The sequence below is a fragment of the Medicago sativa genome, chromosome 3, assembly GCF_051527215.1.
Source record: "Medicago sativa cultivar Bolivia chromosome 3, Bolivia_mono, whole genome shotgun sequence".
NCBI classification, from domain to species: Eukaryota; Viridiplantae; Streptophyta; class Magnoliopsida; order Fabales; family Fabaceae; genus Medicago; species Medicago sativa.
In genome coordinates this window covers 6,690,524-6,751,471 of record NC_140751.1, presented here as the reverse complement: position 1 = coordinate 6,751,471, position 60,948 = coordinate 6,690,524, and the positions used below count along the sequence as shown (strand labels likewise).

The following is a 60,948-nucleotide window of genomic DNA, read 5'->3' as shown; positions in this document are numbered from 1 at the left end:
ATTTGGTAAGATGCATGATGCATAAATACAGAGGAAGAGCACGTGTGCATGAATCCAGAAGAGTAATGGTGGAAGAGCATGTGCCTATTTGAATCTACAATAGTAAATAGTTCTTGAAATTGTATAATGTATCAATCTAAGCCCTGACTGCTATCAATATTCTAAAATGACCTCTGAAATTGACAAATTTTAAGGGTCTTGTTCATTGTTAACGAGTGTTTTTAGAGCACCCTTTAAGAATTCCAAATGACAGAATATTTACTCAAAAAGTAGAAGTCGTAGTTTCCATAACATCACGGCCATTATAAGTTTGGAACGCAAATCAGATTCAAACATGCTATAAACCAAACGTACGTCTCAGTCATTTATGTGAAATCTCACTTATAAATATCTAACATCTCAAGTATCTTTCCCAAACTCAAATTACAGTGAATTATTTAAGGTTGTGCACAAAATGATAATAGAACAAGGAGAGAAAATCAAAGCTATCCCCTACCCTAAAAAAGAAGGGTAAGTTCTATATAACAAGGAAATTTTACATTAAAGATGAACAAAAAAAAAACTTTTGAGAATACACAAAATGAAACTAATTTTGCAGGCTTAAGTAGGCACAACAACCCCAGAATTTTGGGATAACTGTGACACAAGAAACCAAAAGAACAAGATTAACATCATGAACTGTAGGAAAAGATAAAATGACACCTTACATACTCTTTTCTGCAGCAAAAAAGATTCTTCAATTACTAAACTATCACCACAGTATTTTTCCAACTCTTCTGCTTTGTTCTTCAGCACTGAAGCCTTACTCTCCGCATCTATGATCTTGTTGAGAACCTGTGCTTGGTTTTCAGACAGTTTCTCTTGTTCTTCCAATAATGTAAATTGTAAATCTGCCCCAACCTTCAAGTTCTGCATCACCTTAGCGATGGCTAGGTATTCAACCTCAGCTTCAACCTTTTGCCTAAAAAGATCCTCGATCTCGTACTCTACTTCTTTATAACCTAGGGTGTTGGCAGATTCTTCTTTAGGAAACTTACCACTACTCAAGGCTATTTCAAGTTCAACTATCCTAGAATCCTTCGAAGCAAGCACGCCTTGCAACTCCTCCAGCTTGCTTTCCAAAAGGTTTACATGTTGTTTCAAACTCGATATCTGAAACTCCAAGGAACTTGAAGCAGCTTGATTGGTTTCATCTGCACTAGAATGACTAGATAAGAATGACTTGTGAAGTCCAAGATCAACAGCAGTGATGCCAGCAGATGCACTGCTACACTTAGCTGAGTCGTCTTCTGGTGAGACAAATTCAGTATCAATCTCCCTGAATTTCAGGACTTCTGCAAGAGCACATACAAATTGGTTAATCAGCAATGGAGCATACCATACTTTATTCTTTTCTTCCAGAAAAAGACAGAACTTCATATAAAAAATATGCCAATAAACTACTTTCAGCATATAGACTAGTTTCAGCATATAGACAGACAAACTTAAATTAGCTTATAGAAAAGCTTACAATATAAGATTTAAAAAAATCAGTATACTATAAATTTAAGAAAATGAAAATAATATGGAGTATTATAGAAAAATTAATTAAGAAGTCAATAACCTACTTCGCATCATTGTTTCCTATTGTTGGCTCAAGTCATGTCGTATTGCCAATTATGAACCATACCTAAAAATCATTTAACTCCAATATCTTTCTTAATGGTCTGACTTATATTTTTTTCTGGTCTTCTTCAACGTCAAGCAATGGACCATCCCACATCTGATCTACCTCCTTAAGATGTTTCTACAAATCTTCAACTTAGCACACATCCCAACCACCAATAACAAGATTATTTCATCTTTTCTACAATAGAAGCCACCCTGCCTTTTCTCTAAACATATAATTCTTATTTTATTTATCTTGTATTAGCACTCATCCAATGCAGTATTCTTATTTCTGTAACATTGATCTTTTTTTTTTGTAGCTTTTTACTGCCCAACATTCAGTTCAATACTTTCATAAAACATAATGGTGTAAGATTTTCTTTAAGCTTGAGATATTATTCTTTATCATATCACTAACTCCACCCGAAACATTGATCCATTCCAACCATCTCACTTGGATCTTATGATTCACGTCCCCCTCTATCTCCCCATCAAGTCAATGCATGAGATTAAAAATGAAATAATATGGCCAAATGGACCTCTCAAGTCATGTACAAATGAACCTCAAGAAATAATATGCAAAATGCAACAATTGCATCTGTCATAAATTTTCGACATTAAACATTTCATGTAGAGAAATAAAGTGCTGGAGAAACTTTCCAAGGTGCTCATTCTCCGTTTGACATTATATTAACCACCAGAACAGATCTAAATATGCAGGACAACGGTTTTAAATATAGTATTGTTGGATCACTTGATTAATTAAATCATCAAGAATACTTACAAGCTAGACTACACTATACCTGTAGAGTGTAGACCATCATAACTTAAGGCTCTAAAAAATTAAAGATAAGATGTGTGTAATGCTTATAAAGTAATATGTATTATAAGGTATCAGTGAGTAAGGTAAAAGTAGAACGTCGTTAATTAGTTATGTTAATAAGGTATCAGTGAAATATTTTGAATTGGAATATTAGAATTATCCAAAATTTGCAACTGCTAGTCAAGTAGAAAGATTATATTGTCACCTTACAAGCAGCAACTTTATGCAAGAACACCATCTAGTAGCAGGTGAGTTCAAGGAACCAAACCAAACTGATTAAACAGAACCAAATACATGGTTTGGCTTAACACGATATAAAATAAGAAGGTTTATTAGGCAGTTAGGGAAATCAAGCCAGACAAATTATATACTAGGTTAGTTCATGCACTTCTAGCTGCCTTGCTAGCAGCTTAATTGACAGTTGAATTCAATCTTAGAGCAAAATCCAATTGTCAACAAACTGATGATAAGGTAATATATGTTGCATTTACTCAAGGATTATAACACCGACAACACAACAAACTCAATTGCAAATTGGCAACAAGAGGCAAAAGATTTAGAGTTTCCCATAAAAATAAAACATCACAAAATAAGACGGACAAACCTTCTTCGAGTGCCTCCTGGACAGCCTGAAGGCTCCTGATAGACTCGATCAAAGGATCTTCAGCACTTGTAGATTGGTTGTTCTCACTTTTTTCTTCAGGAGCATCCCAAGACTGATTTGCTGCAGAACTCTCCTGTAGATCTTCATCTTCACCATTTTCGTTGCCATAACCAGCTTCATCTTCCTTGGTGAAATGTTCATTAGTATGAGCTTCACCATCGTTACCTTCATCATAAACATGGGGGTTACCACTATGTTTTCCATTACTAGTAACCGTACTAAAGACACCTTGCCTATAGTTGGATCTCGAATCTGAATCCAAACTGGAAATAGAATTTTCCTTCTCAAACTTGACTCTTCCACCGCCTCCAGGTTTTGCAGAGCTCTCAATCCATCCCTTTCCTTGCTGAACCTTTTGACCCAAGTTCACTAAATTCTTCGAATTTGTATTCCTACTACCACGGCCTTTCTCATGCCTCACCTTTGGCTCACTAGCTGCAGTGGAAGACTTACTACTCCGATCCTCACTATTCTCAGAATCAGTCCCAACAACAAAACCAGATCCAACTGCATATCTAGAATCCGTACTAGAACCCCGGATCGCATGCCCATCAGAAAACACTACATTCCCAAACGCGCTCGAAGACCCATCGTTTTTTCCCTTAACACCCCGCAGATTTTCACTCAAATTCGCATTCCCAGACCCAGATAAACCCCTCTTCAAAACCTTACCGGATTCATCAGCACTCGAATTATGATCCCTGACAACATTCCTCCTAATTCTCTTCCATTTCTTCAACCCAACACCCTTACTTGGTGCCCCTTTGGAATTCACAGCTTCCTCACTACCTAATTCAGCAACAATTCCTTCTTGATCTGGTTTAACACCAAAATTACCATCAAATTGAAACCCTAATTTCTCATCACAACCCTTGATTCCATTTTCATCGTGATTCACTTCATTCTCTTCCACCGATTCACTTCCCAAATCCATATTCCAATTTCAACTCTTTTAACTAAATCTGAGAACGAAAATTGGATTAATTGAGCTTGAAGCAACAAATCAACTTCAAAATTATGCTCAAAATTAAAAAATTAAAATAATTATGAATAAGTGGGTAATGAAAAAATCGAATGAGAGAGAAAAAGAAGAAGATCTAAGATTTAACGTAAATTACCTTTTAATAATAAATGAATACATGAATTGGAAATCGAAACCCTAGAAATTGGGATTTTGATGGATTTGCGATTTTATAGGCTGAGAAAGAACGAAGAGAAAAAATTGATAGAAAATGATATTTATCAAATAATAAATAAATGCAAAAGGTGCATTTAATTATTTTATTTTTAGGGGAGGTCAATTACTCAAAAGCACTTAAGTTAATGGTAGTAATTATTTGTTGCCTTTCAACGTGTTTTGAAGCATGTAAACTATACTAACATGATCTGGGGCTGCTTTTAACACCCTGTTTACTCTTTTATAAATTATTTTAAACACTACATTTTAAAATTCAAAGGACAAGTAAAATAGTCCAACTTTATATATTATTTACAGAATATTTACCTTACCATATTTTTTTAGGGGATTTACCTTACAATGTTATTACCAATCAAATTCATGTATATCTTAATTTTTTTTGGGGTTTAAGTAACCAATTGTTGTGTAGCAAGTGCGAGTTAGAAGTCTCACAACAGTTAGAAAAGTGAAGGATGGAGGACATTTTATAAGATTTTGGATAAAAATGTGATGTCTCTCTTAATCGTATGGTTACTCTTGCGTAATGTGGGGTGATCCCCCAAGCTCCCCTCATAACCCAACAATGATCTATATGCATGAAACATGTTCTTATACATTTAAGCTATAATCTCGAAATCCCAATAGTCAAAATCTTAACCCATGCATGAGGGATGAAGGGAGTGGAACCCACGTTTGCCTTTATAGGTTGAATGATGGTGATTTGTTATGCGCATTCCTCTTATCCTTCATTTCATGGAACCTTGATTCTCCTTCAATCTCTCTTATCCTTGTAATGATGAAGAATTTGAAAATCACACAAAAGATATATAAAGTCATTGTGCCTCACAAGTTGCATTCGCTAAGGCTCAATATTCGGCTTCTCATGAGGATCGAGAGACTATAGATTGTTTCTTACTTATCCATGAAACTAAAGATATTCCAAGGAAGGATCATAAACCAAAAGTTGATCTTCTAGTGTCCGTGCATGAACCCAATTTGAGTCACAATAACCTGTCAATACAATGTTGGAAGATGCAGGAAAATAGAGACCTTTTTTGGTTGATGTTTGATGTAATGCAGTACCCTCAGAGCAGCTTGGAAGTGAACATCAATAGGGGAGGAAAGAAATTGAAATTGCATCAGCATTCAAACAACAAAAGAAATATCGGAACGAGTGTTCATCAAATATATAAGTTTTCAAATTAATCTTCTAAAACCAGTTGGATCAGCTATTCATTTTCAGCATCAATTTTAAACTTGGATCCATAATAAGCTAACATCTTACCTCATGTATAAAAAAATGAGTGTATTTCTTTTGGTTTAAGGAAATGCCATTTTTCGATATAGCTAAATCGACCCCAGGAAATATTTAAGAGTACCTTGATCATTTATGCTAAATTGATTGTCCAACATAATTGTTACAAAGACTTATGTTCCCTGTTAGATCAAATTGGCCATGTGGCAAAATTTAAGCAATTAGATTTATTGTAAGGTCGAAAATGAGTGAAAGTCACTCTTAACATTGTCGCGCAAACGTTAGAATCAATTGTAATGCACAAGGGCGGGGTTAAAAACTTCGTCATATACTCTACGTGCAGGACAAATACTACGGGGTCAAAAAAAAAATTATCAAATTGATTATGTTTAAACAAAGAGAACAAACAAATTCATCAGATTATTTTCCTTCATATTTATTCTCAAAGTATTATATTTCCCTTTGCATTTACGATAGTGGAAAACACACAAATTCATCAGATTATTTTTAGTATAAGTGTTGTGTTAGCTTTATTGTATGTTTTAATTTGTGTATAAAAACCTTAAGCAACTCTCATATTAAAATGAAGGGAGCAATTACTTAAAACTTATATTACATTATTAATTGTTATGTGGAAAACATTCTGCGTTGAATACTTGAATTGAGTAGATCGCAGAAGCTAAGAGATACAATGAAAATTGAGTGAGGCTAGAATTGACTGAGATTGTTTACATCCAAACACTTTAGTTAGTGTGTTGTGTTGATATTTATCGTCTCTCTAATTCCTGTGCACTTTGAACATTCCTTTATGAAGCAACAAATCCAGGCTTTATGAATTTCAAATGGAAAATGTTAATGTGCTCTTAAGGCACTTGTTAGTGTACTAAAGATAGAAATTTTGTATTTGAATTTTGCACATAAATTTAACCCCACCTCATGGGATTTTTTTTTTTCAAGGATGAAATCATGAGAATATGGAAGTAATTTTTTTCTTAGGAATTTTTGGTACTTACGAATAAAATTGTACTACGTAACATAAGAATACACATTCACATTCCCTACCTATATATTCCCAAGAATGTAATTAGATTACTTGAGACAAACACACATGTTTAAACAAAATGTTACTAGTTTACAATGCATTGGAAAAAGGACACAACTCCTGTCCAAAAAAGGGGGCACCTAGATGAAATCTTGGATAGTTTCAAGCTTCCTTTCTAGTTATCCTGCAATCAAACGAAAGGCAAGACACTTAGAATCAAGTCAATGTTCTCAACTGTTAAGATCGACAAGAACATAAATAAATAAATAAACCACACTTATCACCAACTTTTCCACAAGTATAAGTTTAAGTGTTTAACAAACATGCGGATTGATGTACTAATATAACCAAATAATGTAGAGTAGTGCTGAAGAATATTACAATATTCTTAGTATTTACTATTGATATCAGTTTGAGGAGTTGACATTGTGTATTTCTTCTATAAAAGGAGCATTGTTTTACTAAAAGAATAGACTTCTCTATTGCCATAATATTTCCAACAAGTAGCATGTTAAACAATTTTTGAAATTTGTTTACAATAAATTAGACATCATAAAAAGGAAATAAAGGCATAAGCAAGTACACTAATCTAATGCTAGTAATATACCTGAAGCAATATATTCCGAGTGCATCAGTAATTTCATGAATGACAGATGTTGCAAAATGCATGTAGAGGGTGCCTGTGTATGCAGAAACAGAATTATAATCAAAAGAAAAAAAGTTTTCCTTCTAGTTCAGGTCATTTTTTTTTTATTTTCTATAGGAGGATATTAATCCTTTTCCATTGTTTTTTCGTGTAGAAAAGAAAAAAGTAGTTGTACCTGTAAATGCAACGTAACCAAGAAGAACTAATCTCTCGTCAACTAACGGAACCCTGCCAAAAATATATAATAAATTTCTCAAAGAAGATACACGCGACAGTCATAAATCAACATAAACCACATCCATCAATGTAACTAATTTTGCAGGCTTAAGTAGGCACAACAACCCCAGAATTTTGGGATAACTGTGACACAAGAAACCAAAAGAACAAGATTAACATCATGAACTGTAGGAAAAGATAAAATGACACCTTACATACTCTTTTCTGCAGCAAAAAAGATTCTTCAATTACTAAACTATCACCACAGTATTTTTCCAACTCTTCTGCTTTGTTCTTCAGCACTGAAGCCTTACTCTCCGCATCTATGATCTTGTTGAGAACCTGTGCTTGGTTTTCAGACAGTTTCTCTTGTTCTTCCAATAATGTAAATTGTAAATCTGCCCCAACCTTCAAGTTCTGCATCACCTTAGCGATGGCTAGGTATTCAACCTCAGCTTCAACCTTTTGCCTAAAAAGATCCTCGATCTCGTACTCTACTTCTTTATAACCTAGGGTGTTGGCAGATTCTTCTTTAGGAAACTTACCACTACTCAAGGCTATTTCAAGTTCAACTATCCTAGAATCCTTCGAAGCAAGCACGCCTTGCAACTCCTCCAGCTTGCTTTCCAAAAGGTTTACATGTTGTTTCAAACTCGATATCTGAAACTCCAAGGAACTTGAAGCAGCTTGATTGGTTTCATCTGCACTAGAATGACTAGATAAGAATGACTTGTGAAGTCCAAGATCAACAGCAGTGATGCCAGCAGATGCACTGCTACACTTAGCTGAGTCGTCTTCTGGTGAGACAAATTCAGTATCAATCTCCCTGAATTTCAGGACTTCTGCAAGAGCACATACAAATTGGTTAATCAGCAATGGAGCATACCATACTTTATTCTTTTCTTCCAGAAAAAGACAGAACTTCATATAAAAAATATGCCAATAAACTACTTTCAGCATATAGACTAGTTTCAGCATATAGACAGACAAACTTAAATTAGCTTATAGAAAAGCTTACAATATAAGATTTAAAAAAATCAGTATACTATAAATTTAAGAAAATGAAAATAATATGGAGTATTATAGAAAAATTAATTAAAAAGTCAATAACCTACTTCGCATCATTGTTTCCTATTGTTGGCTCAAGTCATGTCGTATTGCCAATTATGAACCATACCTAAAAATCATTTAACTCCAATATCTTTCTTAATGGTCTGACTTATATTTTTTTCTGGTCTTCTTCAACGTCAAGCAATGGACCATCCCACATCTGATCTACCTCCTTAAGATGTTTCTACAAATCTTCAACTTAGCACACATCCCAACCACCAATAACAAGATTATTTCATCTTTTCTACAATAGAAGCCACCCTGCCTTTTCTCTAAACATATAATTCTTATTTTATTTATCTTGTATTAGCACTCATCCAATGCAGTATTCTTATTTCTGTAACATTGATCTTTTTTTTTTGTAGCTTTTTACTGCCCAACATTCAGTTCAATACTTTCATAAAACATAATGGTGTAAGATTTTCTTTAAGCTTGAGATATTATTCTTTATCATATCACTAACTCCACCCGAAACATTGATCCATTCCAACCATCTCACTTGGATCTTATGATTCACGTCCCCCTCTATCTCCCCATCAAGTCAATGCATGAGATTAAAAATGAAATAATATGGCCAAATGGACCTCTCAAGTCATGTACAAATGAACCTCAAGAAATAATATGCAAAATGCAACAATTGCATCTGTCATAAATTTTCGACATTAAACATTTCATGTAGAGAAATAAAGTGCTGGAGAAACTTTCCAAGGTGCTCATTCTCCGTTTGACATTATATTAACCACCAGAACAGATCTAAATATGCAGGACAACGGTTTTAAATATAGTATTGTTGGATCACTTGATTAATTAAATCATCAAGAATACTTACAAGCTAGACTACACTATACCTGTAGAGTGTAGACCATCATAACTTAAGGCTCTAAAAAATTAAAGATAAGATGTGTGTAATGCTTATAAAGTAATATGTATTATAAGGTATCAGTGAGTAAGGTAAAAGTAGAACGTCGTTAATTAGTTATGTTAATAAGGTATCAGTGAAATATTTTGAATTGGAATATTAGAATTATCCAAAATTTGCAACTGCTAGTCAAGTAGAAAGATTATATTGTCACCTTACAAGCAGCAACTTTATGCAAGAACACCATCTAGTAGCAGGTGAGTTCAAGGAACCAAACCAAACTGATTAAACAGAACCAAATACATGGTTTGGCTTAACACGATATAAAATAAGAAGGTTTATTAGGCAGTTAGGGAAATCAAGCCAGACAAATTATATACTAGGTTAGTTCATGCACTTCTAGCTGCCTTGCTAGCAGCTTAATTGACAGTTGAATTCAATCTTAGAGCAAAATCCAATTGTCAACAAACTGATGATAAGGTAATATATGTTGCATTTACTCAAGGATTATAACACCGACAACACAACAAACTCAATTGCAAATTGGCAACAAGAGGCAAAAGATTTAGAGTTTCCCATAAAAATAAAACATCACAAAATAAGACGGACAAACCTTCTTCGAGTGCCTCCTGGACAGCCTGAAGGCTCCTGATAGACTCGATCAAAGGATCTTCAGCACTTGTAGATTGGTTGTTCTCACTTTTTTCTTCAGGAGCATCCCAAGACTGATTTGCTGCAGAACTCTCCTGTAGATCTTCATCTTCACCATTTTCGTTGCCATAACCAGCTTCATCTTCCTTGGTGAAATGTTCATTAGTATGAGCTTCACCATCGTTACCTTCATCATAAACATGGGGGTTACCACTATGTTTTCCATTACTAGTAACCGTACTAAAGACACCTTGCCTATAGTTGGATCTCGAATCTGAATCCAAACTGGAAATAGAATTTTCCTTCTCAAACTTGACTCTTCCACCGCCTCCAGGTTTTGCAGAGCTCTCAATCCATCCCTTTCCTTGCTGAACCTTTTGACCCAAGTTCACTAAATTCTTCGAATTTGTATTCCTACTACCACGGCCTTTCTCATGCCTCACCTTTGGCTCACTAGCTGCAGTGGAAGACTTACTACTCCGATCCTCACTATTCTCAGAATCAGTCCCAACAACAAAACCAGATCCAACTGCATATCTAGAATCCGTACTAGAACCCCGGATCGCATGCCCATCAGAAAACACTACATTCCCAAACGCGCTCGAAGACCCATCGTTTTTTCCCTTAACACCCCGCAGATTTTCACTCAAATTCGCATTCCCAGACCCAGATAAACCCCTCTTCAAAACCTTACCGGATTCATCAGCACTCGAATTATGATCCCTGACAACATTCCTCCTAATTCTCTTCCATTTCTTCAACCCAACACCCTTACTTGGTGCCCCTTTGGAATTCACAGCTTCCTCACTACCTAATTCAGCAACAATTCCTTCTTGATCTGGTTTAACACCAAAATTACCATCAAATTGAAACCCTAATTTCTCATCACAACCCTTGATTCCATTTTCATCGTGATTCACTTCATTCTCTTCCACCGATTCACTTCCCAAATCCATATTCCAATTTCAACTCTTTTAACTAAATCTGAGAACGAAAATTGGATTAATTGAGCTTGAAGCAACAAATCAACTTCAAAATTGATGTTCAAAATTAAAATTTAAAAAAATTATGAATAAAAAGAGTAATGAAAAAACGGAATGAGAGAGAGAAACAGAAGAAGATCTAAGATTTAACGTAAATTACCTTTTAATAATAAATGAATCCATGAATTGCAAATCGAAACCCTAGAAATTGGGATTTTGATGGAAATTTTATAGGGTGAGAAAGAACGAAGAGAAAAATGATAGAAAATGATATTTATCAAAAATAATAAATAAATGCAAAGGTGCATTTAATTACTATTTTTAAGAGATGAAATCATTGAATTATTTTTATGGCGTTTGGAGAGGTCAATTACTAAAAAGCCCTGGTAGTACTCCCTCCGTCTCTAAATAATAATCGTTTAAGGTTGATGCACGATTATTAAGGAACCGATTAATTGTGTTGATTTTGATGGTAAAATTAGTGTTATTTACTAAAACACCCTTATTAATTGTAGTTAGTGGAGTAGTTAAGTTGGATGAAGTTCAATAAATAAGCTTATTATAATGAAAAAAAATAATAAATGCTGCATTGATATTCTAAAGTGACGAATATTTTGAGAAAAAGAAAAATGGATAAAGAGACAATTATTGTGAAACGGATGGAGTAATTATTATTTGTTGGCTTTCAACGTGCTTTGAAACATAAACTACTATAGTAGTAGGTGGCGTTTAATTTGGGAAAGGACAGTTTTTTCCCACCATGGGAAAGTGTCCTTTTCCAGGACAGGTGGCGGTGGGTAAACTGGCTAAGAAAAAACAAATAAAAATGAAATTGGTTTTTTAATGTTTGTATATTCTAGTGTACCTCCTCTGCACCAGTTCAATTCTTTTTAGATTCACAGAACACAGATTACCTCAGCCATTTGTTAATGTTTAAACTAATTTCTTTCCACCCTTCATTTCAACAGCTGAAATCTTGACGAATCATAACAAATTTAATCTGAAGTATATCATTATCTTCTTCTTCTTCTTCTTTCATTTTATATTGATCTGTTATATAACAACATATTTTGTTACCAATAACACCAACACCATAAATTCAGATCATAATCTGAGATTGGAATAGAAAAGGTGAAAGCTTTGGAATTGAAAATTGAAAAGTGAAGTTGTTGTTCTGGAAAGTAAAGTTGTTGTTATGAAATTGAAATTGTTTTGGAATTAGAAATTGGCATTGGAAAGTGAAGTTGAAACTCATGAAATTTTGACAATGTTATATCACCATTGTTGTTCCTGTTGAAACAAAAATCTTTTTGATGAATGTTTTAATGATAACAAGCCTTATGGAATAAACACTAAGTTTTATGAATGGTGATCTACTGATGTTTGCACTTGAGTCTTTACACAGAAGTTGACAAGAAAGAAGTCTCTTACAAGTGCATGTATATACTCATTGAAAGAATACTAAAACGGTAGTATCACAAGCTCAAAGAAGATATAAAAAGAATATTGTTTGAATCAAATGAGTGTCCAGCGAAGATTCAACAAGAAGATGAACTTTCTTAGTAATTGATTCATCATTCTCACCACATAGTTTTCAACAATGCCTTAAAGATTCAAGGAAGAAAAGGCATGCCTAAACTAAAACATCTCAAAGATACTCAATGGACAAGAAACATTGTGTGCAATCACCAAGAGAAATTATGAGATAAATCGCATCAACAACAAAATAATTCAAGGTTAATTAACCGAGAATATATTGTCATAGAAGAGAACATTATCAACTCCGATGAAAGAATGTTCTCATGACGAGGATGCATATTACACTCGAAATCAGTCTCATCATTTCATCAAAATGATTAGAATCAACTTTGAAGAGAAACCAATTCATGAATGAATTATTTATTTATTAATTCACTCATTAATGATATTGGTTGGAGAAATAACAAAGAAGAAAATTCATGATCATATGCTTGAAGATTCTATCATAAAAGACTTATGATGGTTCAAGAATCTTCCATGACTATTCAAGATATGATTTGGAGAATAGAAATCAATCAAAGGAATTGTGCCTTTGAGAAAGGTTTCTCATGTTCCTACAAATATCATTCTGGTCATACAAAGTGAAGAAAACATCTTCATTTGATGGTTTTAAAAGGTAACAAAAATATTACAATTATTATTTTGTTATCTACTAATTCATTTTGTGAGAATTTGTTTCATGAGAATGAACTGAGAACGTTCTGGCAAATACGATGAAAATGGAACAGTACATCAAAAGTAAACAAGTCTGCCCAATGTGTAAGCATGGCTGGTTATGTTTTAATAAATGTCTATTGGGCCATAAGAAAAGCTTTATGCCCATTTGAAAAAGAAAGCCCATTATTATCTCATGGATAAGAGCACATAGTTTATTAAAGCATGACATCACTAAAGCAAAAGGACATGACATAAGCAGAAGTGGACAACAAGTAAACAGCTCATTACAGCTGGTTCTCTCACTCGCAAGCAAGCTACAGTGCAAGCAAAGCTAGGCAAATCAGACAGAACATTCTGAGAATGTTCTGGCTATTTTTAAGAAGAAAAGAGAAATCAATTGAGACTTTGGACAGCTATCAAAAACGTGTCCAACAGCTCTATTTTCTCCCTTGATCACCAAGACACTCCTCATCTATAAATACAAGGGCCTTTGAAGGTTATAAGCAAGAGTTTTGAAAGCAAAAATTCTCTCAAGTGAAAATCATCACTACATACAAAACTCTTCACAAACAAAACAAACTTCCACTCTCTCACTATATCTTTGATCAACATCAAGAGTTTGTTCATCGAAATCTCAAACAAGAGTTGAGAAGCCTTTGAGGCTAAGAGATTGATTTTAACCATAATCCACTTTTTAAAGTGCAAATATCATAATCTCTTCATCTGTAACACACTCCAGCTCATAACAGATTTGTGGATCACATATTGTGAGTGTGTTCTTATCATCATACCCTCAAACACGAGTTGAGTGTAAATTCGATCCCAAACCAATCTCTCATACAAAGTGTATTGTATTTCTCAAAGTCTATTGGGCTTAATAGTTTTGAGATAGAAAATACCAACCTTTCTTTTGCTAGTGCGCAAAGAATTGTAGAAGCCTGCTGAGGTTGATAATACAGGTGTAACAGACTGATCTGGTGTGATCAAGACCTTATAATGCTAGTCAGAAGTTTCTGTTAGCAAAACAACTATAGTGGATAATCTAACACGAGGTGTGGGGACTGGAAGTAGCCGGGTTTTGTGAACCAGGATAATTCTCCTGTGTTATTCTTCTTCCCTTTCTCTTTTATTTAAAGCTACACAATATACACACACTATCACACTCATATTAATATTTATTAATCTCCAGAATATTCTGGTCCTAATTAATCATAACCAAATTAATCCAGAGTTCTCTGGTCCCAAATTAATCATTAATATTGTTGTATTATTTTATTCAATATTAACTGCCTCCAGAACATTCTGGTCCAAGATAAAACAACTGCATAAATATTTAACTAAAGTTTAAATTCAGCTTATAATATTGTTTTATCATTCTGTCTTATATTAATCATTCTCCAGAACATTCTGGTCTGTGTTAAAATAACTTTATATTTTAACTTAATATTGTTTTATCATTCTACTTTTATATTAATCATTCTCCAGAACACTCTGGTCCTTGATAAAATAGTTTTCACATTTTATCTAAAATATCATTTTTCTCATTCTACTTATATAATCATTCTCCAGAACATTCTGGTCCTTGACAAAACTATTTAATCATTTAAGGTTTATTTAATCCAGAACATTCTGGTCGTGTATAAATCAATTGTTATATATCTAATACTCTAATCTTGTTAGACTAACATTTACCAAGAACCTTCTTGAGTATATATACTTATTTAAGTTGCAGGACTAAATTTTAAAAGGGTCACAATTCAAACCCCCCCCCCCCCCCCCCCCTTTCTTGTGACTATTTCTTCCACTTCAATTGGTATCAGAGCCTGCCTCTAAGGTTTGAGCACTTCACAGTGTAAGAGGAAAAGATTCGGGAAGAAGTGATGTCAAAACTCTCAAATCAAAGTTCATGCCGTAAATGGAACGAGCTCGTCCATTTCAAAACTAAAGAACAAAGAAGATTCTTTTCTAAAAAGAAATCTATGATGGCAACTCGAGTTAACGTTGATAACTCAAAATTAAAAGAAGAAACCAACATGTGTCTAATAGCACACAAGGAAAATGAAAAGGTAACAACTTTTGAACCTTGTCATTTATGCACAAAAATGGAAGATGATTTTGATAATCTTCTATATGATTCAAACATTCTATCTGAGAAATGTATTTTATTAAAAGAACACATTTCTGAGATAAATAAAGAAAGAGAGAAACTACAAATCTTGAATGATAAATATCTTCAAACTATTCAAGAGTTGCAGAAATCTCATTTTAGAATGTCTGAACAACAAAAGATTCTCAAAGAGAAAAATCTCGAAAATTATTCTTCAGAACGTTCTGAAACTCAGGACGAAAATTTAATTATAAAAATAGAAGTTGATAAATTGGAAAATGGTTTAACCAAGTTTGTAAAATTTACTAAATCCTCTCAAAAGATCATTGGATCTGAAATGGGGATATTTCACAAAGTTGATTTAAACTTCAAAACTTCTCCAAAACAAAAACTTTATGAAAACCTTTTTGAATCAAAAAGGAAGGATGATAAAATCAAAAAAGGATGTTCATACTATAATAAATATAGACACCTTCATTCAAATTGTTATCATAAGAAAAAATTTGAGAAAGTTAAAAAAGAAGGTTCTTATAAATTTAATCATCCTAGATCAAAACGTTCTTGTATGGAAAAGATTGAGAAGGTTAGAACAAAATGTTTTTATTGCAACAAATATGGTCATCTTGAATCATTTTGTTATCATAAGAAAAAACTTGAAAAGATTATATTTGAAAAGTCTTTTCATAAAAGATTTGAATCATCTTTTCACACTAATTCACAATGGTCTCAAAAGGTTGAGATTGGTAGAAAAATATGTTCTTCTTACAACAAATCTGATAATCTTAAATCAGAATGTGATCGTAAGAAAAATTCTCTTGAGAAGATAAACACTAACCTCCAAGGACCCAAATCACTATGGGTACCAAAATCATTACCAATTTGTGATGCAGGAATATCTTCTAAAATTCTAGGGAAAGCCTTGATTCTTGGAAAATTGATGCTCAAGAAATTAGTTTGGAGATCAAAATAATGATGATTCTCAAAACTAAATACTAAGCGACAAAGATCATTGACTTGGTTATTTGCAACATTTTATGTTCACACACTCACAATTTCACCTATGCTCTTTCACTTATAATTTTATTTGCTTATTACCTTATTTTTGGTATTTTTAACTTTATAACTTAATGGTAATTTAATTAAGTAAAAATTAAATAAAATCTGTTATATACATGTTTGAAATATTAACAACAATTAGTGTCATAGTTTCATACAATTGGTTGTGATATTATAAAATGTAATTGACATGAGTTGTTAGGAATATGTGTGTCTATTTTGTATTTTTATACAACATGGTTTAATTTGTTTTAAAAAAAGGAACGTAAAAACTAAAATAAAAATTCTATATACATTTTCTTAAGGCTAATGGAATTTATTTGTTTTATGTCATGTATTCAAGTTTATTTTGAGATAGCTGAAAAGTATCTTAAAATCAAATTACACATGTGAAAATCAATGTATTTTCAAATCTATGTTATTCTTTTAAAAATAATCAATGATAGAGTTTTTGTATTATATGTGTACTTTTTAAACCACTAAGTAATATTTGACAATGCACTCACCCTCTAGAGTTTTTCAAAAACAAATCCAATGTGTGATAGAATGTAATTAGAATATCTTTGTATTTCTTTTGTACAAGTATAGTATATTTATGTCACTAACCATGCAGCTTAGCTACACTCGTTTGTGCACATTGTAAGTACAAGCACAATCCTCACCACACACATAAATTTCACTCAAAAGAATTTGCAAGATTAGGCTATACCTTTTATCCGAAAGTCATCTCTATGATCTTTACTTCTTCTATGTCAAAATACAAAAAATTTCTATTTGATATAAGAAAATGTCTCTCAAGATTTTGTTTTAAAAATAACTAAATATGTGAAGTTTGTGTTCTAGGAAAATTAGTCAAGAGTAATTCTCTTTTCAAAGAAATTAATTAAAACTCTCTTGAATTTCTTCACGTAGATTTATTTGGGATCTTATCAAAACTACAAGTCTTATGGCTTTGTAATAGATAAGTATTATCCAAAAATCATTTGAGTTTAATTTTAAAAGCTTAAGGATGATTGCTTAAAATCATTTCAAATTCTTTTATTACAAAGTTCCAAATGAAAAACCTCAAATTTCATTTATGTAAGGAATGATCATAAAATTATCTTTGACATGAGTTATCTTATTCAAGAAAACTTTCAATCAAAATTAGAGTTTTTGAAAAGTATTATAAATACTTTTGGAGAAAAACCATGAACAATGCATCTTTGTGTGTTTCACTTTATTTTATCCAAAACTTATCAAGGTTGATCCTAAGTCATGATTAAATGATCAAGTTCTAAAAAATCTATTTGAAAGAGCTTACATGAGAAAGAGTAGAATAAAAATTATTCTTATGACATGAGAAAGTTGATCATTCTAAAGAAGGAGAAGAAGATAAAGCTACTGATGTTCAACCTGCTTCAAAAGGTTATGCTTATTGATGCTTGAAACTCTCCATCCAAAAAGGAAAAGGTATGAGAAAGAGAAACATGTCATTCTCATTGAATCTCAAAGAAAAGTCATCCAAAAAGGTACACTCATTTATAAACTTTATAATGCTTGCAAATTGATATGCAATGTTATGTTATGAATGACTGGATGCTCTTAGAAATGGATAAAATTATTTCAAAATAGGTGTGACTTCAAACCTTAATTGTATGAATTAATTTTTGTGATGTCTAATAAATGCATAAGTCTAATTTCTAGCCTAAATGCAATAAATTTTTCATTATTGTTTCTACTCCTTCCATAAAGATATGATATCCATAAAAATCTTTATATATCATATTTGATGATTTAAATTGTTGCATTATGTTTTATGTTTGATAAAGACATGTTAAGAATGCATTTAATATGAATTTGTGTGTTCTAAATTGAACAAGGAGTTGTTGTTGTGTCAAGAACAACTTTCGCATAATACTCTTTATTTTCACACTCATCTCTTATGAAATATCTTGATGGATATTAAATGTTTCAACATCATTTTGACGAAATTCATCTCTTGACATTCTTAAATGAAATTATTTTGATGTTCTTAAAATACAATTCTAAATAAGTTATTGTCATAAAATCCAACTTGAATCATTTTCATTTTCGATGGTTCATCTAAAAATTGGTTCCTAAATGACATGTGATGATAGACCTTAGAATTGGATCATAAAAATATTTTAATTGTATATTTCATAATGGCCTGAAATTTGATGGTGTTTATGAAATTTATTCTAGTTTATTCATCAATATATTCATTTCTTGATTCTCAAGTGATATATGTTGAATATGAACTTTACAAATATTTTAATATGAATTATGAAAATTCATTCTCCAATCATGTTTTTAAATGGATCCTAATTTAGGATTTATCTCTGAAATATTTTCAAAAGAAACACACAAATTGTTCATTTCTTCTTGAACTTTTTAAATTATCGAGAATGTTCTCGTCACAATGATCAATTAAATTTTTGCATGAAAAAGCCAAAAGAATTAACACTTGTGTAACTTTAGTTTGGCAATGTTTTAAATATATATTGATTGCATTATTGATCAATATCTTTCTATGTCAATGTCTTGTTGTATGCTTATTCTTGATCATGACATGAATACTCTAAAAGTAAATGAGTTAGTCTCTTAATCATAATGCATAATAGACTTGAGATTCAATACAAGAAAAATATCAAAATATCATGCTTTTGATAATTAAAATACAAATCATATGTTGTTCTTACACAAGTATGATATTTAAATATGTATATTCATGAATTGATTTATGATATTTGTCTAAAAATCATGCTTCAATTTCTTTTGAAATGAATATTCTAATTTAAGATTTATTGTTGAAAGAATTTCATCAAAAAAGTCTATAATTGTTTTATATGAGAATGTTTTATGTAATTCAAAATTGTTCTAAGAAAGAAAAGATTTGCATATTTTGTACCTAAACTAATATTGAACATGTCCATAACATGAAAATTTAATTTAAGCATTGTTGAATGTCTATCTTGCTGCACGTGCAAAACATTGAAGACATAAATAGAGATGTATACATCAATGGTGTATCGCTATATGTTTGTGCATAAATATGTTGCATAAATACTTCTCTTCAAACTCATCTCATGTGTTTAGAATCCTTTTATGCATGATAACTTGAAAGATAAGTATCTAAGAGAACTCACACTTGCACACATACAAATAACTTTAATCATATACTTGATTAAGAACTTGTGTGTCTTTCAAATTATTGTGAATTACATGTGATAGATTTCCATCAGAATGAGCAAAGACTCTTCTATAGATTTATCATTTAAAGAACTCAATATTTTAAGAGAGAATTTTTTTGACATTGTGTCAAATGACTCTGATTTATCGCTTCCACCAAATGAATTATTTTCTCTCGTTTTAAAAAATTGATGAAAATGATCAATTGATCATAATTGTCATTATTCATGAAATGATAAACTGAAATGCATATTAATCATGACATGAGCTTGATTAATATCTTATGTGCAATATCTTTTTGTTGTTTTCCCACATCTAAACTTCATTTTTTTATATCATACCCAATACTTTTTGATAGATGCCAAAAGGGGGAGAGATATATGTGATGAGAGAGTAACATAGGATGTGATAAGAGAGTAACATAGGATGGGGAGAAAACTCCAAGATGAAATTAATCAATGAAGAATGTAAAAAATTAACCTCTTGCATATGTTTAGGGGGAGTTTAATTAGAATGATAAGAATTAAACTCTTGCACGTGTTTAGGGGGAGCTTAATTTCATATCTATGAACATTCTTACATTTCTTATTATACACATCCATAAAACTTAAGAGGTTTGTCATCATCAAAAAGGGGGAGATTGTTGAAACAAAAATCTTTTTGATGAATGTTTTAATGATAACAAGCCTTATGGAATAAACACTAAGTTTTATGAATGGTGATCTACTGATGTTTGCACTTGAGTCTTTTCACAGAAGTTGACAAGAAAGAAGTCTCTTACAAGTGCATGTATATACTCATTGAAAGAATACTAAAACGGTAGTATCACAAGCTCAAAGAAGATATAAAAAGAATATTGTTTGAATCAAATGAGTGTCCAGCGAAGATTCAACAAGAAGATGAACTTTCTTAGTAATTGATTCATCATTCTCACCACATAGTTTTCAACAATGCCTTAAAGATTCAAGGAAGAAAAGGCATGCCTAAACTAAAACATCTCAAAGATACTCAATGGACAAGAAACATTGTGTGCAATCACCAAGAGAAATTATGAGATAAATCGCATCAACAACAAAATAATTCAAGGTTAATTAACCGAGAATATATTGTCATAGAAGAGAACATTATCAACTCCGATGAAAGAATGTTCTCATGACGAGGATGCATATTACACTCGAAATCAGTCTCATCATTTCATCAAAATGATTAGAATCAACTTTGAAGAGAAATCAATTCATGAATGAATTATTTATTAATTCACTCATTAATGATATTGGTTGGAGAAATAACAAAGAAGAAAATTCATGATCATATGCTTGAAGATTCTATCATAAAAGACTTATGATGGTCCAAGAATCTTCCATCACTATTCAAGATATGATTTGGAGAATAGAAATCAATCAAAGGAATTGTGCCTTTGAGAAAGGTTTCTCATGTTCCTACAAATATCATTCTGGTCATACAAAGTGAAGAAAACATCTTCATTTGATGGTTTTAAAAGGTAACAAAAACATTACAATTATTATTATTTTGTTATCTACTAATTCATTTTGTGAGAATTTGTTTCATGAGAATGAACTGAGAACGTTCTGGCAAATACGATGAAAATGGAACAGTACATCAAAAGTAAACAAGTCTGCCCAATGTGTAAGCATGGCTGGTTATGTTTTAATAAATGTCTATTGGGCCATAAGAAAAGCTTTAAGCCCATTTGAAAAAGAAAGCCCATTATTATCTCATGGATAAGAGCACATAGTTTATTAAAGCATGACATCACTAAAGCAAAAGGACATGACATAAGCAGAAGTGGACAACAAGTAAACAGCTCATTACAGCTGGTTCTCTCACTCGCAAGCAAGCTACAGTGCAAGCAAAGCTAGGCAAATCAGACAGAACATTCTGAGAATGTTCTGGCTATTTTTAAGAAGAAAAGAGAAATCAATTGAGACTTTGGACAGCTATCAAAAACGTGTCCAACAGCTCTATTTTCTCCCTTGATCACCAAGACACTCCTCATCTATAAATACAAGGGCCTTTGAAGGTTATAAGCAAGAGTTTTGAAAGCAAACATTCTCTCAAGTGAAAATCATCACTACATACAAAACTCTTCACAAACAAAACAAACTCCAACTCTCTCACTATATCTTTGATCAACATCAAGAGTTTGTTCATCGAAATCTCAAACAAGAGTTGAGAAGCCTTTGAGGCTAAGAGATTGATTTTAACCATAATCCACTTTTTAAAGTGCAAATATCATAATCTCTTCATCTGTAACACACTCCAGCTCATAACAGATTTGTGGATCACATATTGTGAGTGTGTTCTTATCATCATACCCTCAAACACGAGTTGAGTGTAAATTCGATCCCAAACCAATCTCTCATACAAAGTGTATTGTATTTCTCAAAGTCTATTGGGCTTAATAGTTTTGAGATAGAAAATACCAACCTTTCTTTTGCTAGTGCGCAAAGAATTGTAGAAGCCTGCTGAGGTTGATAATACAGGTGTAACAGACTGATCTGGTGTGATCAAGACCTTATAGTGCTAGTCAGAAGTTTCTGTTAGCAAAACAACTATAGTGGATAATCTCACACGAGGTGTGGGGACTGGAAGTAGCCGGGTTTGGTGAACCAGGATAATTCTCCTGTGTTATTCTTCTTCCCTTTCTCTTTTATTTAAAGCTACACAATATACACACACTATCACACTCATATTAATATTTATTAATCTCCAGAATATTCTGGTCCTAATTAATCATAACCAAATTAATCCAGAGTTCTCTGGTCCCAAATTAATCATTAATATTGTTGTATTATTTTATTCAATATTAACTGCCTCCAGAACATTCTGGTCCAAGATAAAACAACTGCATAAATATTTAACTAAAGTTTAAATTCAGCTTATAATATTGTTTTATCATTCTGTCTTATATTAATCATTCTCCAGAACATTCTGGTCTGTGTTAAAATAACTTTATATTTTAACTTAATATTGCTTTATCATTCTACTTTTATATTAATCATTCTCCAGAACACTTTGGTCCTTGATAAAATAGTTTTCACATTTTATCTAAAATGTCATTTTTCTCATTCTACTTATATAATCATTCTCCAGAACATTCTGGTCCTTGACAAAACTATTTAATCATTTAAGGTTTATTTAATCCAGAACATTCTGGTCGTGTATAAATCAATTGTTATATATCTAATACTCTAATCTTGTTAGACTAACATTTACCAAGAACCTTCTTGAGTATATATACTTATTTAAGTTGCAGGACTAAATTTTAAAAGGGTCACAATTCAAACCCCCCCTTTCTTGTGACTATTTCTTCCACTTCAGTTCCTCCTTCTTCTGATGTTGGAAACAACCCTTTTAATATTTAATCAAATTATTATTTTCTTAGATGCCATTCATAAATTTCAGAGATCTCGAACAGGAAGAAGAGAAAGGAATAGAGAGAGAGAGAGAGAGAGAGAGAGAGAGACGATGGTGACAACGCCGGAGAGGGTAAGGCAGGCGGCGGAGAGGAGGACAGGAGCGATGGGGTTGTCTGAGAAAAGCTTGAGGATGGTGGTGGCTGGTGTCAATGGAGGATGCGGTGGTGGGGATGAAAGAAAGTGTGTTGGAGATGTGAGATTACCAAAATAGCCGTAATTTTAGGATGAAAGAAAGTGTGTGGGGTTTCGTATGACCCATCTTTAAAAACATAATAATTTGATTTATAAAATAAAAAAGGGTCTTGTTAACGAGTGCCCCGGGGCACTCTTTAAGCATGTTAAATTAAGCAATTATTTTTTTAAAATGTCAAAATTTCCAAGTTCCAATGCCTTGATTACACAAACTTTTATAAAAAGTTACTATTTATGGTCCTTAACCAGTGCCCCGGGGGCACTAGTTAACATTTCCCAATAAAAAAACAATTTTTAGAGGAATTTATAGATAAATAATGATGTGTGGGATCTCATTTTTTGTCTATCAACAAGTTGCAAAGAGGTAGCCGGTGAAAGATCTGGACCATTCAATTAAAAAATAATAAATCTATGGCTGAAACACTCACTTTCCCATGATGGGAAAAAAGTTTCCTTTCCCAAATTAAACGCCACCATAGTAGTAACATGATTTAGAGCTGCTTTTGACAACCTGTTTCTCTTTTTTAAATTATTTTAAAAAAAATTACACCCTCCGGTCACTATTATAAGCAAAAAACCACATTTTAGATTCATTCATTAAATGATGTATGTGGTCTTTATTATAAACCACATACATCATTTAATGAATGAATCTAAAATGTGGTTTTTTGCTTATAATAGTGACCGGATGGTGTACTTTTTTATCAATAAAAAACTAATTACAAATATCTTGTAAACATAGTTCAGTTGATAAAATATTGCAATAACAATGTATATTAATTAACTAGTGATGATTAATTGTATTTTATCTTTTGAGTTTTTCTATTCATATCCTATATATTTCTGATTACACCCAAATTTTCTTAAAAGTTTTTGATAATACCAAAATTGTCCTTTTATATAAATTTTCTTAAAATTTTGATGTCATTCATTGTCACTCTAAAATTCCACTCTATTTCATCCACAAATGATCAAACAATCCTGATGTTCAATCAAATCTCTATGAAAGATTTGAGAGTGAATCAAAACATCTTTCATCCATACTCGATTGCATATAAGCAAGTGAATTTCTTCTTCTTTTTCAGTAATGCTAGTTTCAATTTTCTTCTTCTTGTTCAACTGCATTGTAGGACGGTTTCAATTTTACATTGTTGAGGTTAACTTAAATTCAGTTTAAGTAGGTTCATGTAAACTTAGTTTACATAATCTACTTAAACTGAGTTTAAGTATGTACACTTAAACTCAATTTACATGATTTACTTAAACTGAAGAGAGGTTTTGGGGTGTAACCAAGAAAGAAGGAAGAGGCTTTTTGAAAATTAAATTTTATAGTAGGGTAATTTTGCCATTTTAGGATGTAACCAGGATTAAATGGGTTGTAATTAGAAAAACGGGGAATTAGTCACTTTAGTCCCTGAATGGGGAACGATTCGTCAATTTAGTCCCTGAATGCAGATAAATTGCAAAATAGTCCCTGAATGTAGACTTTGTTAGTCAATTTAGTCCCTGAATGCAGACTCCGTTAGTCAATTTAGTCCCTGAATGTAGACTTCGTTAGTCACTTTAGTCCCTGAAATTGACCATGCAGGGACTGTTTTGCATATTATCTGCATTCAGGGACTAAATTGACGAATCGTTCCCCATTCAAGGACTAAAGTGACTAATTCCCCTTAGAAAAACTCTTATCTTTTCTTATACACATACTTAATTATCATCAATCGTAGCTTATATTATTTAAAATTCAAAGGACAAGTAAAATGGTTCAACTTTATACGTTATTTACATAACATTTACCTTAGCATACTTCTTTTTTGAGGGGATTTATCTCAATATGTTATCAATCGAATTCATCTTTATATTAAGAAAAATGCTAACAAGTGCCCTTAGGGCATTGTTTAAGCATTCAAAAGTAGTAACGTTTGCATTGGAAATTGTGTAGTTAAAACTTTTATACTTGTTTGACTTGTATTTTCAAGACAATATTTCCTTTTGTGGGTTCCTTAAACAATGCCCTTAGGGCACTTGTTAGCAAGACCCTTATCTTACTTACTTATTCATCAATTCATCCCTCAAACGACCATAGATTAATCTTAATGTTTAGTTGTCTTAGAATTATAGAACATCTATACACAATGTTGTCTTTTAAATCCCTTAAAAGAAATGTTGTGTTTTAAATCATCAACCTCAGATCAACAATTATATCATCAAACATCTTGTGTATATGCAATTCTATCAAAGTTGTCCCAAATTTCAGTTTTCTAATAGTTAGACCTCAACTTCGATTATTTAATTAAAATATAAAACAGAATAGGATTTTAGTAAACAAAACTTTTGATTTGGAGTTTAAGTAACTAATTGGTTCAGTTTAACTAAAGAACATATACAAGCTAGAGGACACATGGTAAAAACTTCTACCCAACTTGTAATCAGGATCTCTCATTCTCTACTTGATGAAATTCAACATTTCTAAGGTTCATAATGTAGATAATTTTGTCTGCTTTCCGATGGTTCAAATTTCACTTACAAATTATATTTGTAGAAAAAGTTATGTATGCCTTACTTATAGGATATTCCAATTATGAGTACCATAATTTTCTTTCTTCCTTCCCTTACTTACTCAATCTACTCTATTCCTACATTTCTCAACCCACCCACACTTAACCTTATTCTACGGTAGATTAACATTTATTAAATTAGTATTACAGCTATAATCATGGTCATAATCAAACAAGGAGCATTCATACATGTTCAATCAAGATGAAAACACATAATTTAAGCATGCAATAACATCAAGTGTGATTTAAAAGTCTCACATCAGTCAAAAAAGTAGAAGATGGGCACTTTATAAGATTTTGGATAAAAGTGTGGTGTCTCCCTTCATTTGTGGTTGCTCTTACCTAATGTGGATGGTCCCCCGAACTCCCCTCGTAACCCAACTATAATCTATATGCATGAAACATGTTCCAACACATTTAAGCTAAAATCTCCAAATCCCAATAGTCAAAATCTTAACCTATGCATAAGGGATGAAGGGAGTGGAACCCACGTTTGTCTTTATAGGTTGAATGATTGTGATTTGTTATGCTCCTAATGCATTCCTCCTATCCTTCATTTCATGGAACCCTGATTCTCCTTCAATCTCTCTTTATTCCAGGAACCCTAACTATAAATATTTAGATATCCTTGTAATATTGATGAAGAATTTTAAAATCACGCAAAAGATATAAAAGTCATTGTGCCTCACAAGTTGCATTCACTAAGGCTCAATATTGTGATAAAAATCTTAAGCAACTCTCATTAAAATTAATCGCTGAAGCTAAAAATTACAGCTTCAATGAAAATTTGAGTTTGAGGCTAGAATTGACTTCGATTGTTTACATCCAAACACTTTAGTTAGTACTACCTCCGTCCCAATTTAATTGACACAATTTTGTTTTTCACACATATTAAGAAAAATGTATAAATAAAGGGAAAAGTGGAATATATTGTATTGGGAATGATAAAAGTAATATTATTTAGTGTTAAATTGTATTGGAAATGATGAAAGTTGTATTGAAAATTGAAATGGGTTAGTTATTTTGGGACATTTTTTTTAGAAAATGGGTCAGTTATTCCGGGACGGAGGGAGTATGTTGTATTGATATTTATCGTGTCCCTACTCCCTATGCACTTTGAAGATTCCTTTATGAAGCAACAAATCCAGGCTTTATGAATTTCAAATGGAAAATGTTACTAGAAGATAGGAATTTTGTATTTGAAATTGTGCACATAAATTTAACCCTACCTCATGGGATTTTATTTTTTTTTCCAAGGATGAAATCATGAGAATATGGAAGTAATTTTTTTTCTTAGAAATTTTTGGTACTTATGAATACAATTGTACTACGTAACATAAGAATACACATTCCCTACCTAATACCTATATATTCCCAATAATGTACTTAGATTACTCGCCGGGCAAACACACATGTTTGAACAAAATGTTACTAGTTTACAATATATTGGAAAAGGACACAACTCCTGTCCAATAAAAAGGGAGCACCTAAATGAAATCTTGGATAGTTTCAAGCTTCCTTCCTAGTTATCCTGTAATCAAACAAAAGGCAAGACACTTAGAATCAAGACATTGTTCTCAACAAGAACAGAAATAAATAAATAAACCACACTTATCACCAACTTTTCCACAAGTACAAGTTTAACAAACATGCAGATTGATGTACTAATATAACCAAATAATCCATGTAGAGTAGTGCTGAAGAATATTACAATATTTTTAGTATTTATTATTGATATCAGTTTGAGGAGTTGACATTGTGTACTTCTTCTATAAAAGGAGCACTGTTTTACTCAAAGAATACACTTCTCTATTGCCATAATATTTCCAACAAGTAGCATGTTAAATAATTTTTGAAATGTGTTTATAATAAATTAGGCATCATAAAAAGGAAATAAAGGCATAAGCAAATACACTAATCTAATGCTAGTAATAATATACCTGAAGCAATATATTCCGAGTGCATCAGTAATTTCGTGGATGACAGATGTTGCAAAATGCATGTAGAGGGTGCCTGTGTATGCAGAAACAGAATTATAATCAAAAGAAATAAACGTTTCCTTCTAGTTCAGGTCATTGTTTTTTTTATTTCCTATAGGAGGATATTAATCCTTTTGTATTGTTTTTTCGTGAAGAAAAGAAAAAAGTAGTTGTACCTGTAAATGCAACGTAACCAAGAAGAACTAATCTCTCGTCAACTAACGGAACCCTGCCAAAAATATATAATAAATTTCTCAAAAGAAGATACACGCGACAGTCATAAATCAACATAAACCACATCCATCAATGTAATTTAGAATGCAAAATCAAGGTACGTACCCATCATTTAGCCTTGACGCAAGTGCGTTAGCAATGGCGAATGGGAGATACACGAGGGACTGTATAAGATAAACAGCACTTACATCAATTATCTTTGAGTAATAAACTTCAACAATTAGTCACTTGAATGAAATCTTCTAATAAGATTGATCAAAGTATGTTTATTGAGCTGACATCTTGGTCATTCAATTGTCGATGGACACATTATGAATGATGCTTCTTTAAATATTAATATGACTATGATTATACAATTAAAGATACAGTTTTGCATTAGACACTGATATGACAACTACAATAATAAAGCCTTTTCTCACTAGGTAGGGTCAGAAACATGGATCAGATGAAACCATAATTTCCTATCATGTATCAAATTTAAAGCTAGATTTTACCAATATGAAAAGAAGAAGAAAAAAAAGAACATCTTAAAAAAAAATTGGAGAAAGTAACATCCAAATAAAACAGCTTCATACCATGCACATTCCAGTTTTTAAACCCTTTGGTTCTTCACAAAAGTGGGCCAAAATCATCCTTCCCTGCAAAATTAAGCTTCCCTCAGACAAATTCATAATACAAAGAGTTAGATTGTCTACCTAAGAAAGCTAAGTAGTAAGTGCAAGATCTATAATTTTAGAAATATAATTGCAAAGAAACTGCTAAGGGGAACATAACCTACCACAAGAATAGTAGCAAGCAAAGAACTTCTATTTCAAATTATGTGTTAGCAATAAAATATCAAAGCCATATTGTAGAATAAATATCAATATATACTTTTAGCATCAATGCTCAAAATCTAACCAAAAGAGGATCAATGATTTGCCCAAGACCACAAATAAATTAATGGATCTCATAGACAACATTTAGTAATTGACAAAAAAAAGCATGGCTTCTTAAAACTAGATTTTTCATGAAAACAGAAGGCCATAAACTATATTGATTAATCTGGCCCTGTTTAAATCTATACATTTACCAAAGAACCCAAGAAAAGTGACACTAATGAACGGTATCCAGCTAAAACAGTCACCAAACGTAATGACATAAAAACAGGCAGTTGGCTATAAAAACGAGAAAAGAAAAATGAAGCCTTAAACAGCATTTTTTTGGGTATCCGAAAAGAAACAAATATCTTACCACGAGATATCCGAAAGCAAGTCCTGTTCCCGAAACAACTAAATGTGGATAACTAGCTATGATGTCAGAAGGTGATAAATAATCCCTGCACCAAAATCAACAAAGCTTATATACACAAAAAAGAAAAAGAAAAATGGAATGTGCATATTGCCCAAACAAACTGGGAAAAAAACAATGCATCTTGAATTGAGTTTATACCACACAAGCACTCCTCCCACAAGGACAACAAATGGGTAAAGCTGCCAACAACAAAAAAACACGCATCAAAAAAGCAACCAGATTACAGGAGAAGAATTCTGATAGGAAAATATGTTACCATTGCCAATGCAAGGAGCAGACTTCTGTTTTTTGCCTTCACAGCCTTATAAACATTAAGAAAACTGCATGGAAACAAAATATTATGTTGACATATGAAAAGACCTTCATCAAATAACACAAGGATCAATTTGATCTTAAAAATATCGTACACTCTTTGTTGCTTACATGGATGATTTAAGAAATATAATTCTAAACATCCATAAAAATGTCACTAAATGAATATAAAAAATAAGAATGAAGTATGTCCTAATCCTATACTTGTGTTCAAATTATATGGTGTAGGTAATAAAAGAGAAAGAGAGAATAGAGACTCAAAGAGATAACATATTAAATTGATATATGGTAATAAGATGTGATGCAAAATACAAATCACTAAGCCCTACTTGTAAGTTGTATCAGTAATAATCTCGTAATCCTAATTAAAAAAGGGGGGATCATATAATAGAAAGAAATCTAGAGAATACTCCTACGAAACCATCTAAGATACTTGAAAAGAATCTAAAATGCAATTACAATATTAATATACTATTGAGAATTTTATTCTAATTCTACGTGACACTTCCCTTGAGCTGAAACTTGTTATGCTTAAATACATATAAACCCATAAAAACAGAAAGTACCACGCATGCCCACATATGTATGGTGGACTCTAAAACATGACCAAAAAGGTAACCCAAGCATGCAGGGAATGTCAACAAGATAATGTTGCTAGAGAGATAATGAGATTGCTAGAATGAACTTCAACCAGAGAGAAATTAGTTAACAAACAATCAAGCACAGCAAGCTCCAAATACATTTGGTAGCTTCAAACAGAAAAAATACAAATAACAAATTGACACATCCTAACATGACAGAAAAAGTTGAAATAACCTGATGGGCAAAGGTAGCAGGTCAGAGTTACACTGACGGCACTGCTTCTACCATTGAAGAATCTGGGGCCAGAAGATGATGGTGTGGTTAGCTAGTTGAAAAGATCCATAGTGAAAAGATACGCAGAGAAGGGTAGATCAAACATTCACAGTTCCAGAAGAGAAAGGGAGAAAGTGAAGTTGAGGGAAAATCAAGCATTTTAGTGATTGGAAAATCTCATGGCCAAAAGTGTGGCGAAGCAGTCACAGAAAAGAAAGTTCGGGGAAATAAAGTATACAAAATAAAAGAGTAACAGATTTTAAAGAACTCAGTACTGGAATTGGGATGGAATAGGTCACAAAGAATTGTGTTAATCTGATACCAGGTGGAAAATCATAGGTTTTAGGTAAGGAAGGAGAAAATGAATGAATAGATACTCCAAAAAATTGGACGTTACATTGATAAGATATAATATGAGGTGATACTAGTACTAGACTCCAAATCCTAATCAAATATAGAAACAAATCAAGAAATCTAACAAAATCAGGAAGCAACCCTACAAGAACATCTAAGATGCTATAAAATACTATAAAAAGATATAAAGACGTATATTGCATTTTCCAGATTCTAACAAATTGTAATCCAGATAAAAAGATATAAAATACTATACTGATTAGGATGTAGAGGTCAATGAGTTGGATCCAAATATGGTTTATGATAGAACACTGTGGCGTGATTTGATCCATGTAGCCGACCCCACTTAGTGGGATAAGGCTTGGTTGTTGTTGTTGTTGTAACAAATTGGGTCTACAGTTTTAGCCCATTAATGCTAATAGTATACTTAGTAACATAATTAAAAGTCAACCTAAAGAAATTATCTCAGGTTTCGGACTTGGAAAAGAATTCGGAAATATTCTGCCTAGGACGAACGCCGTACTGTACATGCTAGTAAACATTAAACTTCAGGTTTTAGCTAATACATACTTGAATATGACAGTTGGTATAGCACCAAAAACTACCATCAAATACATTGCAGCTTTGTATGTTGGGACATCTGAAATCAAGAATGAAGTCAATATCAAGCAATAATATATCAAGAAAGAACTTACACAACAATGATGCTAACAATAAATAGACCAATAATAATTTTCAAGTTTTAGTCCACTATATCACCAAAAGGCTATGAAGCCAAGCTCAATCTGAAAGGCATATCGAACACACCCCACTTATTTATTTCGTAGTCCAAACTACACAGCCTTCAATTTATTCTTACAAGTTTATCAGATAAGTACACAAATAAGAAAATATAAACGTTGATTTGTGAAAACGTTTTTCTGTTTTACATTTTTATTTTCACTTTTAATAACAAAAAAAAGATTCCCTTGTTTTCACTCTATTTACTGTTTTCGAAGTTTTGCATAGAAAACAATGAAAGAAAATAGATCACTGTTTCCTAAGCAAAACTTTAAAAACAAAAATTAGAGTAAAAAAGTCAGCATTTTTTAAATGACAAAGATCCCAAGCTCATACAAAGATAAGGAAGCATCTGAACTGGAAGGACAGTGAACAAGCAAAATTAAGAGTTGGATTGAAAATGAGGACATGAGCCGGTAGATCTAATATTTCTCACATAGTAAACGGTTAAATGAACAAATATTTGTCTCCATATACTTGAAAAAGAAAAGAAAGATAAAACTTTTTAGGGGTTGTTATTCATGAAACTGGTGTACAAATGTAATAGTTACCACAAATAGCATTAAAAAAATAGAGATCTCTAACCCATTGTACCAGGTATAGAAAGAACACCATTGTCCCAAATATAAAAGAACACCATATAAAATACAGTCTTACCCGCAATAAAAGGCAACCAATTCAAAAAAGGCAAAGATGTTCCAAATTGCTGAGCCCACCACTCAGCACCTGTAGAATAATAATAACAGCAATAATAATATGTTTGAGTTTTAAGCATATATAATATTAAAAACCAGAACTCAAAGAAAGGCATACCCACGATAGCAGTGAAAAAGTGAGCGAGGTATATTAGCATAAGACCTTCAGTAGGTCCATTTACAACAGGCAGTATAAGTGTATTGATGAAATAGCTGCATCCAAAGTATTTAAAAGAAAATCAACATCTTTATTCCGTCAAAAAGTATACATGGAATCATAGTTGTCAAAGCGGAAACGCGGCGCGGTGCGGCCACCCCAAAAATTGACGCGGCGCGGTATGCGGGCGCGACGCGGACGCTATTACATGACGCGGACACTAATATATTTAATACTAAAATACTATAATGTTGATTTTAGTATTAATATAGATGAAAAATTAAAGATTAATTAATTCATTTTCACTAATAATTAGTTTATTTTCAATTTTAATAAAAACTTAATTGATTTTTAGTATTAATATAAATGAAAAATATACTTAATATTACCATTTAATATATTTTTTATGAGCTTATTCATAATTAGTATTATTACACATTGTAGTTGTACCGTGATGAATCAGTCATACTTTGTAGTTGTACAGCTACTTGACTCTTGAGAACCACACCACAGTATCAGTTGCCTACGTAATCTTCATCTTGAAAGGCTTAATATATTATTTTATGTACATTATTCCAACTTTATTATTCTCTCTCTATGTACAAAAGTTGAACAACATTATTTTATTTGTTCTTTAAAAAAAAAAAACATTATTTTATTTGTATTTTTCCAACTTTATTATTCTCTCTCTATGTACAAAAGTTGAACAACATTGAAGAGGAAAGATAGCTCCACCGTCTTTCTCATCTTGTTTCACCGCCAGACCTCCTTCTTCTCCAACATTCATCATTATTTTTCATTTCTTCTCATTCTTCTTTCATTCCGATCTCAGATCCAGCTGTTCCGACCTCAGATTCAGCTGTTTCAACCTCAGATCCAGCTGTTCTGATCTCAGATCCAGCTGTTTCGACCCTGAAAAGTGGTTTTACGTGAAAAGCGGCCGCCTTGACCCGCTTTTGGTCCGCCCCGCTCCACCGGATTGCGGCCGCGAAACCCGCTTTCTCCAAACGCGCTGCGCGGTGGCGCTGTGACGCGGCAGTTCATTTTTGGCCGCTCCGCGCCGGGAGCGGCCGCGTTTGACAACAGAGCATGGAATATGGTATTAATATATATTATCATGCCAAATTGTCAAAAGAATGATAGGATCAATTGGCTTCAAGAGAAAAGATTGAAGAAAATAAAAGAATTCAATTAGAGACTCCTATGGATCAATAGGATCTTGAGGAATGAATGTGGAATACACAACAGAGCTGCTTTGAGAGCGCTCAACCTCTCCCTAGGTCTGACTTGATTTCCAGAACCCCTTTCTCTCTCTCCCCTCTACCAATCTAGTACATCACACTCCCTTGTTGTAGATAAGCCAGTCAGTTATTTAGCTAGTAGATTGTTAACTAACTACTATATTGTGTACAATTGAAGTGATACAGTGTTGTATGTGCTAGATAAGTGAAATAATATTTTTAGATTCAATACCCATCTCTCTTACTTGTTCTCTCCCTATTTTCTCCGTTTTTGTGTACTGTTGAAATAATATTCAGAAAATTATTCTCCAATTCTACATGATATCATGAGATACGTTGGGGACCTTGGTTCCGTGTATTACCCTAATTGCCATCTAGGCGATTTCCTTTGTTTTTCTGCTTTCATTGCGGTTTTTTGTTACTTTACTGCTCTCTTTGCAAGACTTTTTAATAAAAGCTTACAAAAATACTACCTTTGTCCCTAAATATAGGGCCCTCTTGAAATTTTTCCTTGTCCCTTCTTATAGGACCTCTTTCAAATTTTATACTACATTAACGATTTCTTTACCAATATACTCCTTGTAATTTAAGTGTGTCTAATGAGACTACACAAAGCTGTATTTATAATGTATTTACAATAAATACAAGTTAATGTATCCAGAAGTCCTAGCTCAACTGGCAAAAATGCCGAAATTGTTAGGCCGGATGCCATGACCGGGGTTCAAACCCCGGTACCTCCACTTGTGTGTGAGTTTATAATGGCTTTGCCATTTCGTCTATCTACCAAAAAAAAAAAAATAAATAAATAAATACAAGTTAATGTGATTGCTAATTCCAATCCCATTAACAACCACTCCCTCCGGTCCTACTTATAAGAGACATTTGGGTGATTGCTAATTCCAATCCCATTAACAACCACTCCCTCCGGTCCTACTTATAAGAGACATTTGGGTCAACAAAAATTGACGTATATGATCTAAATATTGCACCAGGTACATCAACTTTTGCTGACCCAAACGTCTCTTATAGATAGATAAATAGTAAATAAATAAATAGGACCGGAGTGTGTAATAACTAAGGCATGTCAAAGCATGTGATTATCTCTAACACTCCACTCAAAATTATTACATCATTTTTTTACAACCTATATAATAAATACTATGATGAAAACATAGACTAATTATCTCTCCTTTAACGGTAAATTTGTAAAACAATATCAATTGTCAACAAATTTAATATTACTATCAACTTTTAAATTCACGTGATTTGGTAAATAGAAATTTATATTTAGGGGCAGAGGTACTATTGTTTTAAAAAAAAATATACGATGTAATATAACATATTGTCTACTTAATATTAATTGAACAAAATAACTTACTACTCCCAGGTTGCCCCATAAAATGTAACTGCAGATATTATCCACCACAAGAAAGTACTTCTTCCACACATGGCTGTGCTCCCAAAAGCAAGTGCTTCAAGCTGAAAATCAATTTTTATAGATGATTGTCTTTATTTTCTTTGAATGGTTTCAAAACAATAACCAAAGCTAAAAGAGACATACTGCACAAGCAAGTGCATCACACCCTGCAATGCAGTTGAAAATATCTTTATTAATGACATAGAAGCATACATGACGAAATATAATAGAATGAAAAGCTTGAGGAAGGAAAATAACCATGATCAAACAACTCCCCCAATGGGCTTGAAGAATTTGTTCTTCTCGCTTGCTTCCCATCAACAGCATCAAATGTCTAAGCAAGTAGCAAGTAAATATAAGCATAGCAATATATGTAAACATGCATACATAAGCCCTTCCCTTTTCAAAAAAACAAAATAAATAAGCCCTTCTAAAAAACACACATTATATAAACGAAAACAATAATCAAATTAATCAATTCAATGGAAACTTAGGCATCATATTCACATGGTAAAACCCCCTGTAGATAAACCAGAAGACTGTATTGCACAAAACTCCTAAAAATATAATGATTACTTAGTGAGGACAGGACAGGATATGAACAACACATTGAACAAATAAACCAAATAGAATAAAATAATTTCAAAGGCTCATGGAATTCTGATAATATCACATGAAACATGATAGGCTTCAATCAGTAGGTCACCAGCCTATAGATCTGAAACACATCTTAATTGAATTCATTTAGAATCAATTTGAAGCAAAACAATGCTATGAAGATTCAGCAGAGCACATATTATTTGCTTGAATGAGATCAGAGAATTAACGCAACTGATTACATAAGAAAAATTTAAATTCGTATGCTTTTTGGTCCCAGAAAATATTTCTTTTAAAATGATCGCTATTTATTTATTCATCAGAGTCATAATGTTTTACAAAAATAGTGTTTTAGTCATTAACTGTGTTTTCAAGTCCTTGGAGAGAATTAAAAATAGGTGATGAAAGCGTTTTGCAACATGAAATAGTCTTTGGCCCACTTACCTCGACTTGGATTAGTCAGAGTCCAATGAGGTTTCTAGATACTGAGAGTCACATACCAAAAAAAAAGAACTAAAACACTATTTTGTGAAATGTAGGGACTAAAAACGAAAAAATATATAAATAAAAAATATCTACTTACTACAGAAGACTTCAAGTTCCAGGTTCAAATACATATTTAAGCAAACAAATTACCAGGGTTGGTTATAACAAGACAGCAAAGTAGGGCTACCCATCAGATGATGGAGACTAAGTGTGCAAGCACCACAATATGAGAATTTAACCGACCTGGTATAAAAACAGAAGTAGCCCGTGTGCAACATGAACCCATCTTGGAGGAGCCGTGTCCAATTGAGGTGAGTATATCTGGATAAATAAAGAAATTTCAGTGTGATGGTTAAGGAATTTACTGTTTCAACACATTCATTCACACTATATCCAAATTCCCTTCCAGGACTGCGTAATAGACACTTCTACTAAAGAAAAACTCAGTGAAGCATGAAATCAACAGCAATCTTAAAGATACTTCGTATACTCATTTCTACAAATTGCAAATTTCAAGTATATCATTCGGCGAAATGAAAAATGTTGTGAGACGTTGAAAAATTATCACTATTATGACTTCCAACTTTATGAAGCAAAAAGATTAATGGGCTTAAGTTCCACTCACATATCCAAGCAATGCAGATATTAGTAAGAACATAAATCCTGTCAGAGTTATCTGCAACCAAACAATTTAAGAGGTATCAGTGCCAAGAATGTAGGTTATTTAATAACAGTAACAATTATCGATAATACTACAAAAAAAAAAAAAAAAGGAAGATGCGGTATACCATGTTTGGTCTGCAGAATGCCAAATTGCCAAGTGATGAGGATAAATAAAACAAAAATGTGTAAGTTAGTGAATTAAGAGATTAAAACCAAGATTGTAGAATAATTAAACAAAATATCAACAGAAGAGTAAATGATGTATTGTCTCAGTGAATGAGTTTCTGTGTGGTAAAGCCAGAAAATGCAAAGCATCTACTGAAAATTTTTAGAATGAAAGGAAACAATGACATCTATCGTAAAGCTTGATATTCTAATCCTTTATCACTTTTATAACTTTATATAACTCTTGATTCAGAATGAGAAACTTTACCCCCCTCTTTTCATTCCCTCCGAAACCCTCTCTATACTTTAAGGCTACGTCTAACTTTGTGGTGTTCATTAAAAAAACTGGTAATGATCGTATCAAGATGAAGATACATAGCAATTATAATATAAAGTTATCATTGATATAAGTTTGTTTATAAAATAAATAAGTTATATGTTTATGACAAAAAAACAAAAACCTTAGTTTGAAATGAAAGAAGTACTCACGGCATCCATAGGGGAAACAAAGTAACAAACCAAGTCCAAAAGGGCTGTAGTACATATTTGGCCACATAGGAATGATCTACGCCGCTATATTTGTGTCTATGCAGAGCTGCAACACCATGCGGCCCAATATACATTCTCTCTCTGCAATTTGAAGAATAAATTGACGAAATAAACATAGTAACTAATCAGATATGTCCAGTACACAGAAAAAATATAAAGCAAACAAATATGTTGTATCTAATCAATTAAAATAATAACAAATTTGAAGTACATATTGTGTTGTGTTCACTAAACACAAAATATGTAACCTACAGCTAAAGGAAATGCAGTGGCAAGACAAATTAACAGAAGAATTCGGGTCTTTTTGGATTGACTTATTTGAGTTTATCTACAGGCATAAGCATTTGGGAGACTAGTTATGAAAACAGCTTATGACATGTTTATAAGTTTTTTTCAGCTTATTTCATAAGCTCTCGAAATAGCTTATGAATTAGTTTTATTTTTTCTTTCGTTGTGACCTTGTTTGGATAAACAGTTTAAAATGCAGCTTATAACATAAGCATTTATGTATAAGCTACTTCTATAACAAAAGATAAAATAAAGTTAAATTGTTTTCCTCTAAGCTGTTTTCATAAGCTATCTCTTAGAACTTACGAAAATAAGATGAAAACAGCGTGCAAACATTTTATAAATCATAAGTTGTTTACAAAAGTTCTCCCAAACAGCCTCAAAGTGCTTATGCCCATAGAAAAGCTCAGATAACTCAATCCCAACAAGTCTAGTTTGCACATAATCCCTTATACTATAAGCACTAAATTAAGCTGTTCATTCAAATAGGCTCTTACTAAAATACTTATAGTAACATCTAAAAATGAACCTCTCTCTCTCTCTCTCTCTCACTCTCCATTCATTCAAATTTCAAACTTCAAAGTACAAACATATAAATTTTGAGAAAAAATCATTCATTCAAAAAACCGCAATTTCGTGTGATCTAAACAACCCATCAAATCTTGAACAACACACAAAGTAGAATGCTTTTTCATAGCAACTACTACTCAACACAAATACATGAACAATCATAAAATTCATGAATCATGTTAAAAACCAGTGAAATAGCAAAATAATTACAAAAAAAAAAAAAAAACGTAAAATGTGGTGAAAATGAATGAAGAAGATGTACCTGATTTGATGAAAATGGCGGAAGGAAGTAGAGTTTAACCTAAGTGAGATGATGGAATGGAATCAAATTCGAATCTAGAAAAGCAAAAGCAAGTAGCATGTGATGTTGTGAGGTTGGGGTTTGTCTTTGCGTCACGTTTTAGAGCCACCGTTAGTTTTTTTATTATTTATACTTTCTTCTCTTAACTTTGTAATAAAAACGTGATTAGGGATTATTAGCAACCACACAAAAAAAACGTGATTAGGGATTTAAATGTTTAATTAATTAAGGGAAATGTTAACGAGTGCCCCCGGGACACTCTTTAAGCACTTTAAATAGCAAGTTTTTAATGATAAGTTGTGTATTGAATGCATTGGAAATTGTAGCAGTTGACTTTTCAAAAGAATAATTACTAATTTTAGGATGCTTAAAGAGTGCCCCGGGGGCACTCGTTAACAAGACCCATTAATTAAAGTTCTTTTAAGATAAAATTAGTAATTCCCCTAAAAAAAATATAGTTATTGAAAATCCACGCAATCAAATAGGGAAGTTGGAGCTCAAACTCTCATAAGCTTGTTTGACCTAATAATTTTGACATTTTTATTGATTGATTTAGGATTTGTGGACATTTTTAGGATAATTTAGTTAGACTATTATTACTATAGTTAGACTATTATTACTAGTTAGCTAGATTTTAGAGTAATTTATAAATTATAAATATTGTAAATTCAATGAGTAGGGGTTATATCAACACACCCCGATCTAACATCAATTAGATTCAGATCTTTTAAAAAAATTGGGTTCAAACTTTGTTACATATCCTAATGGGGCGAAACAAAGATAGATTTTGCCTCTCTCCCATAAGGAAGGTTGGTTTTCATGTCTTGCACTTGTATCCTGTCGGAGTTGAAGTTTTGATCTTATCCCCTAAAGAAAAAATATATGCAAGTATATTTGCATTTTTAGGTTCATGTTAGGAATTTGGTGTTAATACATGGATTGTATTGTGATGATTTATTTTCTTTAAAATCACACGCAGTAGCGTAACAAATATCAAATTTGTGCGTTGAAAGAAAAAATATCCAATTTTGCTATTGTTGATCCATTAGTTTATTTATTATTTGTACTTTTAATCTCTTTACTTTGTAATAACGTAAGTAGGGAATCCTCTCAAAAATAAAATGTTATTGGGGATTAAATTACTAATTACTAATTAGCAAAGGACACAAGCATTTCCACATGTCTGTTCATTTGAAGTTGATGCATAAGGTTGATATTTTAAAACAGAGAAAACTCGTGAATATTTTTAAAATATCAACATTAATGCATTGTTTTTAAAAAATATTTATTTATTTTATAACAAAAAATCTATTAAAATGTCTATACCGCGTCTGTTGCAAATTTCATTAGGCTTTTATCTATGAGTTTGGGGTTTTTTCTACATTACCCTCTCTTATTTAGGGGGTATTTACCCCTTCGAGATATCAACCAATCAAAATGTAAAATACAAATGTAACATTAAATGTCAAATAAATGAGTCATTTTTTTCTATAAAAAAATGAATTTTAATAAGGTAACTTTTAATTTTTATTTAATTATATTTAGGTATACAATCTTAATTAATTTACACTATAGGGCTTGTAACAATTAAAATTTCACATCAAATTCAACCCATCATAGTTGTGTTTGGTAACACGAATAAGCTAGCTTATAGCTTGTTGGACTAGTTCATAAGTTTGTTTTGAAATAATAAGATGTGTTGGGTAAAAAGTTTTTTCCACTAGCTTATAGCGTTTTTTGAGAAGCTATTTCAAGTAGCTTTCGAGCTTATAGCTGGTAGTTTTTTATATTTTCTTCCAATTTTAACCCTATTAATTTAATTTAATTATTTTTTAATAAAACAACATTTTCATTGCTTAAAAAATAACGGCCAAGTTCATAGCTTATTTTTTAATAAAACAACTGTCACGTTTTCTTCTTTGAAAAAAAACTACCATGCTTTATTTTATTTTTTAACTAGTAATAGACCCGTGCGGTTACGCACGGGTCATGTAACATTGTGGTAATCATATAAAAAATAATTACTTTGTTAGTACTATCAAATGTTTTTATTTCATATATTATATATAAAAAAATGTTAAATATTTGAATCGCGTATGTTGTGGATTTTATTTTCTTATGTACACGAAAACAAATTTTTATATACACATATAATAAGAAAGTCAATAAAATAAATTTTTTAAAACTCATGATTATTTTTAAATTATCAACATCAATGTAGTGTTTCTATTAAACAACTTTTTATTTTATATGCAAAACACCGTTCAATTTTTTCACCGTACCCGTTGCAGATTTTATGTGATTTATCTGCAGAAAATAGAAATAATTTTTTATGTTAATATAGCGTTTCTATTGAATAACTTTTTATTTTATATGCAGAACACCGTTCAATTTTTGCACCGCTCCCGTTGCAGATTTTTTGTGTTTATATATGCATAAATAAATTTTTATGTACATATATGAGAAAATCGAAATGATAAAATTTTGAAAACTCGTGACTATTTTCAAAATATCAACATCGATGTAATGTTTCTATTAAATAACTTTTTATTTTCCTTAAAAAAAAATAACTTTTTATTTTATATTTAAAACACCGATAAATATTTGCACCGCACTCGTTGAAGATTTTATATACTTATATATGTAGAAGATTTTTTTTTTTAACAATATTTAATAGTCAATATGATAAAATTTAGAAAACTCGTGACTATTTTTAAAATATCAACATTACTGTATTGTTTCTCCAAAATACCGTTAAATATTTACACAGCACTCATTGTAGACTTGATGTGCTTATATTTCCAAAATCAAATTTTATGTATACCGATATGAGAAAGTTGATATGCTTAAATTTTGAAAACTGATGGTTATTTTTAAAAAAATTAACATTATTGTATCGTTTCTATTAATTTTTTAAATGTGCAAATTATTAAGATTAAGATATTAAAATAGATGAGAATAAAATGACGATATAGAGAATTAGTTAGGCTTGGAAGTGATAAATCTGATAAATGAAGATACATAGAGAATTAGTTAGGCTAGAAAGATAAACAAAAATATATATAATAATTTTTTCAAAATGAATAAATTTGTATTTTATTTTGTAAAATGACGATTAAACCCATAAAATTAAGAAGATTGTGAGGATTATTATGAAATTTTACTCGAGTAAGATTTTCTAATTATCTTATTATAGTATTCGTAGCAGTAGATTAGTAGTAAAAGTAGATATTTAAATTTGTTGTGTGGAATTGAAAAAATAGTTGTCTGTAATTATCATGATAATATATTGGCTTTTAAGAAGGACACTTATGAAATTTTGTTGGATTTCGATTTTGATATATTTTTTTAATAAATATATTGTTTTTTCAATAATTTTTTTATATATTGTTAGTAGATTAAAAAAACAAATAATATTTAAAATTTTAAAGTATTCCAAAGACTTATTAATTTTGCAACAAAAATACAAATATTGGTGGAAATTTGTTATATCAACTTATCCGTGGAAGTACAAATTAGGAACAATTTTTTTTTTGTAGAGAAAAATTGGCTACACATTTTTGTTTTTAATTAAAAAACAAATCATGTTTTAAAAGTATTCCAAAAACTTATTAATTTTGCATCCTAAAAAATAAATATTTATGAGTTGAATTTGATGTGAAATTTTAATTGTTACAAGCCCTATAGTGTAAATTAATTAAGATTGTATACCTAAATATAATTAAATAAAAATTAAAAGTTACCTTATTAAAATTGATTTTTTTTATAGAAAAGTTGACTCATTTATTTGATATTGAATGTTACATTTGTATATTACATTTTGATTGGTTGATATCTTGAAAGGATAAATACCCCCTAAACAAAAGAGGGTAATCTAGACCTCACCATGAGTTTGGTATTTTTTGCTAACTCCGTGTATGATGATTTAGAAAAAGAAAAAAGAAAAAAAAACATTCTATTAATATTTCATTGGAATGACATATGAAGTACCTCAAAATTCAAAGCTGATGTATTACAACATAAATTGTAATTGTAAATCACATCATTCTCAGTTATACCCCTTTCTTTTAAAACTTTATCCTTACAAAGAATATGTGCAACTTGATAAATTTGTTTTATCGGTTTATTGGCTTCATCACTTTTTTAAGAAAAATGAAATGTCCATTTTGATCGGGGAAGATCCAGGAACAATGTTTCATTGTGGCTAAACAAATATCGATTGATTTTAAAAAATTTATATTTTAGCAACTAAAATTTCAGTCATCATTTTCGTCGTTAATCAAATTTGTGACCAAATTGTAATAGTTTATACATTGGCAACCGACATTTCGGTCCCTCTATATGTCACTAATCCAGTTAGTAACCGAATTTATGCTTTAGCGACCGAAACTTCCGTCATTAAATTAAAAATTTCTAATTTTTTTTTTAAACATTCCAGTCTCTATAACCAACCAAAACTTATGCAAGTCCGCCCCTGCCTTTGATATGTTATATGCATCAATAATAGCGATTAGAGAGTATACTAATTTCTTTATAGATTTAAATAATAAAATTCTAACACAAACAATAATGGAATAAATAGTATCATACTCCATATTAAAGTAGAAGAGATAAACTTAGAGTTTATAACCTAATTCTCTTGTTGAACCTTTACTTCCTCCGTATGATTGCGATCGCTTCATTATCATTGATTTCACTTTGAAATAACACAAATAAAGCTTTCAGATGAAAAATGTGTTCATCTAATAACGAAGCAACATTGTCACTTAAGATAACCTTCATCTTGAACTTAGTGAGTTGTGCAAGAGATCTTCTAGGATTCTAATTTAGATGTGAGATAAATTTATATTTAAACAAACATTGATTGAGAACCATTTCCTCCGTTCCTAATTATAAGATTATTTTAAAAAAAAAGTGGTTGCCCCTAAATACAAGGAAAATACTTCCATGACATTGTTTGGGTGTCATTGGTGCAATCCTGGCCGTTGATGTGTGTTGATGGGTGTGGGGATGTGTGTGTGATGTGTGTGTGTGGTGGAGATGGCACCAATGACACACAACTATGGCACCAAAGTAGAACCCTAAATACAAGGCTACCTAAAAAAATTTAGACGTATTCATCACTCTTTTACCAACTATACCCATTAATACTTTAATTATCTTGAAATATGAAAGATCAATGTTGAATGCATTTATACATAAAAGACAATTGGGTCATGTTAACTTGTGCCCTTAGGGCACAAGTTAAGGAGCTTAAAAAGGAAATTTAAAATAAATTTTATATTGAAAGTATAACTTTTATAACTTTTAAGACATTGAATGCACAAGTTCCAAGAAAAACTTTCTACATTTGCCTTCTTAACTTATGCCTCAATGGCACAAGTTAACATTTCCCAAGACAATTTAGTAATAGTAATACTTTTTCAGACAAATTTATTACTCCAACGACTTTTTTTAACACCCATGATTTTTGTAAATTAGTCGTATATTAACGGACCAATAAACTACTAACAGCCAAAGGTGGTTAGAAGGAAGATAGCAACTGAAAAGGAAAGTAAATATTAAAAGGAAATACAATCCATGTAGAGAAACTTTTAGTGTATTTTATTTCTCGAGTAACATTAGGATTAAAAGTAAATATTACTCTCTCCGTCTCAAATTATAAGATGTTTTAATCATTTAACATATCTTAAGAAAAGTAATTAATTTTGTATGAGAAAGAGATATTATCATTTTGAGTTGTTTTATAAAATCATCTTTAGGAAATTGTATAAGAAAGATAAATTAAGAGATAATAATAAATAGTTAAAGATATAATAGGAAAAGCAACATTAATGCTTCATTTGTATTATAAAGCGACATATAATTTAAGACAATTTTTTTCCTAAAACGACATATAATTTAGGACGGATGGAGTAAAAGGAAAGTAAATATTATTGATTAAGACACATATTTAGTAGATCACAAATATTTAGACATTTTTCTCTTAAAAAAAATTCTGACATTTAGTATAAACACACCACATTTAAGAAAAAATAGAAAGGAAAATAGTTATTTAATGTACATTTTTAAAATAAGAGAAATGTTAACTTTTCCCCTTATAACGTAAGGTAAGAAACTAAACACAGAAACATTTTATTGAAAATTGTGCATTCTATATCTTAGAAATTTAAAATCTTATCTTTTTAAGACAAAATTTATGTTAATTTAATTCTATTTTTAACTTTTTAACTTGTGGACACAAGCGATTGATAATTTAGTCCATATTTTGTATTTTAAGTTTTAATATGTAGTTTAAATTTAATTTTTTATTGAAGTATCTCAGGCGTAATGTATCTTTAATTTTAAAAAATTTCTCGTATCGATGTATCAGTGCCGTATCGTATCATGTATCTGGGCTTCATAGCTCAAAACCATTTTTCTCTCTCTTTCAACTATACACTTTTTCTTAATATGTGTGAAATAAACAAGAAACTCGCTTATAATGGGACATAGGGGATGTTATTTTAATTCTTTAATTTATTTTTCTCATATTATTTAATAAGGATAATTTTGTAAAATAACTCATAATATTTTTTAGGGAAATGCTAACCGGTGCCCCCGGAGCACTGGTTAAGGATACTAAAAAAAGAAATTTTATAGTAATTAATGTAGTGAAAATTGTGTAATCAATCCATAAAAAGTTTCCTTTTTTTAGTAATGCTTTCCTCTTATAGTCTGCTTAACCAATGCCCCGAGGCATGGGTTAGCATGACCTTGTTTTTTATTCATATAAAGTTAATCACATTTCTTAATATAAGTGAAATGTACAAAACGTCATATAATTTAGGACGAAATGATGATTTTTTGTATATGTGTTTAAAATTTGTGTTAACTTCGTATTCTATTCTTTCATCGGATAACACTTGTGTAACCTAACTTTTGATGACATTGTTCTTATCTTTTTCAATCATTTATCCATCATTTATTTTCTAATCTAAATTTCATTAATGTCACTATTATAAAAAATAAAATAAAAATAAAAAAACTATGTCACCAAGTGAAATCCTATCTCAACACGTATAAGTACACGAGATGTTGGAGGGAGAATTGCTATGTCTGCGTGGCAGTGGTTCAAGTGGACTCGTCTTTGGTCCAATTTCCGGTGCAAATAGTTTAAGATTGTGTCAGACGCTTGCACAGATAGATAGATGCCCTACACAGTAGTACTATAGTACGGAGATATTCAATTTATGTAGTAACTGAACTTGATTAGATGGAGATATCCATTTCCATTTTAAGTTAAACTAAAAGACTTCAGAATTCTTGTTCAAAAAAAAGACTTCAGAATTAAGAATATTTTAAGTCGTGAAGTCCGTTTATTTAATAATTTAATAGAGATTTCAATCTTTTTATTTTTAGGGTATATTAAGATTTCAATCTATGAAGTACATGAAGAAAAAAAATAGTAACCATTATTTATTGTGCATATCTATTTAACATAAGAAAAAAATAGTAACCACTATTTATTGTGTATCTACTATCTAAAGAAATGTTATTTTTATTAGGACAATTGACAAGTGGCATTATCTTATGAATTCAATTTCCCTCCTATTTTATTTTGCATATATATATCTCAACAAACCAAATCTAATTTTTATTTTATTTTATTTTTACAAAAATATCTCAACAAACTCACCAAATTAACTATTAAAATCTTTTTTTGTTTAAAAAAACAATTCAAATCTTTTTCATATTAACGATTATTCACCAAATTACATAATAGTGTTATATATGTCAAAATATGAAAGTCATCGTTGAGTCCTTATGAGTAATCCCGTGCTTAGCACGGGTCACTACACTAGTATATATAAGAAGGGACTCTCTCTATCTATAACCACCTATGAGTACCACAATTAAAATAGGAAATAAATTAGATAAAAGTTAATTCGATTCTTGCTGTTTTTAATTTTTTTCTTTAATTTTTTAAATGAACAAATTTAAAGGTGGAAAAAACACAAAAAGAAAGTTGAATTGTGTTAATTTTTTAAAGAAATATTTTTCTAACTGTTCAAACAAAACATAGTAGTTAAGACTTAAGATAATCACACAAAATATATTTCTAAGTGTTCTAACAAAACACAGTAGTTAAGATATCATGATTCACCTCACAATCCGAGGTTAGTCACGTCCTCATGCATTTTCAAGAAATTTTTCACTATAATCAAACAAGATTACAACTGCTCAAACAAACAAGTTTGAGACTCCCTTGTCTCACACAAGATGATTTATGCAATCAAAATTTAACAAATAAATGAGAATGTGTTTACCCTTTGTACACAGGGAGTGGTAAACAAAACTTAAAGTTGACCCTAAGAAATTTTGAGATATAAAGTTCATAAGAATTTTCTATGTGTTTGTGCGCTTTTGAATTTGACAGAGTTTTGACACTTGTAAATTATGTGAAAACTTTTAGGTTCTTCAAACTGCTCAGGTCTTTTTATATGAGAGAATGAGAGAGTCATTATTTGAAGAGTGCAAGCATGTCAAATTCGTCCTTGAGATGCTTTTGCCTCTAATGGATAATGTAGTTGAATAGTACTAGATGAGCCTTTTGCTTCTTTATGAATGATCTGTTACATTCTTTTTGTCATTGAAGTTCTTTGTTAGTTTCTGCACGTGCTCAATAGAAGACATACAATACGATCATAACTTGAAAGCGACATTTATTTATAATAAGACAAGATTGGTCAACATCTCGCAGACTGCTGACGCATTTTTCAGAATTTGTTTCCTTCATAGTCTGATTCCATCAAAATTTGTTCTCATTAGAGTCTTAAAGGCTTGATGCATCTTCTGATTAGAGCTTTGACTTCTTGTTGACCTTTCTTCATGACAACTTCTAAGTCTTCAGAAGTTTTCATAGCTTTTCTTGAGTATCAAAATGCTTTCTTTTACGTTCTGAGTTTGATGTTTCAGAAACAGCACTTTGACTTTGATGTCACAATTTAATTATATTGTCCTTCACACTTGAACATTCATTAGAGTACCAAATTGTTTTTTCGTAAATTATTATCATAAAAACCTTATAAACATCGTTTTAAACCCAATTTAGTCTAACGAAAGAGTGGGTCGTAATGTGGATCATGATTTAGGTTTCATTCCGGTTGATTTTCTATTTATTTTTTTTCAAAAATATAAATGGATACATGGGATGATCTTGGGCACGAGATTGATTCGACGTGCCATATTAAACCATATGCATGGTGTCTTTACGCTCAAAAGTCACTTTTATAACGTGACAGACGAATTATATTTTAACTCCGATCAAAACACCTTTTTACATTTAGTCCATGAAATATTTTAGTGGAAAAAATTTATTAAAAAAAGTAAATTGTGAAGTTTGACTAGGCTACGTACCAGACCACACCAAATTGAAAAGAAAAAAAATCGTATTCGTCTTAAATATGGGTACGATACGATGCAGATATACAGATGCATAAATTATTAGGAAGAATTTGCCCTCATTTGAGTCCCACAAAGTTCGAGGGATTAATCTCTGCATTATATTTGAAAAAAATACTTTATATTAACAATTTTTTTGTTAATATTAGTAAATTTCAGAATACAATCCATTTTATTCAATTGGTTCCTTTTATGTTATCAACTCGTTTAACTATGACCATAATCATTTAAATTACTATTTTCTGTAAAAAAAAAAATCACGTTTACAACATTCTTGTCATTTATTTGACGAATATCATATCCAGAACTTTATAAAAATGACCTACGTAGAGGATGTGAGTTTAGGCCTTAATATAAGTAGACTTTTAAATAAACTTTTGAGCTTGATAGACCTTCAAAAAGGTTGTATCTTAAAAATTGGCCTATTAGAGGCCAAATGCCAGGGGGTGTTTCTCTTTAGGCCCTCTCAATATCTCTAAGGCCACCTAAATTCACATCTGATAGTTATCTACTCGATGTACATTTTTCTAAAAAACACACATATGATAGATAACTACGGGCGTGTATTTAAGGGACCTAAGATATGTCAGGAGGGCCAAAAGAGAAATGTTCAAGGCCATGTTCGAACCTACTTTTTATAGCAAGCCAGACTCATGACTTATAAAGTCCGACGGGACCTAACCTATTTCCACTCCTAAGAGGCAAAAGTAATTCTATCAGAAAGTAACAATTAAGTATGAATCGATTCTAGGTCTCTATAATCAATTTTAGCCTCTGTTGAAGTGAAACCAAATATACTATTAGTTGATTATGCCTCTTCAAATAAAAAACTATTAGTTGATTATGTTCAATTTTCGTTTTTTGATACAAATTCTAATTCAATTCGTTGGCCGGTGTGCTATAAACAAGTTTACATAGAATATACTCCCTTCGTCCCGTAATAGATGACCATTTGAAAATTTTCAATTTTGACCTAACTTAGTTTGACCATATTTTTCTACTAATATACAAAGATAAATAATATCATATAAGACGTTGTTAGATTCGTCTCGATGAGTATTTTCAAAATATCAAATTTTCATAATTTTTTCTACCATATTATTCAAAATATTTAAACTTAAAATTATGCATTGACATGTGTAATAGGGTCAACTGGGTCATGTATCATGGGACGGCGTGAGTAGTTTTCATTTGCAATTGCAAGTTGCAACAACTCATATAATGCAAAGCCAAGTGCATAAGACAAAAATTAAAATTGCCCTATTAAACTATTATTATTGAAATACTACACCATACTTGCTTTTATTTTTCTTTTTTTGGTAGTAACACCAACCTTGTTTTCTTCAAGTGTTTGTTTAATATATATGTCCATATGTTGTCAGAGAAAACAGTTTTCCAAGTTGAATTCAAACCTTGCAGAATCAATCAACTCCCCATGTTAGATTCCCTGCACACATATATGGATGAGAGAGAAACCCTAGAAGTGAAGATTTGGATCCACTGTGGTCATTATCCTACACATTTATAAAGTTAACATATTAATCGCTGTTGTATCGAGATCAAATGGTTTATATTTTAAGCTTATATTTTAGAGTTTAAAAGAAAATTAAAATTGTTTGTTTTATGCACTGTTCGATCTTGATTCAATGACCATCGATGTTCTGACCGCATGAGTAGGCAAGATTGTTACTATAGGGTATCTAAATCTTGGAAATGGACACAGAAGAGTCATGTGTTTTTTTCTTCTCTCAGGCTCTTTCTTTCAAGAGTACAGTACATTGGAGTTGAAGTTGAAACATAGAGAAGTGCTATCACTTTTTTTACTTCACTTCCAACTCTCAGCCAAAAATAGTAGAAAGCTGAGGAAAACATTTCAATGGTTCAGAGCAGAAGTACATATTAGCATCATTATCATCAACAATCATATCATGCTTTGAAAAAGGTTAGCATAGTAATGTGCAATAAATATTTTTATGCTAATAAATATTTTAGATATTCATTAATTTATGTTTTTTTCATCACAGATATCATCATAGCATGACCAAATCTAGAAGCTGAAGTTCATTTATTCAATCACACAACATGAGTACTAGTTTGTGTGTGCAAGTGCTATTGGTGTGAATCATTGAAGAAAGACTCAGATACTAAAATCCAAGCCATAAATCTGTGCTACACATGCAAGCAGCCTCTTGTGTATGATATGTTTTCTATCATTGTCTAGCATTGCAGAAAATAATGGTTTTGGTCAGATTCAATCAGACACATTATTCAAGTCTTCTGTTTCCTTGCAGCAAATAATGGTACCTTTGAAAGACCTATATACCCTACCCTATGAAATTTATTTTTGACCTACATAAACATTAGAGGAAGTTTTCTTTTATTAGGTGTAAACTACCGACACATTATGCATCAACCACTTGCGCTAGACCTAGTAATTCATTAGAGGTTATTGCTAATTACTGATTAAAGAAACAAATTTTGCTTAGGGCAATCTTTGAGGAGGTTATCATGTGTACCTATGGTGAGAACTAGTTCTAATCCAAATTCCATAAACAGTTCATTTTCATTTTACTAGCTATCTTTGAATTGAAAGAGTTCTTATTCATGGAAAGTGATAGAGAGGAATATCAAGGTGGTAGCAACCAGATAGGAATCTCTAGTAACAAACTCAAAATCAAGATTGCACCAACTAGCATCAAAAAACAAGGTGAAGACAATGCTTCAAATTTACCTTCACCAAACACAAAAACTTCCATAGAATCATCACCTTATGAATCACCTCTTGTTTCTCCACCTTCATCAGCATTTGTTTCAGCATTGCAATCTCCATATATATCTCCAAGAGCCACAGTTCCAAACCCTACTACTAGTACTATTACTACATCCACCTTCACCACTACAAATCCTTCCACACCAGAAGATGTTCCTAGTAGTTCCTACACCCCTCCTTCTGATCCTTATGAGTTTTCTGATGACACTTCTGATACAAAACTCAAATTCATGACATGTGTTCCTGAAACAGTTCCTCCAAGAATTTCATTCTCATTTCCAGTTCCTAGGGTTTCATTTGCAAAGAACTCTGTTTCCCCTGCTACCACAAACTCCAAACTTGGAAGCTGTGATGTCTACATTGGATTCCATGGACAAAATCCGAATCTTATTCGCTTTTGCAAGTGGCTTAAATCTGAGCTTGAGCTTCAAGGTATTGATTGTTTACTTGCTGATAGATCAAAGTATTCAGATATTCAAAGCCATGAGATTGCTGATAGAGTCATTTGCTCGGTTGCTTTCGGTTTGGTGATCGTCACAAGTTCGAGTTTCCTCAACCGTTTAAGCATGGAAGAGGTGAGATTCTTTGCTCAAAAGAAGAACTTGATTCCTATATTCTTTGATACATTACCTGCTGAGATTCTGTCACTTCTTAATTGCAATTCAATTGATAAAGAATGTAAAGAAGCGATGGATGGACTCATCAAGTGCAATGAGTTTTGTCTAGAGGCTAATGATGGTAATTTAAGAAGTTGCATATCGAAAGTTTCGAGTATTTTAAGAGCAAGACTTGGTAGGAAGAATGTTGGTCATAAGGATAATCATAATATGCTAGGATTTGAGAGTTTATTACCTTTTCCAAGGAATGCATATTTTGTTGGAAGAGAGAAAGAGATTATGGAGATTGAAGGTTTACTTTTTGGAAGTAGGAATTGTTTTATGGACCAACAAGTTCAAGATCATTGTAGAGCAAGTGGCAGCGGACAATCTGAAGGACTTGCAGATGAAGAAAGTGAAACTACGGTTGGAAAAGGCGGTGGTGGAAGGTATATAAGCTTAGAGATAGGGAGGAACAAAGAACCAAATTTAGAGGCTTGGATTGAACAACCAATGATAGGAAACAATTCATTGAAGAGGTTGAAGAATAAGAAGTCAAAGAGTGGAAGCTACAACTACAAGAGTTTGTGTAGTAGTAGTGTGATTTGCATTAGTGGAGTTTCTGGAATTGGAAAATCTGAATTGGCATTAGAATTTGCTCATAGATATTACCAAAGGTACAAGATGGTTTTGTGGATTGGTGGTGAAGCTAGAAATCTCAGACAGAACATACTGAACTTATCACGAAATTTCGGTTTGGATGTTGGTGCTGATTCCGAGATTGAAAGGGGTCGAATTCGCAGCTTTGAAGAGCAGGAACTCGAAGCGTTCAAGAGAATAAAGAGGGAGCTTTTTGGTGATACACCTTACTTGTTGATAATTGATAATCTTGAGACTGAAGAGGAATGGTGGGAAGGAAAAGATCTGTATGATTTGATACCGAAAAACAACACAGGAGGGACTCATGTTATTATTACTACAAGGCTTTCCAAGGTAAAGAACTATGATACCATTCACCTTCCTCCATTGCCATTATCTGATGCAATGATTTTGATAAGAGGAAGAAAAAGAAAAGAGTATTCAATTGATGAGGTAAACTTCCTTGAAAAATTCTATGAGAAACTTGGTAGGTTGAGTTTTGGTTTGATGATGATTGGTTCATTGTTATCAGAACTTGGAATTGGTCCTTCTGCACTCTTTGAGGCTATAAACCAAGTTTCACTCAATGCAGATTCAAGATCATGTTGTATCAGTATTGCACAAGAACAATGGTGCAAGAACAATCCTTTCCTCATGAAGACACTCCTTTTTTGTTTAGAAACTTTGGAGAAAACTAAAGAAAAAGGAAATTTTCTTGCTATAAGAATGCTTCTTGTCGGTGGTTGGTTTTCTCCTGCTCCAGTTTCAGCAAATTTGTTAGCCAATGCAGCAAAGAGTTTATCAACAAGTGAAAATCATCTCAAGAAGTGGACAAACTGTATGAGCCTAACATCGAGTTGTTTTGTATCGTCGCGGACGTGGAAAGACGAAGAAGATTCGGCTGCGCTTCTCGTGAGGTTTGGACTAGCAAAAAGGACTAATCTACATGATGATGGATGTTGGCTTCATTTCCATTCCATAACACAAACATTTGCTAAAAGAACAGGTGGTTTGAAATTCGCAAAGGCTGCAATTCAAGGAGTAAGAAAAATGAACAACCATGCAATCTCGGATCATTTATGGGAATCAGCTTTTCTTGTTTTTGGATTCAAATCCGAACCTCCGGTTGTGGAGCTAAAGGCGACCGACATGGTTTTATACATCAAAAGAACAGCTCTTCCGCTCGCGATTCAAGCCTTCACTGCGTTTTCGAGATGCAATTCGTCTTTAGAACTCCTAAAAGTTTGCACCAATGCACTTGAAGAAGTTGAAAAGTCCTTTGTAACTCAAATTCAAGATTGGTCTCACGACTCGATTTGTTGGAAAAAAAGGTTGCAAAGACGACAAAAAGTGGATGAATATGTTTGGCAGGATGTTACCTTATTGAAGGCAACATTACTTGAGACAAGAGCTAAGCTGTTAGCTAGAGGAGGACATTTAGACAGTGGTAAGGAACTTTGCAGAACATGTATTAGTATTAGAACTGTGATGCTTGGACATAACCATGCACAAACCTTGGCTGCTCAAGAGACATTGGCAAGGTTGGTGAGAATGAGGAGTAAGATATGAACATGAACATGAACATGCATGTTTTGTTTCACCATTTGTCTTGTGCATTTACATTTAAACTTCATACATGACACCACTTGTAGTGGAGATGTAATGTTACTATGGTAATGTAGATTGAATAATGATCACATTTCGTTCTTGAAATCGTGTTGACTTAGTCTCTAAATTTATGTAATAGTCTATCACCCATTTGTTGAAAGCGAACTAAAATAATATCATTACTAACTATAACAAGAACTTATGTTTATATAAAAGTTGTAAGATGATCATTTAATCATTGACCACTCATCTTATTACATAGTTGACTCTTCAGATATTTCATAGTTAAGAAAGGCACAAGTTATTATGCATAAGGATATTTATATGCACCATGCATAAGCCAATCTGAACCATTAGATCAATGACAGATGTTATAATCTGATGCTTCAGCCCAAATATATCATAACCGTCGGATTTTGTACACGTGTTTTAATCTTATGCTTTCTGCTTGCTACAGCGTTTCTTCCCTTTCCAGATCGAGAATTTCACCGTTTCCATATTCCGTCGCCGGCGCAATCAAGATTCTCACCGGTTTCTCACCGGTTTCTTGCCATTCCGACGTGATTCTCAGCGTCGCTTGCTTCTTCGACGTGATTCTTCCCTTACTCATCCTACTATTCGACGTTATTCACCCTTATTCGCTTTCTCCATCTTGATTCTTCCGATTCAGAAATCCATCGCCGGCACCGCTATTCTCACTGTTTCTCGAATCTGCAACTTGATTCTTAGCCGTGATTATTCACTCCGACGTGATTCTCATCTTTCTCTGCGACGTATTACTCACCTTCTCCGACGTTATTCACTCCGACGTAATTATCCGGCGAGTTATTCTCTTAATTCGATTTATTCTATTAATTCGATGCAATCTGTGAAAATTACTGTTGAATATACAAAATTACTGTTGAATCATTGAATCGAAAACTGATTCTATAAAATTGAAGTAAAGGATCATTGAATTGAAAATTGATGCTATAAAACTCAAGTTATAAAACTCAAGTAAACTGAATTGTACTAGATTGAATCATTGCCAATTGTTTTGGAGTAATCATCAGTTTTAACTCATTCAATCTGTGATGTTTTTATCTGTGATTTTTAACTCATTCAATCTGAGATAAAATCACAGATTTGAATCATTCAACCTGTGATGTTGTTATTTCAATGTGAATATTCAATATGTGATGTTTTTATCTCAATGTGAATATTCAATCTGTGATTTATTAGCTCAATGCTATAAAACTGATGATTACTCACCAAAACCATATCCACAGGCCAATGGTTTTGGAGTATAACTTACCAAAACCATATCCACAGGCCAATGGTTTTACATACAAAGCTTATGGTTGAATCATTGAAAATTACTGTTAAAACTTCAGAAGTAAACTGATGCTATAAAACACAAAACTGATGCTATAAAACTGAAGTAAAGGATCATTGAATTGAAAACTGATTCTATAAAACTTATGTTATAAAACTGAAGTAAACTAAATTTTACTTGATTGAAAACTGATGGAGTATGAATTTAGCTTATTACTCACCAAAACCATTTTCACAGGCCAATGGTTTTGGAGTACAACTGATCAAAACCATTTGCTCAGCACAATGGTTTTAGCATATTTTCCAGAGTTTACCAAAACCATTTGGTCAGCACAAGTGCTTACAAAGTACAACAACAACACTATAATTGAATCAACTTACATCATGAACAAGATCTACATGAACAATTTTCCAATAGTAACAAGATCTACATGATCAATTTACAGACAATTGTTTTGGAGTACAACTGACCAAAACCATTTGCTCAGCACAATGGTTTTGGAGTACAACTGACCAAAACCATTTGCTCAGCACAATGGTTTTACCATATTTCCTCAGCACAAGTGTTTACAAAGTACAACAACAACACTATAATTGAACCTACTTACATCATGAACAAGATCTACATGATCAATTTTCCAATAGTAACAAGATCTACATGATCAATTTACATCATGAACAAACAAACAACAACAACACTATAATTGAACCAACTTAACACTTTGAAACCATTTCCACAGGAAAATGGTTTCATAGTGAAAATCTCAGAAACCATTTACACAGGCAAATGGTTTTGGCATAATTTTTAAACAAAACATACTATAATCACCACATTTAATCACTCTGAAACCATTAATTTGACTTCATTTTCCCCAATTCGAAATTAGAATGTCAATCTAGGTTTTCTAACTAATAATAACAAAACAGAAATGGTTTCTAACTAACAAAATCACTTTCAAAACACTTTCTAATTATTTCAACTTCTCAAGATAAGTTCATACCTGTTTATATTTCATTTTTGAAGAGTGTTGTTGATTTTTGTTGAGTTTTGAAGTTCAGTTTCTACAACCGTAATGATGAAGAAGATGGTTGCGTGAAGTTGAGAATGGTTGCGTGAAGGTGATTTTGATGATGATGAAGTGCGGTGGTGATGATTATGGTGACTGACGGTTACGGTGGCGGTTATGGTGAAAAAAGATGGAAGAATCGAACGTTGATGATGAAGTCGCAGAAAAGGACGACGGTGATGAAGATTGTGAATGACGACGATGATGATGATGGTGGAAAACGACGACGGTGATGATGTTCGCCGGTGCCGGTGAAGTTTGTTACAGGCGACGGGAGGTTGTTACAGGTGATGATTATGGTGGAGAAAGCAATTTCGCGGGTGGAGAAAGTAATTTTCGTTTGGGCTTGGTTTACTGGGCCGGATCCGGTCTGGGCTTATGCATGGTGCATAAGTTTTACTTATGCACCATAACCACTCCCGTTAAGAAAACACGTTCAACACTTGTAGTTGTCACTAACACAACCAAAGCTAACTTTAGAAGCTTGTACACCACATCAAATGTAGTTCACTTTTCACAAGCATCACACAAAGGTTTGAAAATCCTTTCAACTTTGAAAAATTGAGGTCACCTGGAACACTTCTAAGATGATTTTGAAGCTGATGGCGCACCACCACTTTTGGTACACTCATAAAATCATTTTTGATAAAGCTCAACCATCGTCAATAATTTGTCCACATCAAAAGTTGCAAATGATGATGCTGGACTCAAGCGTGCAACACATTGTAAAAGTTTGATATTCACTATATCAAACCTAGTTTTTGCAGATTTTATAATGTGAATCCTGTCAAAACTTAGAAAACGTATTATAATTGACATGAATGTCTATGTTCACCATCGTACTATCCCTACAAAAACCACACAACAATTTTGAGGATGGTATGAATGGTCACGAATGACTCGTGACCATGAATCATGATATCATAACCCACTCTCAAATGATAAGTAGGAAATAAAAGAGAAGAAGGAATGAAGAGGATATTTGCAATGAAAATGGAGAAGAATGTCATTTCTTGGACAAAATTACATTATCAAACTAATTAGATAAATAGAAACATTTTCATCTAATTAAGTCAATATCTCTAATACGAAAGCACTATTTGGTTGTCGACAAAATATAAAAGTATTAATTTGATCTCTTAGAGTTCAACAAACTTGATCCTTTCATGATGAAAGAAGAATGTTTAACTTAAAGAAAGAATGAACAATATTCAAAATTTATCGATTATAGGATTTTTATTTTGAGGGACCAAATTGTCCCAAAAACTTGTTGCAAAAGGACTAAATTTGCATTTTTATTTAAAATATATGTAGTCCGTTCTTTATATGTTATGTGGAGTGTCACGTAAGCCCATCTTAGTTCAAAAATTAAAAATAAAAATGAACTTTTTAGAAAAAAAAAACAAAAGAACTAAATTATATAATTCTGATTTATATTTGCAAGGGATCAAAGTTGGTCGTGTTTTTTTTTTTTGTTGGGGAGACTAATATATCCTCCTTATTTTTTGTGAGTAATCAAAATAAATCTTCACTCTAATTTTTTATTTTTTGTGAATAACCAAAATAAGTCTTCACTCTAATTTTTATTTTGTTTATAATAGTAATCAAACTCGAAGGTGCCCTTTCTCCCTCTTACGATGCTAAGTGATGTTGATTTGGGGTTGTGATTGTGATAAACTACCAATGGTACAATTTGTTTCTACAACCACTACTCAACAGATACTGTATTAACCTTGTGCAGAATTTTGTTTCAAGAAAATTGCTGTTCACACATTAGAGAAGGCTGGGACACACATGCAAAATACGCTTTTGCCCCCTCGGCAGTTAACTGCCGAGGAATTTGAAATCCGGCTGCAGTTAACTGCCGAGGAATTCCTCGGTAGTTAACTGCCGAGGAAAGCATTTATGCAGACAGCAGGTTCTGCATTAATGCTAAGCATTTCCAAGCCATTTTTCGGCCAGTTTTTACCTGTAATTTTACCAAAGCATTTCCATATGCAATTCAAATTATACAACAATGAAACTCGGTCATAAACAAGAAAAATACAATATCTTTTACATATGTCCATAATTAAATCAAACCGACATTTGGTTCAAACCACACAAAAGTTTGAAATTCATCAAAACGGAACATAGTGTCCATAATCAAACAACACATTACAAGTCATTACACATCATTACACATCATTAAATTAAATCCCTACTTACATTCATTACAATTGCATATGGAACGAACATATATATATAATACATTATTTTCCACCATATTCCTAAACATAAATCCGACGTCGCTATCGTCTTTAATAAGCCAAGGCATATAGCTTGCCGTTTTCCATGTGAATTCATCTCTATCTTCTCCTAGGTCTATCATTGGCATTAGAGCAGACAAGTGACGTGTATATTGATTTTCACCAAGATGCTCAAAATAAGTGTTAAGTTGTGTCTTCAAATCATCAATAGAGTCCGTCGGTGTTATCATAACCTTAACCGTCTTTTTAAACGCGCAATACCTAACACGCCCTTCAATTCTTGCAACCTCTGACATGTTTCACTTGACAAAAGCTTTAACAAAATAATCATAGATTAGAACAAAATTAAATGGAATGTAATAACGAATAAATCAAATGTGCAAACATTAATAAGCTATAAATAAGTATTGCACTAGTTTCAAGTCAATAAAAGTCATGTTATCATATATATCAATATAAATTACATAATGTTACTTATATATTGGCCACAAAAAATTGGCATTACAATTTTGACCCCAAAATATACGTCGGTGTAATTTCTACCAAAAAAAAGGACTAACACCGACAAAAAAATCCCTTGTTAATTGCCAAGTGATTGGAGAAGATCAAGTGACATAAAATCTTCCTCATCTTCCGCAATAACTTCAAATTGTTGCTTTGGTTTTTCGGGAGTGTCCAACAAAATAGGCGCCGCTTTGTTTGATTCCTTTTGTGGTTTTGGCGGTTTGTTTCCACTTTCAATAGCCATGAGCTTTCGGAACAACTCATGTTGATCCAAATACTCATCTTCCCAAGTCACCGCATCTTGTTTCTTGTGATTGTGCCACTCCGTAGATGATGGAGGTAGTGGACAACCATTCCTCAAGTAAATAAGCACAAAGTGATTAGGAATTACCCCAAGGCACATGATGGGAGTTTTTTGCTTGCCCGGCGGTGGTGGCCCTCTTAGTGGGAAAAAAGATTCTGAGTTACCAACTTCAAGATTTGTCAACACAACCACACACCTTTTGTAATAATTGGCAACAATGTGCCCCATGTCCGGAAAAGTCAACCACTTATCAACAAGATGTGCACAACTTTTTGTATTTGCGGGAGGATGTAAGCCATTTAAAATGTAGTTATAACGATCCTCACCCGCAAATACTTCAACATAATCATCTCTATGATCTTTCAATTCTTGAATAAGATGTGTACGAATCATGAGATGATTTTGTTCGGTTAAGCCCATGAACTCGGCTATAGCCCGGAATCCACAATGTCCATCGCCAATAACATCCACCACTTTTTCAATAAATGGAAGCATGAAGCGTGGCATATAATCAATAGGCCTCATAACCGGGATAGCCTTAGGCTTTGGATACCGAGAAGGTGGTGGAAGTGGGGAAATTGGTGCTTTACCAAGACGAGCACCTTTTTTCCTTTTATATGATGATGTTGTTGGTGATGGTGACGGTTGACTATCCGGATTTTGGGAATCAACAACCTCCCAAGAAGAAGGGATCCGGCTAGTGGATGTAATTCTTCCTTTAGACCTCGCAATGTCCACTTTTTTCTTGGCTCCCTTGGTTGTTGCTTTTTGTGGTGGTGGAGACATCATGGTGGTTTCAGGAAATGCCAATTGCCGCAAAGCCTCCTTGACTTCAAGCTTCATTTGGAAAGGGAGTTTCTTGAGACGTTCTACAATACCCTTCAACTCATCATCCACCGAAAAACCAAGTTCATTACTTTCTTCTGCCATGCGTAACCTTTGCCAATGGTGGTGTATCTCATCCAATAAAATTGGCTTTTCTTCAAGGAGTTTAGTTGCAATTTCGCATGCACATGGTAAGCCATAAGATGTCCTTTGAACACAACCACAAATTTCCTTGTTCATGCACAACGTTTCCCTACAACGTGACTCTTCCATAGCAATGTTGTCCAAAGCATATCTAGACACATGACCACCTAAGCCGGAGTACAAAGTGACATCTTTGAATCTATGTTCCAACACGGTAACGCTTTGACCAAAGGCTGTTTGTATCGCAGTGTGTTGAAGCAACAACATGTTATGTATTTTCTCCCAACAAGTACCCAAATCACCCACACTATTGTCTAAATATTTCTTCACCAAAGCATGAGCCGATTCTACCCTATTGGTGGATCTACAACCAAGATGCAACACACGGTCTGTCCATACCCTCACTATTTTCTCCTTCACTTCATTCAAGGTGGTCATGGCATAGGCTAGGAAAGGTGGGAAATCACTACAAGCATCTTGGAACTCCACTAATGCATTTGCATATAACTCTTGAGTGGACGATTCAACCATATCTTTCCATGCCCTCATGATCTTCTTGACAACATCGCGATTACTCACCTCTTTCCCATCCTTTTTTCCCATAGGATATTTACAATCTAAGACGCACCTTTGTTTAACATTTGCTTGCACATGAAAGTAACAATTCATACCATAACTTTCCGGGAAAACAATTCCAACCGCTTTCATCAAAGACCCATCTCTGTCGGTAACAATCA

At 32.3% G+C, this 60,948-nt stretch overlaps 4 protein-coding genes across 9 annotated transcripts; 1 reads left to right on the top strand and 3 right to left on the bottom strand.

The window, feature by feature from the left end:
• Nucleotides 1-364: 364 nt before the first annotated feature.
• LOC146935279 (WPP domain-interacting protein 2-like) lies at nucleotides 365-4,382 on the bottom strand. 2 transcript variants are annotated; one of them, XM_085750463.1, is made up of 3 exons: nucleotides 4,253-4,382; nucleotides 3,075-4,096; nucleotides 365-1,334 (listed from the first exon to the last, which is right to left on the bottom strand). In XM_085750463.1, the coding sequence occupies exons 2-3, from the start codon at nucleotides 4,066-4,068 to the stop codon at nucleotides 601-603; spliced, it is 1,728 nt and encodes a 575-aa protein (XP_085606589.1). In that variant the 5' UTR covers nucleotides 4,069-4,096; nucleotides 4,253-4,382; the 3' UTR covers nucleotides 365-600. The 2 variants fall into 2 exon arrangements, with proteins under 2 accessions (XP_085606589.1, XP_085606588.1); XM_085750462.1 differs by having other exon boundaries at nucleotides 3,075-4,090.
• Nucleotides 4,383-6,533: 2,151 nt separating this feature from the next.
• On the bottom strand, nucleotides 6,534-38,817 carry LOC146935277 (choline/ethanolaminephosphotransferase 1-like). 2 transcript variants are annotated; one of them, XM_085750461.1, is made up of 19 exons: nucleotides 38,709-38,817; nucleotides 37,529-37,669; nucleotides 37,000-37,009; nucleotides 36,837-36,887; nucleotides 36,455-36,532; nucleotides 35,387-35,462; nucleotides 35,273-35,295; nucleotides 35,090-35,190; nucleotides 32,432-32,526; nucleotides 32,276-32,344; nucleotides 31,409-31,478; nucleotides 29,574-29,637; nucleotides 29,456-29,496; nucleotides 29,258-29,342; nucleotides 28,600-28,662; nucleotides 28,130-28,188; nucleotides 27,967-28,019; nucleotides 27,752-27,824; nucleotides 27,050-27,342 (listed from the first exon to the last, which is right to left on the bottom strand). In XM_085750461.1, the coding sequence occupies exons 2-19, from the start codon at nucleotides 37,660-37,662 to the stop codon at nucleotides 27,321-27,323; spliced, it is 1,167 nt and encodes a 388-aa protein (XP_085606587.1). In that variant the 5' UTR covers nucleotides 37,663-37,669; nucleotides 38,709-38,817; the 3' UTR covers nucleotides 27,050-27,320. The 2 variants fall into 2 exon arrangements, 1 of the variants encoding a protein (XP_085606587.1); XR_015030177.1 differs by lacking the exons at nucleotides 37,000-37,009; nucleotides 37,529-37,669; nucleotides 38,709-38,817 and adding an exon at nucleotides 6,534-6,705 and having other exon boundaries at nucleotides 27,255-27,342; nucleotides 36,837-36,958.
• On the bottom strand, nucleotides 6,634-11,464 carry LOC146935278 (WPP domain-interacting protein 2-like). 4 transcript variants are annotated; one of them, XR_015030176.1, is made up of 6 exons: nucleotides 11,234-11,369; nucleotides 10,053-11,074; nucleotides 7,690-8,312; nucleotides 7,430-7,482; nucleotides 7,216-7,288; nucleotides 6,634-6,792 (listed from the first exon to the last, which is right to left on the bottom strand). XR_015030176.1 is itself a non-coding variant. In XM_085750459.1 (3 exons), exons 2-3 carry the CDS (start codon nucleotides 11,044-11,046, stop codon nucleotides 7,579-7,581), a joined length of 1,728 nt encoding a protein of 575 aa, XP_085606585.1. In that variant the 5' UTR covers nucleotides 11,047-11,068; nucleotides 11,234-11,464; the 3' UTR covers nucleotides 7,563-7,578. The 4 variants fall into 4 exon arrangements, 2 of the variants coding, with proteins under 2 accessions (XP_085606585.1, XP_085606586.1); XR_015030175.1 differs by having other exon boundaries at nucleotides 10,053-11,068; nucleotides 11,234-11,345; XM_085750459.1 differs by lacking the exons at nucleotides 6,634-6,792; nucleotides 7,216-7,288; nucleotides 7,430-7,482 and having other exon boundaries at nucleotides 7,563-8,312; nucleotides 10,053-11,068; nucleotides 11,234-11,464.
• A 10,719-nt stretch (nucleotides 38,818-49,536) lies between the features above and the next one.
• Nucleotides 49,537-53,909, top strand: LOC146935276 (P-loop containing nucleoside triphosphate hydrolases superfamily protein). The gene is made up of 2 exons (XM_085750458.1): nucleotides 49,537-50,133; nucleotides 50,216-53,909. Exon 2 carries the CDS (start codon nucleotides 50,796-50,798, stop codon nucleotides 53,763-53,765), a length of 2,970 nt encoding a protein of 989 aa, XP_085606584.1. The 5' UTR covers nucleotides 49,537-50,133; nucleotides 50,216-50,795; the 3' UTR covers nucleotides 53,766-53,909.
• The last annotated feature ends 7,039 nt before the right edge of the window (nucleotides 53,910-60,948 follow it).

Excerpts from the sequence above, each read along its gene's own strand:
- LOC146935276 (XM_085750458.1), top strand. The coding sequence starts at position 50,796 with ATGGAAAGTGATAGAGAGGAATATCAAGGTGGTAGCAACCAGATAGGA.
- LOC146935279 (XM_085750463.1), bottom strand. The coding sequence starts at position 4,068 with ATGGATTTGGGAAGTGAATCGGTGGAAGAGAATGAAGTGAATCACGAT. Across the intron at positions 1,335-3,074 it reads CCAGGAGGCACTCGAAGAAG|AAGTCCTGAAATTCAGGGAG; the intron begins GTTTGTCCGTCT and ends GTGCTCTTGCAG.
- LOC146935278 (XM_085750459.1), bottom strand. The coding sequence starts at position 11,046 with ATGGATTTGGGAAGTGAATCGGTGGAAGAGAATGAAGTGAATCACGAT. Across the intron at positions 8,313-10,052 it reads CCAGGAGGCACTCGAAGAAG|AAGTCCTGAAATTCAGGGAG; the intron begins GTTTGTCCGTCT and ends GTGCTCTTGCAG.
- LOC146935277 (XM_085750461.1), bottom strand. The coding sequence starts at position 37,662 with ATGTATATTGGGCCGCATGGTGTTGCAGCTCTGCATAGACACAAATAT. Across the intron at positions 31,479-32,275 it reads TTGGTTGCCTTTTATTGCGG|ATGTCCCAACATACAAAGCT; the intron begins GTAAGACTGTAT and ends TCTTGATTTCAG. Across the intron at positions 28,189-28,599 it reads TAAAAACTGGAATGTGCATG|TCCCTCGTGTATCTCCCATT; the intron begins GTATGAAGCTGT and ends TATCTTATACAG.